At 46.5% G+C, this 71,750-nt stretch overlaps 4 protein-coding genes across 5 annotated transcripts; 2 read left to right on the top strand and 2 right to left on the bottom strand.

Annotated features, from left to right (window-relative positions):
• Positions 1-2,172: 2,172 nt before the first annotated feature.
• On the top strand, positions 2,173-3,120 carry LOC149871136 (olfactory receptor 5G9-like). Its single transcript, XM_090034571.1, has one exon. It carries the CDS (start codon positions 2,173-2,175, stop codon positions 3,118-3,120), a length of 948 nt encoding a protein of 315 aa, XP_089890697.1.
• A 31,736-nt stretch (positions 3,121-34,856) lies between these two features.
• LOC149871135 (olfactory receptor 9I1-like) lies at positions 34,857-35,792 on the bottom strand. The gene has a single exon (XM_090034570.1). The coding sequence runs from the start codon at positions 35,790-35,792 to the stop codon at positions 34,857-34,859; it is 936 nt and encodes a 311-aa protein (XP_089890696.1).
• Positions 35,793-48,473: 12,681 nt separating this feature from the next.
• On the top strand, positions 48,474-52,119 carry LOC149871134 (olfactory receptor 5AR1-like). Of its 2 annotated transcripts, XM_090034832.1 has the most exons (2): positions 48,474-48,489; positions 51,191-52,119. In XM_090034832.1, the coding sequence occupies exons 1-2, from the start codon at positions 48,474-48,476 to the stop codon at positions 52,117-52,119; spliced, it is 945 nt and encodes a 314-aa protein (XP_089890958.1). The 2 variants fall into 2 exon arrangements, with proteins under 2 accessions (XP_089890958.1, XP_089890959.1); XM_090034833.1 differs by lacking the exon at positions 48,474-48,489 and having other exon boundaries at positions 51,181-52,119.
• Positions 52,120-69,268: 17,149 nt separating this feature from the next.
• Positions 69,269-70,204, bottom strand: LOC149871133 (olfactory receptor 5AR1-like). Its single transcript, XM_090034831.1, has one exon. The coding sequence runs from the start codon at positions 70,202-70,204 to the stop codon at positions 69,269-69,271; it is 936 nt and encodes a 311-aa protein (XP_089890957.1).
• Between the last annotated feature and the right edge of the window lie 1,546 nt (positions 70,205-71,750).

Genomic DNA, 71,750 nt, shown 5'->3' with positions numbered 1-71,750 from the left:
GCATTGCTGCAGAGCGTGTGGGGAAAAGAGAAGTAAAGAAGGAAAAATATACCCAATTACCAGCAGTTTGACTATAAAAGTTATTTATTGCTAAGTAGATGAAATATATATTGACACTGGTAGTAATAGATATGCAAAGGAGAAACAAACACAAAAAGTCACAGTATACCCTGGTACCACTAAGTATTTGGGGAAACTTAGCTCAAGCTTAACTAATACAGTTCAAGTTCAGAAATCTCTGCTTAAAGAGAGAGAAGAGAAGAGAGAGAGAGAACTGGGATCTCATCCGGCCAAGGCACTCGGGCTGCAAAGCAGACAGGTCAAAGTTCTCAGCACGATCCTTGAAGGGAGATGATCTTCCTCCTGCAGCCCCTCCAGAAGAAAGCGAGTGGTGTCAGCACACACACTGCTGGTTTTACAGATTTTTATAACCCCAGTTCAGCTTCTTTCAAGCATTCTCAATAGTGGAAATCAAATTGTCCTCTCTATTGACAAGGGGTTATCTAGGTGGAACATCTCAGGAGCTTGACTGATACTCAGGAAACACCTACTTGGGAGCCAGCTTGACATTCCTATGGATAGCAGATATACTAGATGGGATATCTCCTGGTGTCTTCAGAAATAATAGATTCCAGGGTCAGGGTTTTGGATTTTTACTTGCTGTGAACAAGCCTCAGCTTAGCATGACTTTTCCAGATCTTACTATAGTCTTTTAACAGACTTAAGGCACTTATTGGAATGTTCATAACCGGTTGTGGAGAGGACTTCCACCAGTCATCTCAGGAAAAGTATGACAACACTTGTGGTCAGGGCTCTAACGGGCTGGACGCTGTGATGAACCCTGTACCATTGTGCAAATGTTGCCCATACCCCTTCACACTCGGTCTATTGCCTCAGCATTCCCTAACCCAGCCACCGAGTTTTAGCCAATTAAGTTTACACGGGCCTCCCATAGTGGGACCGGGGAATGTACGGCCCGAGATGCCCAATAAACTTACTTTTGCTCTAGAGGTGTGTGTATGTGGCTGGGGGCAGGGGGAAGAAGTCCTTTGTAAATCCAGATTAGAACTGGTCTGATAAGTGCTGAGCTGGGTGTGAGGGTTGATGAGCATTTGGAGCATAGATCCCCATCATGCAGTGCTCCCCTGCTTCGCTGATCCCAGAATTCACTGCAGTCTCTGCTTCAGGCTTTCTGTTCTCCATCTCTCATGTAAATGAGACCTAGGGCAGTTGTTTCACTTTCGTCACCCTTATCTGGAGGGTTTTACGTGTGTCTCGCACTCCATCTTAATCAGCTTCTGTTTAGGTGGGGGTGGATGCAATTCGTTGTGAATCAGACAGTCTGTGTCCTGTGTCAGGGTTCCCCAAGAACATGGAGCTGACAGGTAACATCAGGTACAAGGGTGTTTGTACCTGAAAGCTTATAAGGAACAATTTTTCCAACTATTTAGTTGGCCTAATAAAAGATATCACATTTATTCACAGAACCTTGTCTGCCTAAGCAGAAGATGATATTTTTTTCTGGTCAGATGTTTCATGTAGTCAACTATAAAAAGTGTGTCCTAGGAAAGACTGACCATAGGTGAACAATCACAGCAATCTCTCTAGCTTTACAATTAACTAAATGGTGATACACCTTGTTTATTACATTGTGTTTAACTAACTTTTATGCACTTATTTTACCTGAAACTTAATGATGAAATGGATTAAGTGAGAAAATTTCCAGAATGAGAATTATTTTGTCTTGGCTATCTGAATACATTTAGTAAGTGGGGATACGGTGAGATCAAGGGTTCTCTTACACATTTACAAGATGAAAGTTGCAAGTCAAACCAAATAAGGGGTATGTTTCACACATAGAACAGCATTAGCCTGCAGAAGGGAATGCCCAATGTTTCTTTTCTGCATTATTCTTTTCCTCTGGCAAAGTAAGATTCTGAGTGATCTCTGAACTTTTTGGGAAAATCTTGGATCTCTGCATCTGAACAGAATCAGTGACACCTGAACAGAATCAGACAAGACAGAGCACTGTAAAATGAGTCTTCCATCTTTGGAAAGTTCATAACACTATAACACTACTCAATTATTCTGAAAACTGATTGGAAAAAACAGATTAAGGCTAATTCACTCTTTTCGTCTGTATTCTGCATGCACAGGCAGCCCTCCCTGAAAATGGATGGAGGAAACTGCTCCCAGGTGACTGAATTCCTCTTCACAGGATTCAGAGAACATCCAGGGTTTCAAGCCACCCTCTTTGTGCTGTTCCTCCTAATCTATGTGATCACCCTGGTGGGAAACCTTGGGATGATCTTTTTAATCAGAACTGACACTCGGCTTAAAATCCCCATGTATTATTTCCTTGGTAATTTGGCTGTTGTAGATTTCTGTTTTTCTACAGTTGTTACCCCGAACATGCTGGCTGATCTGTTAGCAGATAAGAAAGCCATTTCTTACTCCGGATGTGTGGCTCAGGTTTTCCTTTTATGTTTCTTTGGGGTAGCAGAATGTTTCCTCCTAGCAACAATGGCATATGACCGTTATGTGGCTATCTGTGCCCCACTAATGTACACTATCACCATGTCCCCAAGACTCTGTGCTCAGCTAGTAATTGGGTCACTCGTAGCTGGGTGGTTAAATGGAATGGCACAAGCAACAGGCATGTTACAATTAACCTTCTGTGGCCCCAATGTCATCAACCTCTTCTTCTGTGATGTCTCCCCACTGTTATCACTCTCCACTTCTGATGCCACGATAAGTCATATTGTCCTGCTAACTGTGGCTATTGGGTTTGGTATGTGCAGCAGCTTCATTGTCCTCACCTCCTACATTTTTATCCTCTCTGCCATCTTGAGAATGCACTCCACTGAGGGCAAACGCAAAGCCTTCAACACCTGCACCTCCCACCTGACAGTGGTTAGCATTTTCTATGGCACTTGTCTCTTTATTCATGTGAAACCCAGAACAAATGACAGGCACCCAGAGGACAAATGGGCCTCAGTGTTCTACACAGTGGTGACCCCCATGCTGAACCCCTTGATCTACAGCTTGAGGAACCAGGAAGTGAAGGACGCCTTGAAAAGAGTGCTATCAAGGACAAAAATTTCTAGTATTACAAATTAATGAACAGATAGAAATAAGTTCTAATGTGTAAATAACTGGCCCGTGGGTTGAATCTCATTATGTAGTACCTTTGCTTGGTATATTAATTGTATTAGAATTCTTAAGGCTATATTGTGATTAAATGGATTGGGAGACTGAAAATACCAATAATTACTAAAAAAAAAAAATACCTTTGCCAAGAAATACATAGTCTTGTCTAGTTTTGGAACATGAATAGTAGTAACATTTGTAGCAATCCAAATGTCTTTAAGTGCTCTCAGAAAGGAAGGTACAGGCATCATATGCTGACACCAGAATTTTCTGCCGCATCTGCATGACTCTCCATGAACTAAAGGCATTTGGAGATCATGGACCTCCTAATTCTCTAGCAATCACACAGCTCTTCCGAAGAAAGAGCCACTGCAACCAAGCTATGAGCAGAGAGCATCAGAGCTTGTGGGTGTTACTGTGACTGGCACAAGTGCTGCTTCAAAGCCAAGTATTTGTGGCATGATACAAGACAGCCCATGATACCAACCATGTCTTGAAGGCACAAGAGGTGACTTGCCCTATTATGCGGAGCTGCCATGGTTACTGGCTGATGATTATTCAACTAAGCCCTGCTTCATCGATGCCTCCAGAGTCAACTCAGAGCCATCTGACAATTCCTATGAAACATAATGTGAGAAACGCAACAAATCTCTAACCCTACTTTGACCAGGGCTGAGGAGTAGAGACAGAAGGAGTTTACGCAGTCCATTGTCCTGTCCAAAACTGTTGGACAGCAGATTTGCCAGCAACTGAGGCAAAGCAGCTCAAATGCCACAAACGTCAAGATGCTGGACTATCCCCTCAACTGTCCTCAGCCTCCTGGAGAGAATGCTTGAACACCTAGGCATCCAATCAGCTGGTGAGCAGCAGCACACCAACATGTTGACAGCATCACTAGGTCCCCTCCACCCCCACTCATTTGGTCACTCCCAATGTGGTCAGTGCTCAGGCAGTCCTTAATTCATGAAAAACAATAAGTTATAGGGAGACTGCAGAAATCTCCCACCTCTCACCATATATGGCTATGTCCACCCCCTTTTCCCTGGTCTTAGTCTTCACTGCCATGGAAACAGACCTACCCCTTCTACCTCCACTCCAGCTTCTAGGCAGATGGGCAATAACAATCCCAACCCCTCCACCTTCCATTTCCTCCTCCCTAACCCAAAGCTAACTGTACCCATGACTATGGAGATACACCCAACTGTCCACAAAAAACCCACCAAACTAGTGCATTTGTTTGCAAATGCTTAAAATCACAAGCAGTGATGCTGACCTAGGGATAGAGGAAGTGCTAGCAAAAGTCAGTGCTTGCCAGTGGTCCCATTTTAATCTGGACCTGGACACCACTACTGCTTAGTTACCTCAACAACTGGGGGTCAGCATTTTCAGACCCACAAAACTTAGTGGAAACTATACAGGGCACACTGGCCAATGCACAGTGCTCAAGCAGAACCATTATCCATCTCCCTATCCCCACTCTTCCCCTTCCCTCAGTGCTGTGGGATTATGTGAATAAGAGAACGGAAAGGTAGTGAGGGGGAAAATTCAAAGGATCATAGGAATGTAGGGCTGGAAGGGACTTCACAAGGTCCTCTAATCTAGACCTTGTTCAAGGCAGGATCATCCCTGACTGAACTATCCCAGGTAAGTGTCTGTTCAACCTACCCTCAAAAACCTCCAAGGTTGGTGATTCATCACTTCTCTAAACAGCTTGTTCCAATTTTTGACCATCTCATAGTCAAAAAGTTTTTCCTAATTTCCAACCTATATTTCCTTTGCTGCAACTTGAAGCCATTGCTCTAGTCCTGTCCCATAAGACTATATGGTAACAGTCCATCATCATCCTCTCTGCAATTGTCCCTCATGTATTTGATGAGTGTTATCAACACCCCTCACCCCGTCTTTTCTTCAGACTGAAAAAAACCTTTCAGCCCTTACTCATAAGCCTTGTTTCCCATGCGCCTAATAATTTTTTTGTTGTTCTGCATCAGACCTTTTTCAGTTTCTCCACATCCTTCTTGAAGTGTGGGACCCAAACCGGACACTGCTCCAAGTGAGACCACACTGATGCTGACTAGAATGAAAGAATCACTTCCCTTGATTTGCAAGTGATGCTCCATGAAGTTTCCCGGTATTGAGGTCAGGTAATTCCCTGAATGCACCTACTTCCCTTTCTTTAATAGGGGAACTGTATTTGCCCTTTTCCAGTCACCCAGGACCTCATCCAACACCCCGGGGTTCTGAAAAAGGATAACCAATCACTCTGTAGTTACCTCAGCCATTTCCTCAGTAACCTAGGGTGCATCACCTCTGGCTCTGCTGACTTGAATTCATCATACTTCTCTAAGTAATCCCTAACCTTTTATTCTATTATTCAAGGCTGTTTGTCTCCTTCTCTATTTTTGCTGCCATCTTCACCCGTCATCTGATAGCTGTCCCTATTTGTGGAGACCAAAGTGAAAAAGGCATTAAATACTTCAGACTTCTCTGCATCATCTGACTTAATAACCTATCTCATTCCATAAGGGACATATAGAATCTCTGGTCTTCCTCTTACTTTTGACTTCCCTATAGAATACTGTGACAGACGGCCAACTCAGGGCCGGATCACAGTATCAGCCTGACCGCCTGTCTCTAGGCTAACCGCCCACCTACTTCACCCACCTTAGATGATGGTGGAAGGCTGCCCATTTTACTTGCCCTGGTGACAAGGTCTGACACACATGACTCCAGCCTTCCCTTATCATACCCCATGCCTCACAGATGACAACATAAACTGATGAAAGCTCCAGCCTGTGGCCAGGCCAAACTCTGCCCCTTTTAGGGTCTCTAACACCCAACACACATACTCTGCCCTTCTCTGGGGATCTTTGACACCACTGTCTCCCACAGGGCCTCTTGTACTCTGCCCATTCTCAGTGGGCCTCTAGCATACTGCTCCCTTACTAAGCCACTCTAAACCTGCCTTATTCTGTGCAGCACTTTGGGTCCCCCTTGGGTACTACTTTGTGTGGCACTTCGGGCTTGCCTACTCACTTTCTAGCAGGGGTACACGCAGCACTTCAGGCCGTCCTCTCACAAACCCTGTTCTATGTGACCCATGGCTTTGTGCCTTACTCTGGGCTGAACTCAGCCACTGGCCCCCCTCACACACAGCACTTTGGGCCACCAGTGCACACCTTACTATATGTGGGCCTTCATGTACTTCTGCCCCTGCACTGAAGCCACTCTCTCTCTGCCCACTCACTGAGGCCATCAAGGTCTTTCACCCTATGGACTCAGGTGTCTCTCTCTTGTTGTGTCTGGCTCCATGCCTGGTCCTAGCTCAGGGTAACTCATCAGGTTGTGGGGGCTGAGGTTTAAGGTATCCCTCCTTGCCTTTCACTAGGGAGGCAACTGACTTGGCATTTCTGGGGAACTGCCCCACCACAAGCAGTCCCACCAGGCCATCCTTCCCCAGCAGGCCAAAGTTTCAAGTCATACCCAGGACCAGAAGCCTCCTACCATTCCCACAGCTCCTGCCTTTACCTCCAAGGATGTTCTAAGCAGCAGCTCATCCAGGTGTTGCTCTTTCGGCTGCCAGCAGTAGACTGCTGCCCCAGTTCTGAAGGTCTGGGTTAAAATAGAGGTTGTTTTGCCTGCTTCTATAATCCCAGGGCCTTCCTGGGGTCATGTGACTCCTGATTAAGGCTATCCCACACCTGCAGGCTGCCTTGCTGCCTGCTCTAAAGTGGCAGGCACCGAAGGTACTCTGCAACAAATACCTTTTTATTGCTGTTTATGTCCTTTGCCCACTGTATCTCAAATTGTGCCTTGGTATTTCTAACTTTCTCCCTGCAAGCCTCTGCAATACTCTTATGCTCTTCCCTAGTGTTATGACCATGTTTTCACTTTTTATAGAATTCCTTTTTGAGTTTCAGCTCCTTGAAGAGATTGACTAGCCAGACTGGTCTCCTGGTGCACTTCCCATTCTTATGTTGCATCAGGATAGTTTGCTCCTGTGCTCTTAAAAAGGTCTCCTTAAGTACAGACAACTCTTCTGGATTCCTTTCCCCCTCAAACTTGTGTGCTCCAAGTGATTCTGCCCACCAGTCCACTGAATGTTTTAAAGTCTGATTTTTTTGTACTTATTCTGGTGCTCTCCTTTTTTTCCCTTAGGATCTTTGAAATTTATCATTTTGTGTTCATTTCACCTTTCACTTTCACATTCTCAGCTAATTCCTTCCTGCTTGTGAGCAGTTACTCAAGAAGAGCTCCCCACCCAGTTGACCTCTCTATTATAAGTATCAACACACTCCAATAATTTGCTGTACTGCTTGTGCACTGCCTTGTTTCACTCCCAAGAGATGTGCTGGCAAATAAAGTCCTCCATGAGAACCAGGTCCTATGATTTGGAAATTTCCATTAGTTGTTTAAAGGCTGCCTCATCCACCTCTTCTTCCTGGTTTGGTGGTCTGTAGCAGCTGCCCACCATAACATTCCCCCCTGCTGCTCTCTCTTCTGACCTTTACTCAGAGATTTTCAACAGGCCTACCATCCATTTTGTACAGCACCTCAAAACACATGTACATTGCATGTATATATAAGGCACTACCTCCTCCCTTTTTCCCCATTTATCCTTCCTAAGCAAGTTATACCCATCCATACCCATCCATAACCATACTTCAGTCATGTGAACTAGCCCACCACATGTCTAAATCCCAATTATATCATAATTCTGTGCTTGTACTAGAGCCTCCAGCTCTTCTTGTTTGTTCCTCTTACTTTTCCCATTTGTATCTAAGCATTTCAGATATCTGATTGTCCTATCCTCTCCCTAAGAATGTTTCTATGACTTCCTTCATTGCTTCCCCTTACTAAGTTTTTATCCAGGTCCCCAGGTTTCTTCCTTAATTACAGGCTTTTTTCTCCAATCCCTGGTGAACCACTTTAAAGCCTGTAGATAAAGACATCCTTATCTCTTTGTGAGATAGACCAAATCTCTTCCTAGTAGTTCATCATCCTGGAACACTGCCTCCATGGTCAAGAAATCCAAAGCCCTCCTGGTGACATCTATGCAATCACATGGTGATCCCCAGAATGCATCTGCTCCTAGCTGGCTCTTAACCCTTGAATGGAAGAATTGATGAAAACACCAAATGGGCCTCAGTCCTTTTTATCCTTGCAGCCAGAGTCATGTAGTCACCTTTGATTTGCTCAAGGTCACCATTGATCTACTTAAGGCTGTATCATTAGTGTCTACATGGATGAGCAGCAAGGGATAGTAGCCAAAGGGGCCAAGTGAGTCTCAGCAACCTGTGGTCATTACACCTCCTTAGTAATCTCACCCTTGATAGTGCTGGTTGAATGTCCAAGTTATTACTTCTTGGTATGGCTCTAATCTGGTGGATTCTGGGTGGAAGGAGGAGTCAGGCTCCCAGAGCCATACTGACATAACCTGGCATGTAGCAGTTCAATGGTCCCCAGTTTGATTTGAAGGATATGTGAGTTCAGAATGCCACCATAACTCATCTGGTGCCTCCATCAGTCAAGGTCTTCAGGTGGGACCATTTCCTGCATCAGCAGCAGGATGTAGAGGGAGGTGTTCCTTCCTTAAGATTCAAACAGCTCCAGAGACCTCATTTTCAGCACATACTGCAGGGTCACATCTCCACTGTGCTATGCAAAATAGGGACAGCTGTTGGGAGCCTCAGGGTTGTCAATGCCAGTGTCCCTACCATGAGGAAAATCCCACTTCCTCAAATCTGGTATGAACTTCCCAGGCTCAGGCCTGCATCCCTAGCCCACAGAGGAACACCCTGAGGGAGGAAAGGGATTTGCCAAGTTTCTTTGTGTTGTAGCTCCAAGTGGACATGTCTACATAACATGCTGCGTGTAGGTTCACCCAGTATGGGAACATACCATGTGAGCTTGGATCAAATGTGAACAGGATCCAAAAATGGAATACAAAGACATATTTAGGGGAGTTCATTGTTTTTCATCAAGTTGCACAAGTTTAACAAAGGCCTGCAGCAGTCACAGAGTTCTCTAGGTCTCAGCCTAAGACCACTGTGCAGCAAGCTGCTGGACAAAGGAGGAGGCGAAAATGCAGCCATGAGGAGATACTCATGGACTTGGTTGCATTGTCAGAGATGAGGGCTACATATACTGAGGGATGGAAATCCTGCTTGGGTCTTACCAGAACCGACATATTGACTTCATCAGGAGGGGCATTTCCTCCTAGGCCAAGGTTGGTGGAATGGTAAGGTCACCAATGAGACTGTTGCCTGGCAAGGCAGTGTATGGAGGTGTCAATGAACACTCTTTGGGTAAAAAGAAACACCCTATATGCTCTTATAGCCACAGTGAACAGGCAGCTAGACAGCATTTGGATTGTTCTTCATTTTGTACTCCCCCATACCCAGGTTTTCCATTTACAGGTACAGATGCATCTCCTGAAGATCCTGTGGCAGCCCTACCCTACACAGGGCCAGAGGACTCCTCCTCCACCTATTTCTGTACCCCACCATAACCAGTGGGACACATGCAGCCTTCATCAGTTCACAGCAAGATCAGTGCTGTACATACCTCTAGCTCCACAGAACTACTTCCTTGTCCAAAAGTTTCCCAGCCCAGAACATGGAAGTACCCTGTTGCCAGTTCAGTGCTGGGAGCACTATGGAGCTGAGAAGTAATCCTTGTAATTAATACTCTCTGAACTCCTGTGGGTTGGAAAAGCAGAAGAATCATGGTGCCAGAACCTTCTGGATAACACAGAATTTTTCCTGGCCAGCTGATCCAGCCACGGACTTATCCATACCGGGGAGTTTGGCCACTAACTGGAGGCTATTGAGGGTTTCATACTTTTAGAATAAAACTAGAACCCTCTTGCTCAGGGAATGGGATGCTCTCATGATACAACTTTGCCACTAGTGTGATGCAACTGGCTCAATGCAGATTTGCTGTCCATCCCAGGATTCTGCACTTCCACCAACCATTGTTCATTTCTGTGGCCCAGAAGCAGAAATATATGTAGTGCCAAAGCATTGAAGTTTGGCACCAGGGGAAAAGCCTTCAGTGGCAGCCTGCCCTCACCCCACACACAGATCCGGGGGGGGGCAGCACACACTCCCATGCCTGTACGGAGTCTATGCAACAGTGGAAGCCACCCTTCCCCCATCTCCGTGCCCCCCAAATGAGCTACTTGCAGCTCCATCCCGCATCCCGACTCAGCTGGGCAGCACCTTTTGGCGCCCCTTTTGCTTTGAAGCCCAAGGCAGTTGCCTTGCTCCCCCCGCCAACCACTATGGCACTGAATATATGGACTGTTATCAAGCCCAAAGAGAGAAATCTTTCTCAGGAACCAGAGAAACTCTTTGGGTATAAAAAGATCCTCTTTCCTTTATTCATTTGTACCAAGAAATATTTCCTGATACAACTCTTTATCTAAACCCATGCATTTCTTGTCTTTTTTCAGTTTGTGCAGGTACTGCCCTACTCAGCACTGAGGCATTTGAATTGCTTGTCTGAAGAGAACCTGAAAGGGAGAGTGCCTAACCCTGTCCATCTGGATCACCCACTGGGGCAAGCAGTCTATATTCAGTTGCGCTGCCACCCCTCCCCCACTGCCAAATTTCCAGACCATACACAGCCAGATTGGAGTTGAGACATGTCCCCTTCTCCCTGCACAACCAAGTTGGTGTCACACCTTGACCCTCCCCCCCCAACACAGCTAGGCCATGCCCCCTTCCACCACAGGGCTGGGTTGAATCAAGTTCATTTGCCCTCCCCCCAGCATGGCTGAATGGGCCAGGGATTCCCCCCACCCTCCTCTGCACAGCTGAACTGGGCCCTGCTCTGTCTGCCTCATCCACTGGATCAGGTTCACCAGGCCAATCTGGACTATGCACAGACTGGGCACTGTCTATCTGGCCTGCAGGAAAAAATAGGTTGAGCTCAATTGGTGCTCAAACACAGAGATAAATCAAAGACAAGAAATAAGCTTGTCTTGTTCCACTGTATTCATCTCACAGAGCTACACATATGTGAAGGTCAATGTCCCATACTACAACACATTGGCCATCAGGTGGGAGGCACAGGTGGAGGTGGTTTTGTTCCTATACCCATCTTCAGTATAGTTGAGACAATGGAGACATAAAGATAAGAAAATTTACACTACCACTACAGAGGAGAAGACATAGAGCATCACTTAGGAGACATAGTTATCTGAGCAAGAAAAATGCATCACAGGAGGAATATTACAGTAGCAAAAACTGATTTAATTGGGGACACAAAAATGCAGTCTAAAAGCTTCACTAGTTTCATAGAATCATAGAAGTCAGGTTGGAAGGGACCTTGTAGATCTTCAAGTCTGACCCCCTGCGTGGGTAGGAGAAAAACTGGGCTCAAATGACTCCAGCCAGGTAGGCATCAAGCCTTTTCTTAAAGATCCCCAGGGTAGAAGCCAGCACCACTTCCCTTGGAAGTTGGTTCCAGATCCTAGCTGCCCTGACTGTGAAGTAGTTCTTAGGGATGTCTAATTCTGGTCCCCCCTAGTGAGTTTCTTGATGATCACCAGGTCCTCCCTCAGCCTTCTCTTGTGAAGGCTGAACAGGTTCAGGTCCCGCACTCTCTGCCCTGTTGCCCCTGGATCATGCGGGTGGCCCTCCTCTGGACCCTCTCAAAGTTGTCCACATCCCTCCTGAAATGGGGCGCATAGAACTGGACACAGTACTTCAGCTGTGGCCCGACCAGTGTTGCATAGAGGGGGAGGATCACCTCCTTGGCCCTACTTGAGATGCACCTGTGGATTCATGACAAGGCCCGGTTAGCCCTGACAACCGTGACCTCGCATTGTTGGTCCATGTTCATCTTGGAGTCAGTAATGACCCCAAGATCCCTTTCTGCCTCCATGCTCTCAAGAAGGGAGTTTCCCATCTTATAAGTGTGCTGCTGGTTACTACTGCCCAAGTACAGCACCCCGCACTGGTCAGTATTGAAACGAATCCTGATTTTGCTAGCCCACCCCTGTAATCTATCCAGGTCTTGCTGCAGTCTTTCCCTACCTACTAGCATGCTCACCTCACCCCAAATTTTGGTAACATCAGCAAATTTAAACAGGTTGCTTTTCACCCCGTCATCCAAATCTCTGATAAAGAGATTGAACAGTGTGGGCCCCAGGACCGAGCCCTGGGGGACTCTGCTGCCCACTTCCCCCCAAGTTGAATATGACCCGTCCACCACCACCCTCTGAGTATGACCCTTGAGCCAATCTGCAATCCATCTGACTGTGTAGGCATCAATGCCACAGTTGCCTAGTTTTTTAATGAGGATGGGGTGGGAGATGGTGTCAAAGGCCTTGCTGATGTCTAGAAAGACTACATCCACGGCGACACCTGCATCCAATGCTTTTGTGACCTGATCATAAAAGGCAATCAGGTTGGTCTGACATGACCTGCCCCTAATGAAACCATGCTGGTTGCCCTTGAGCATCATTCCTGAAGCTGGCCCATCACAGATGTGCTCCTTGATGATCTAGTTTGGGAAAAAGTATTCAGCAAGGCCAAGAGATAGCAAAGAATCACAGGTTTTACATAGAGTCTCTTGGACATATCTGGCTGCTGTATAGAGCAGTGGGTTACAGATGACCACAAAATGATAATATACCATTACAGCCAGAATGTAACTCTCAACAGTACCAAAAAACCAAAGGCCCACAGCTGTTTGGCACAGATGGGGTGTGTCTACACATGTGCCCCACTGCGCATTTTTACTGTACATAGTCATTTAGTGCTGCACAGTTATTTAGTACTGCACAGTTCCAGCAGTGCATGGGTCATTTCCAACCCTACAGCACAACAGCAATGAGCTACTGCTCAGTAGTGGGAGCATCATGGTTAGTGCCTGATGACGCTATGTTGCTGTAGCTCATTACTATGATGACGTAGCATCTTGTGTAGATGCACTCACAGTGTAGGAAATGATTCTCACTTCTGCTAGGAAGTCATGCAGCATCCTTGGGAAGCGGCAGGCAACAATGAAGGAAAGGCTTCTGAGGAAGACATCCTTTGGTAATTGCAGGGTGGAATCAATGTTGATCAGCAAAATCATGGCAATGTCCCTCACCGGGATGAACAGGTACATCAGTAAGAAAAAGAGAGACATCTCCAGTTCAGGGTGATCAGTGAATCCCAGCAGAATGAACTCAGACACCTGGGTTCTACTTTCTGTTCCCATCCTTCTGTAACAGTCTATGAAGATAATGATGAAAGTCTAAATTCTGAGAACAAACATTTCTTTTCATTACCAATCACAGTGCAATCAGTAGACTATGTCAAGAATAAAATAACTTAAATTTGAAACTATGATGCAATAGAAAAGTAATTATTGGAAAATCTACTTGATTTAGACTTCTGTTTTTTTAAAGAAATATGTCAGTTGTTTCAACCCTTCCAGTAAAATGATCAGATTTTCAATAGGCAATGATCAGTCTTCCATAGGGAATACAATAACAAAAATTTTTTTTCACCAAATGCTGTTTATAAAGGAATTTTGATTACTACATTTTAAAAGGTTTACAAAAAATAAAGATCAGCAAGATGTGTGTGTGCAGGGAAGCATGAATATTTACATCTTAAAACTTCAGCTTCTATTCTTATTCATCTTCAAGTTGTACTGTAAGTGAGTTACTAACCAGATTTCTTATCAAGGCCAGTAATCTCAGAGTCCACATTTCCAGTCAGTTTATTTTATCTGGGGCAACCTTGCCCTGCCCTGGCTCCCCTCCATGCAGCAAACAAAGAAAATAACAAAATAAGCAAATAGGCTGATTACAAACAAAACCAAAAACAATATTTTTTCTTCAGACCCAGAGATGGGCAACCCAGGCTCTGTGCTTATTTGTCAGCTGCCTTGCTTCTTTCTTCTCTGCCCCTTTTAGCACTTTACTCTCTCCATGGCTCCACCCTTATTTACTGGTCATCATCAGTTATAGATGACCCCTAGGCTTCCAGCTAGGCAGAATCTCAACTGATGACCTCCTGCAGCTAGGTTTCATCCTTCTGCAGGCTGAGCACCTCCTTACATGTACAAGTACTCCTAGAAATGTGTGTGTTGATGTCCATGTGTGTTTTATGGACTTGTATGTAGTTTCCCTAGATATAGATAACAACATTTATTTAGTAATGTGGCAGAAAGCCCCCTTTTCCTCTTGCCTGCATTCACTTTCCCCTCTTTGGATATGTTTCTCCTCTTCTACCTTTTCTTCCTTCCTCTTTCTTTCATTATAAGATAAGGAATTGTGTTTAACACCACAACAGTTATTATTCTAGTCACTTCTCCCAGGAGTATTTTCATATTTCAGTAATCACTACTTATGGGAAAATGAGCTTTTTCTCTCCAGCCTCTCCAGCCCGGTACATCAACATTAGAAAATATGTGTTGGAGATAAGTACCATCTGTGGAGTATTATATAAAGGCTTTCTTTGTGCAACACATAAAGATGAATAGCCCCATTTTCATATGTCTCCCTTGCTCCAGCTCGGTTTCTTTCCTGAGGTCTCTTCCCAAATTTTTATTTCCTTTGTCTGAATATCCATTCCTTTCTCTATTAAAATTGCATGTATTATGGACATTAACCTTTTTTATCTTGAGTCTATGTGTGTCAGTTTCTCAAAGGGGATATATGATCTAGTGAATGCTCTTTATATTTATTTTTTTTAAATTATTTTGAAGATATTGTAAAAAAGGGACAGTTACCTCATTAGAATTATCACAAATTTCTTGATAAGATCTCATATCCCCCACCAAAAGGAGGGTAATAGGTAGTACCTGCCCTCACCAATGTACAATATGTCTACATCTGCATTTTGAAGGGGAAAGAGACAGCCCACGGGGGCTTTCCCCATTCTCCTTAGGCTGCATGAGCTCTACAACCAGTGGATAAAAGTGGAGGTGGCAGGCTCAGGCACACAGGTGGAGGAGCAGCCAGAACCTGCAGATACAGGAGAAAAGAGGGCAGGGCCAGACACGAGAGGAGACAGAGCCCAGCAGGGAAATGTGAGGAGGAGACAGGGACTGGAGCCAGGAAGGTATGCAAGCCCTGGCAGGGAAGCCAGGTGGTTTGTGCACCCCACTAGAGGCACATGGGTGTTGCAGAAGTGGCTGCGGTTCGTTTCTCGGGAGGCGAAGAACTCTCAGACACACTCTATTTAGCAACACAAAAGGTATATATTTGCAAATAGGGTCAGAGAGAAGACAAAAGACCACAGTCTCTGCCCCCGGGGAACACTTCTCAGCAGGTTTTATCCCCTTTCTCCTGAGCACGTGTGCAGAAGCAGGAACTCTTACAACTCATTTCCGGTTCATACAAACATGTATGTAAATACGTCACGTCATCCGTCGCATGTGCATTATAATTAACTACTTAAGTATGCGGGGCGGATAGGCTTATATGCATTAGCTAATTACGCTTGCTCAGAAAGTACTTTAGGTTACAAAAAGTTCAAACCTTCTCTGCCTTCAAGGACAGAACCAAGAAATTGCAATTTACTCTTATCTGCATGAGAACGCTAAGGAGGATATGCTTTACTGTAACAAAGAGATAGTAAATTTGCAAAACAAAGAGAGAGTGATACCTTAATACAAAGAGCCTTTAGTAGCTTCTCCTCCAACCCCCTCCTTCTCCCACCAGGGAGAGCTGGCAGCTGTGCTGTTCTAACAACACTATTGATGAGAGCTGGCAGCTGTGCTGTTCTAACAACACTATTGATAATGCATTTTCAATAATATTTCTAACAATATCCCCCCTCAAGATGTTTTCTGCTCTTTACTTCATTTGGGCATATCAAGATAATTACGAGGAATTTTTCTGAGGACCATGACTTTTGCTGCAGTCTGTGCTTTCAAAGGGACTGCTGCGACCTGCATTCCTTCTACTGTGGTGGTTATCAATCTAGTGAGACAAGGAATAAGGCAAGGGATAAAAATCAAACCAGTCAGAGCACACAAAAGCACAAATCCTACTTTTTTCCACCAGGGTCCTCCAAATAATTGAAACCACCAGTTCTTATTCCATGTGGTTTCCCACATTTGTATTGGTACATGGGCTATTTTCCTGATCTCTTTGGCAATCTCTAAGACTACTTTCCCGTTATCATCTATTTGGAGACAACAATTAGAAAGGTTGAACTTTTCACAGACTCCGCCATCCTCTGCGAGTAAATAGTCTAAAGCCATTCGATTTTGGTATATGGCTTCCCTCATCTGAGAACTCTGTCGGGCCACCAACTCGAGAGCAGTGGCGGTCTGGTTAGTAATTACTTCCAAGACTGCCTGCAACCGGATGATTCTATTTAGCATATATATTGCTATCCAGTATCCCCAACTCCCATCATTAGCCCATGTAGCTGGTCCATAATACTCAATGATCCTTTGAGGAGGCCACTCATCCTCCTTCCACTTTTGGGAGCCACCCTGTGTCAAACTTACATCAATACCTCTCTTGGCCCTTTTCCAATCATCATACAGAGAGACTCCCAGCTTATTTCCGACCTCAGATGGTAACAAAAAGAAAGATGGAACAATTACTCCAATATAGCAGGTTCCTGTCCACCCTCGTGGTAGTACCGTATAGGCTCGCCTTCCACAAATCCAATAATGTCCTTTTAGGGCCCTGTTTTCCCCTCCCAAGGCTAGGGGGTCACGGCTGTGGAAAAGAAGGGGATAGTATTTGTTGCCCCTATGCCCTAAAGGGCCAGTGTAATAGTTACTCAGTTTAAACTGACATTTCCATATGCCATCTTTATCCCTATACTCACACTCGGTTATTTCATTTGTGTCATTTAAGGCACTCCAATATGTATTAAACCTTGCCACCGTGCCATTCGGGTGTGCCCATTGCCACTTATAGATGTAGGTAAATCGTTCACCTCGGGCCTTTTCATATGCCTGACATCTGGTAGGGTCAGGATCGAAAGGTAATATTCTTGTCCTTTTGACCTTTTGCATCTGCATGGAGATTGGGAGCCTAACAGCAGCAGAATTCCATTGATCAGCATACTTGCTGCATATTCGGGCCCATTTCAATGTCCATATACACTGACTATGTCCCAAACTCCTCCCTGTACCATTACTGCTAATACAGTACTCTCCTAATGCCACTTGGGAAAGATCCCAGCTGCGGTTCTCATCCCATTCTTGACCAGTACTCTTAACATCCGCCTTGTCACTGACCAACCATTTTGGGGCCAAAGGAAAAGCCCTCCAAGGCCACTGTTCTCCGGCCTCTCGGAGCCCCCCACAGGCCCAGCAGTTGGTAAGATTAAAAGTACCTGCAATTCTTTCCATCATATCAACATACAAATTTGTCCCTGGGGGAGCAATTTGGGAAAGCGGGGGCATAGCCCAGTGCCTAAGGCTACGCAATCCTGCTTCTTTCATTATGCAGATAACAACAAGGCACATTAAGATTCCCACCATATTTTCCCTTTTATGAGATCAAACACAGCCTAAATGTTTCCCTTTTACTTTCTTGTCTAATTTTCTGAGCTCTGATTAAGCCGTCTCAGGCGCACTTGGAGATCACCAGTAGGTTCACAGCTCCACTTGCTGGCTTCTTGTTCCGAAGACGACTCAGCTTCCGGAGTGAGCTCGTCTTGGGAGTTGATGTCCTCTGACGCTCGTGGATGTCGTTTCACACGGGTATGGTGTATCCAACGGTCATGGCCAGCAATCTTTACAGCGGTGTGGGTTGTTAGAAGTACCTGGAAAGGGCCACTCCACCTCTCAGTCAAGGGTTCCTTTTTCCACCACTGCACCAAGACCCAGTATCCCGGGGAGAAGTCATGTACTGGTACGTCTAAAGGCAGGCGCTGAAAGGAGGCTGCATACCTATGAAGAGAAGACAAGACAGACTGCAAAGCAATAACGTACATATGAAGCTCGCTATTACCTAATTCAAAAGTTACATTTTCTCACATCCCAGGGGGTAAGACTCGAGGGGGCTTGCCAAACATAATTTCATATGGGGTCAATTTGAGGCCCCGTCGGGGAGTGTTTCGAATGCAAGTAAGAGCTAGCGGCAATGCTTGAGGCCACTTAAGGCGTGTCTCAATACAGATTTTGGTGAGCAGAGTCTTTAAAGTCCTATTCATGCGTTCCACTTGTCCTGAACTCTGTGGACTCCATGGTGTGTGTAGTTTCCAAGTAACCTTGAGAGTTTGCGCGACTTCTTGAACCACTTTTCCCACGAAGTGTTGTCCTTGATCCGACTCAATGGACTCAGGCAGGGAATACCGGGGAATGATCTCCTGCAACAAATACTTCACTACTGTAGCTGCAGTGGCAGTCCTGGTGGGCCAGGCCTCGACCCAACCAGAGAGCTGGTCTACCATGACAAGTAAAAACCCGTGATGTCCGGACCGTGGGAGCTCGGCAAAATCAATCTGCCATGCCTGTCCAGGGTACGCTGCCCAGGGTCTACCTCCCATTGGCACAGGGGGTTTCCTTCGAGGGTTTACTTTCTGGCATGTGATGCACTTGGTAGCAATGCGCTGAGCTTCTACATATAGCCCTGGGGCTACTGCTTGGCGGATCACTAGATCACCCATGGCCAAGCCTCCCATATGGGTTCTTGCATGGAGCTGTTGCAGCACCTCCCGAAGCAATGGCCTGGGTATCATGACTTTCCCTCCTGGTACTATCCACCACCCCTGGGAGTTCTTTTCTGCACAAGCTTTCTGTGCAAATTTATCTTCTTCAGGGGAATACTGCGGGACTAAATCCTGGACGTATGGCCATATGGCATGGGACATGGCCTGCCTGGATACCTCCTCCGCTTCTCTCCCAATAAATGCGGCTTCCTTTGCTGCCGCATCAGCCTTTGCATTTCCAAGCTTATGCTTTTCCTCAGCAGCCTTCCCATGGGCCCGCACATGAATGACTGCTACCTCTTTAGGCTGGTGGAGTGCCTCTAGTAGCTTGATAATCTGGGGGCCATTAGCAATCTTATTCCCAGAGGCCGTAATAAAACCCCTTTCTTTCCACAATAGTCCGTGCGCATGGACTGTAGAAAAAGCATAGCGAGAGTCAGTGTATATATTAACCCGCTGGTCTGTCCCCAGCTGTAATGCTCGGGTGAGCGCAGTGAGTTCCGCGGCCTGTGCCGACCATGAGCTCGGCTATGACTCCCTCCATACTACCTTATCCAAGGTTACCACTGCACATCCTGTTCGTCTTTTTCCATTGATGACAGAGCTGGAGCCGTCTACAAAGTATTCAACATCTGGGTCCTCAGTTGGGTCCTCAGCAAGATCAGGTAGCACCTGCGTGGTTTGATTCAGGACCTCAAGGCAGTCATGCGTCGGTTTCCCTGGCTCCGGCAGCAAGGTTGCAGGGTTTAAGGCTGTAGTATGTTTGAAAGTAAGTCCTGGATTAGAGAGCAAAAATATCTCATACCGTGATTGTCTGGAGGGGTTAAGAAATTTCCCTCCCTCAGTCCCTAGGATCTGGGGAACTCCATGAGGAGTGAGTATTTCCATATCCGCACCCATGACTATCTTCTGGGCTTCTTCAACAACCACTGCTGTGGCTGCCACAGCCCGAAGACAGGCTGGCCACCCGAGTGCAACTGGATCTAGAACCTTTGAGTAATATCCCACGGGTCTCCAGGTCGGGCCCGATGGCTGTGTCAGCACCCCTGATGCAACCCCTCGATTCTCATGAACATACAGTCGATATGGCTTTTTACTATTTGGGATGGCCAAGGCAGGGGGCTGGATTAATGCTGCCTTCAGCAGATCAAAGGCATGCTGCATTTCTTTATTCCATTTCCATTTAGTGAGGCTCTCCTTAGTCAGTGAGTCATACAGTGGTCTAGCCTTCCCACCATAATCTGGTATCCATAATCGACAGAACCCAGTTAGCCCTAGGAATGCCCGCAGCTCCTTGGGTGACTTAGGTGGGGTTAGACCTTGGATTGCCTGTATGCGATCTGCACTCAGGGCTCTGACTCCTTTTGAGAGCTTATATCCCAAAAATGTGACTTCAGGCTGACATATTTGGGCTTTCTCTCTAGAGACTTTATATCCTTTTTCCCCCAGAGTATTTAGCAGTGACCTGGTGGCTTCCTCGCAGAGCTGCAAGTTTGGGCTTGCAACTAGCAGGTCATCCACATACTGGAGGAGAGTCACTGCGGGGTGTGATCCCTTCCACTCCTCCAAGTCCTTCTGAAGGGCAAGTCCGAAAATATGGGGGGCTGCTATGAATCCTTGTGGAAGAACTGTCCACATGAGTTGGGCTTTATGGAAAGTATCTGGATCCTCCCATTCAAAAGCAAACAATTTTTGACTCTCTCGGTGAACGGGAATAGAGAAGAAAGCATCTTTCAAATCTAGCACTGAAAATATTTCAGCTTCCCCCGGTACTTGTGTCAAAATCGTGTGAGGGTTCGGGACTACAGGATGGTCTGAAAGGACCTTCTTATTTACTGCTCGTAGGTCTTGGACCAGTCTGTATGAGACCCCATCTGCCTTCGGCACTCCAGGGATGGGGGTGTTATAGGGTGAGGACCCTTCCACTACCCATCCGCACCTCTTGTATTTCTCTATTAACGGCTTGAGTCCAGCTCTGGCCGCTCGGCTTAGTGGATACTGCTTTACCCGAACGGGCCCCTCCCCATCCTTGAGTACAATCCTTACCAGGGAGACCGACTTAGCTCACGCAGGGGTTCCATCAGCCCATACCGAGGGGTCTACTCCAGTCATGTGATCTTCTGGACTTACTGCAGGGCGTTGGTCCTCCAGGAGAGCCATCTGATAGTTCGAGCTCTGCTTGACAGGTAGCTGGACCACCATCTGATCGTCTCTGAAAAAGATCTCAGCTTGCAATTTTGTGAGTAAGTCCCGCCCAAGGAGTGCAACCGGGCAACTTGGTGAATATACAAAGGAGTGCTCGAGCAAATGGTCCCCCACTTTGGTGAGGAGTGGTTTACAAACAGGGAGTCGGGTTTGCGTTCCCTCAATTCCTTCCACAAGTACATGCTGTTCACTAGTTCCTGCACAGGGGGGTTTTTCTGGAATCATTGAAAATGTAGCCCCAGTATCCACCAAGGCTTCAAAGTTTTTGCCACCAACCCTAATGGTTACCATGGGATCTTCTCGGGCTCCAACCCGAAGGGTAGTGGTCTTAGATCCCTGTCCCCTTCATTCTGTGTCCTCACCCTTTTCTTCTGCCCGCATGAGGTGACCTCTCGGTTCCCCCTCTCTCTTCTCCTTCAACTTCGGGCATTCCCTCTTCCAGTGTCCTTTCTCTTTGCAATAAGCACAAACGTCTGCTCCCACTCTTTCTCCTTTCCCCTTCTGTATCCCAGCCTTTCCAGGGTTACCTCCAGTTATAGCAGCTGCTAGTGCTGCCATCTGTCGCTGAGCCTTTTTATCCTCCTTGCGCTCCTGCACTTGCTCACGATTCCCATACACCTTATATGCAATTTCCACCAGCTCTGATATCGGTTTCCCCGCACCTCCCTCAGTTTTCTGTAACTTCTTACGGATATCAGCAGCAGATTGACCAATAAACATAAGATTTACCATGCGCTGGTTATCTGGGGCTTCTGGATCCAGATCCGAAAACCTGCGAAATGCCTCATACAGCCTCCCAAGGAAAGCTGAGGGATCCTCCTCTCTTCCCTGTCTCACTTCATACAATTTAGACAGATTAGTAACCCGAGGCACTGCCTTTCCCATTGCTTCCACTATAATTCCCAGATACCGTGCACTCAGCTCTCTTCCCTCTGCAGTATGATTATCCCATCTCGGCTCCTCTACAGGGCAGGTATCATGCAGAGTACGACCAGCAGCACCCTCTGACTCAACTCTGGCTGCCACAATACGTTCTGCTGTACCCAACACTAATCTCCTCTCCTCCGGGGTTAGGAGGGTCTGGAGCATCATCTGGACATCAGCCCAAGTGGGTCGATGAGTCTGCCCAATAGATCGAAACAGGTCCCTCATCTTTTCAGGGTCTTCATGAAAAGAGGGGCTCTGATTCTTCCAGTTAAATAAATCTGAAGTACTAAATGGGGTGTAGACAAAAGTTGCATTTGCCCCCTCTCCAATAACCTCTTGCATCGGGCAGTTCAGCACCAGCTGTGACTCTACAGGCTTGCGCAAATAATAACCCTTATTCCCCGATTCAGGTGGGGCACTTGGCTGAGGCTCACACTCTAAATCATTAGGTATGCTTTGATACGTCGGTGGTGGTCTCCCTAAGGGAGAGGGCGGTGGTGCAGAGGGACTGGATCCCGAGGAGGCGTCTGACTCATCTTCGCTACCTGACAGGGCAACCGGAGCACGGGTCCGATACTGAACCAATTCAGAACCCCCCCCCTTCATCAGACTCAGGGAGTACAGGCAGTCCCCCTTGAGTCTTTCCTTTAACAACCATCACATGAGACTTTACTAAGTAATTCTTAATCCAAGGTGGCTGATTTTGAACCACCCACAACCAACAATCAATATAAGGAAACTGATTCCAATATCCATTCTGCATAACAATTTCATGGATAGCTATCACTTCTTTTAGCACAAAGGATCCTTTCGGGGTCCAGTGGACCCCAAATGTTGGCCACTCGAGTTGACAAAACTTAATTAAATCACCTTTTTTCATTTTTACTCCGTAATCGGCCGGCTTTGCAAATTTATTAAAATGACGTAATAAGAATCTTAGAGGGGTATCAGAGTTTTCTACACGAGAGCGGCTCGTACCCATTTTGCCCACAAGAGTGCACCCAAGGCACACCAAATACCAAAAGATCCCTGTAACAGAGGGTTTACTGAAAACCGAGGCCAAACAAAAAAATTCCCCAGCAATCATGCACGCCCCCCGCTCTGGATCCAGAACCAAATTGGGCAAAGGGAATTCGTATACTCACTCAGATACCCCAGAGATCTCGATCCAAATACCGAAGTGTGTCTGACTTCTCCAAAAAAACTGAGAATTTTGTACGGGATCCTTTAACTTCCCGAATATCCCGACTTACACCTCAAATTCCAGGGGCGAGCCCAAAAAGTCGGCTCGGTGCGCACTTCCCCTGGTACCGGAGGCGCTCCACCGCTGGATTTCGGGGTAGTCCACGAGAAGGTCCCATCTGGGTCGCCAGAATTGTTGCAGAAATGGCTGCGGTTCGTTTCTCGGGAGGCGAAGAACTCTCAGACACACTCTATTTAGCAACACAAAAGGTATATATTTGCAAATAGGGTCAGAGAGAAGACAAAAGACCACAGTCTCTGCCCCCGGGGAACACTTCTCAGCAGGTTTTATCCCCTTTCTCCTGAGCACGTGTGCAGAAGCAGGAACTCTTACAACTCATTTCCGGTTCATACAAACATGTATGTAAATACGTCACGTCATCCGTCGCATGTGCATTATAATTAACTACTTAAGTATGCGTAGCGGATAAGCTTATATGCATTAGCTAATTACGCTTGTTCAGAAAGTACTTTAGGTTACAAAAAGTTCAAACCTTCTCTGCCTTCTGTAACTGTCTTATAGTTTTTAGCAAAGACTTTACATTATTTTCTCTTTTTTTTGTGTAACTGCCGCGCGGCACTCTCACATTTATGTAACCTTGAAGTAGACTGTTAATCAAAATGAACGCTTTGTACTTCTCTCCACTGGCATTAAGCTACACATGCGCATTCTGTAAATTTCATTTCTTATCTAAAAGTGTCATTTCTGCAGAAATGAAACTTATGTAGAAAATCTGCCTAGCAATAATTATGTAAAAGAAAATTATCCTATCTGTATACTATAGTTAGTGTCATAGAGGCAGTCCAACAAACATTTATAAAAGAGGCAAAAAGCAGGAAGCAGCAGAGACGACAACTGGAAAACTCTGTGGGCCTGATCACCCCGCAGACCGGTTCTCAGCCTCCCCGCCTGGGCGTATCCCAGCGAAGATAAAGGCCTCAGAAATCCGACAACTGACAACGATTCACTGTGTTACAGTATTGCTTTGTGTTTCCCAATTATGAGCCGTTGACCAGTTCTGGGACTTAAGGAGCCGGCAGCCGCACCTAGCTTTGGACTTGTTCCACTGTTGGAACGCAAGGGCTGGCTCTGGAACCTCGTGAACCAACGGACACCCTATAGAATATCCCATTCATGAGCTGTTGACCAGTTCTGGGACTACGGAGTCGGCAGCTGCTGGCTCTGGAACCCCGTGAACCAACAGACCCCTTTAGTATCCAGCATACTGTAACTGAAGAAACATCGGAGACTCCGCTTCTCGACTGCCTCTCATCGTAGCTTAGACAGCATATCTACGCTCGCTATACTTGTATTTACTGCAACTTCGTTCCAACCGGCCTCCCCTCTTACTTGTAAGAGGGTGAGGCCAGGTGAGTGAATAAATCTTTTTATTTTACTCTATATCTACTCCGTAATAACTTTTATGACTAACATTCCATATCAATGAGCTGTTGACCAGTTCTGGGACTTAAGGAGTCGGCAGCCGCACCTAGCTTTGGACTTGTTCCACTGTTGGAACGCAAGGGCTGGCTCTGGAACCTCGTGAACTAACGGACACCCTATAGGTTAAGAGACACTAACTACTTACTCTAAGTCGTCTACTTGTGCCAACTCGGCAAACCTCGAGGGCGGCTAAGAGCTACCTCAATTCCGCCCCACAAGCCGCACGCTCGCACAACTCCACAAAGCCCGCGGCTCCCCTAAGCGGTGCCGGAGCCGCTAGCCCGGCATTTCGCCACACCTTCAAGGACAGAACCAAGAAATTGCAATTTACTCTTATCTGCATGAGAACGCTAAGGAGGATATGCTTTACTGTAACAAAGAGATAGTAAATTTGCAAAACAAAGAGAGAGTGATACCTTAATACAAAGAGCCTTTAGTAGCTTCTCCTCCAACCCCCTCCTTCTCCCACCAGGGAGAGCTGGCAGCTGTGCTGTTCTAACAACACTATTGATGAGAGCTGGCAGCTGTGCTGTTCTAACAACACTATTGATAATGCATTTTCAATAATATTTCTAACATGGGGAAGAAGCCCTGGGAGAGTATCCCAAAGAGGCTGAGCCGAGTGGGGAAGCTGGGAGGGCTGCAGACTAGAGCCAGGAAGCCATACAAGACCAGGGCAGAGAGTTAGGCTGTTTGCATGCCCAGGGAGAGGCACAGTGAGTTAAAGCTCTGGGCGAGTGTCCCAGAGAGGCTGAGCCTGGCTGCAAGGAAAGGGTTGACACAGAGCACAGCCAGAGGGGATTGCAGCCAACAGAACAGGTATCCCATGAGGAAGTGTGGGGAAGGCGGGGGAGGAATGCCATGAAACAAGGTGGGGCAGGAACTTGGTCCCAGGCCAGAAGAGAAAGGTGACCAGAAGGAAGACAGAAAACCAGGGCACAGAGAAGCCTCTGCAGAGGGATGGAAGTTTAGGGCTGGGCCTGTCCATGAGGCAGTCAATGTCACAGGGGCTTAAGGTTGCAGACAAAGGGGCAGAGACACAATAAGAGCCCCTGATAAAGCTGCAAGGGCACAGCTGTTTTCATTAGCACAAAGATACAGCAAGTCCAGTTCCAAGGACATCACCTTTAGCCAAAGGATGGCCTAAAAGGAACTGCTGGCCAAGAGCTCTCTTGTTCCCACAACAGTGGGACAGGCAGGTGAGAGGTGATCACCTGTAGGAAGAGCCTCAGAATGATAATACCCATTCTGGTCCTGGATGTGGTAAGGGTGGGGTAAAGGGGAGGTTGGATCCCCACAAAGAAATCAGCGACACAGGACTTTTTAAGCTGCCTGAGGGAATGGTCTCCCCAGAAGAACATCAAGTCATGGCAGGAAAGAAGTAACAACGACTGGAATCCACAGGTAACGCTACTTAGGATCCCACCCTCATGTTACACAGGGTAAGGCACCAATTCAGAAGGGACTTAAGCCCTACAACACCTGCCCGCAGCATACATTAAAGCACTTTTTCCAATGTGTATGTAATCCTGGCTGCAGGGCTACCTGCAAAGCCACAACCCAACTCCAGATTTCTGGAGGTGCCCACAACCTAGAACCACCCACCTTACTGGAGTGAGGGAGGTTCCCCTCACAGGAAGGCACCTAGTGTTCCTGGACCTTCAGTTAGACACCACACAATTTACAACTATGTACACTTTATTTACAAAAGGTTAAAGAAAAGGAAACTAATTAATACACAACTGTTAAACTGTCAGAAACTTATTCATGCCTTCTGTCAATAATGGTGTACATAATGATGGCCTCAGATGGTATGTATACATGGGTAGCCTAGACTGAATGCCCGGGAAGGCAGAGCTGCCCCTCCTGCAGGAAGTGTGGGCAGGTTCTTACTGTGAGGATCTCACAAGGTGTTCCCCAGGGATTGCTGTGCTGCAGTCAGGTACTCCCTCCCCAAATTCCTGTAAAATAGCTTATCCTGCCCAGACCTTCATTCCCTAACACACCGTGACCAGCGTAAACACCTGCCAATACTCACACCCACCTGCTTGCCAGGCAATCAAAGTTCACCCCCTCCATCAGGTCTGAACTCTTTCTCACAGGGGCCCTTTCCTATGTGAGCAGGGTTAACATCCCCTAGCTCTGCTTCTACCCAAGAGATCATGGTGAGTTGGATCAATCTCTATCCAGCCCCCCCTCCTCCCAGTGCTCTTCAACCCACACAGGGAGTCCTCCTCACTAGGGGCTCTCCAGAAGGGCCAGGTGCTCCTGTGAGCAGCTCAGGCAAGACTCCCAGGGGAAAAGGAGCAAAGAGAGGTGCTGTGACTGGGCTTCCCAACCCTACAGCCTGCAGCACAGCCCATGCTTTCCTCAGGCTTTGGCAGCTCCAAGGATGGGATGCTGTGCCCAAGGTCTCTCTCTCAGCCTCTGGGCTTCTCTCATAGCTCTTCCTTTCCCCAAAATGGCTGCCTCCAGAGCAGGTTTCATCTGCTGTTATCATATAATTTCTGGCAAGCCATTTTTCCCTTTCCAAAATGGCTGAGTCCAGAGAGGGCTTAATGTGCTTGTATCACGTGGTCTCCCAGGAGCCATGCTGTCCCATGCTACTGCCTGGCTGAGTTCACCCTGGGACCTTGTTCTCTCAAGTAAGATGATTTCATTGTTTGTTACACATATTAAATTTGGTACCTCTGGGTGCCTGTACATGAGCTGGGAGGCTGCTCCAATGTGCTGTAATTACAGTGCGTCGAGCAGTTTTGATTAACTGAGTCTTCTAAAATGTGGTAATTACCACACTCCAGCCAGCCTCCGCATCTCATGTATCAGCATCACGCACTTCAAAATGGCAGTGGCGGCACTTTAACTAAAGCTTATTTGATGTGCTTTAGATAAAGCATCTCCACCACCATTTTGAAGGACAGGGACACTGATACATGAGAAGCTCTGGGTACTTTAATTAGAGCACCTCTAGGAGCCACTCCAATTAAAGCCCCATCTCTCTCTCTTCCCCCACCCCTCCCAGCATGTGTGAAAATGTCCTCCAATGTGAGGTACTTAAAAATGTGCATTAGTCTGCCTTAATACACAATAATGAATGCAAGAAGTTTTTAAGTGACACTTAATATGCAGTAACTTATATTACTGTGCATTAGGGTAATCATATTTTTTTTACAAGATGCTTTAAGGTACAGTAAAATAGACTACTTTGCATTAAAGCACATGTGTAGACACACCCATAGAGTTGCATATGTGATAAATTCTAGGAAGAAATTCTTTATTTTTAACAAATTGATTAATGCAGAAGGGGAAAGGGAAAGCAGTTTTTCAAATTTATCTAAGGATCTCTGAGTAATCTGGATAAACAAATCATCTTTAAGTTTTATGGCCTGCATTTGTATCACCAAACATACATCAATAAAACTGTTTCCTCACACCATAATCATTCTATAGCAATTGCATCTTTGAATAAAGTTCCATACACCATTGTATATCTTTCAACTGTGTTGCATGATGATATGCCATTATATTGTGTGTTGCAACTCTTCACATCATAGAAGGCCTCTTGTACTGCTGATATGCTCACCTATGGCCTCTTATTTTCCTAGATGAATTTCAGAACAGCTTGATCAATCTTTAACATGCTCTCTGGTATACACATAGGTTAACACTTGATAAAATAAAAGATAAATTTAGGAATTTATTCATTTTAACAGTTGCAGGGATGCTCATCCAAGAAACCTATGCACACATACACCTTGTTTGAGAAAGTTTATTTAAACCACACTGGTAAATTATCAGTGTTTAAAAGGTCCTCATGCTTTTCTGTAAAGTTAATGGCCAGTTTCTCATTAAATTTTAACTCTCTTAAATTTATAAAAGTCTTCACATTCCTGCTTAAGTTTTTCAGAAATACCCACATTTAACATTTCTGACTTATCATAATTAATTTTATATTTAGAAACTGAGCAGAATCTATGTGTCTGGAAAATTATTGCTTTTAAGAAGGAAAAAGGGTCTTTTAAAAAAAGTAGCACATCATCTGTATAAAGAGCTATCTTAATGTTTCATTCTGGAACTGGACTTTATTTGTTTTATCTGGGAATCCTGCCTTTTTGCAGTAGCAAAATGTTCCAAGTCTAGAGACCGAACAGCAGTGGCAATAGTGGCCACCTCTTGTCAATTTAAATCCATTTGAAATTGTTCCTTTCATTAGTAGAGAAGCTCTAGGGTCACAGGAAAGTAGGACTAAAAGGGATCTTACAAGGCCATCTGGCATATAATAAGCCCCATGATTAAGATCTGGCCTACAAACTCAAATGAGTGTGACATACTTTTCCTAGGGTATTTGACTAAAATCACTAAATATGAAAGCCCTTTTATGTTTCCCTTTAAATTTATCTCTCCATTATACAAGTTAAACCTTATTCTCTTGAATGTGAACAAGGATAAACATAATCCAAAGTACATAAAAGTCAGCAAGGGTTTTTTAAGGAAAGAGATGGTAGAAACAGAAGTGCATGTGGAAGAAGAAAGAAAGGACCCAGAGTCTCAGAAAGCTGGTAGAGATCAAAGCACAGTAAAAAGGAGACAAATGTAATGTAAAAAGACAGAAACTGAGAAGGTGAAGTATCAGGCAGGAAACATGCTCAGCAGCTGTGGTCACAGAATTAGAAGGCCAAGTATTATTCAGGATTAAGAGCTGTAGTCATTAGTTCATGTATTGGTGACACAGGGTGCATCTACACGAGAGGTTTAATGTAGTTGCCTAGTTAGCACCAAAGTCTACACGAGCTGCATTAATGAGCATTAGCCTAAATTAATGCACATTATGGACACACGTCTATACATGTGCTCCTAAATCTGAAATAATTTAGGCTAATTGTGCCTAAATTTGATACCTGCAAATGCAGGTATTAAATTTAGGCATGATTAGTTAATGCGCATTAACACACATGTAGCGTTGGTGCCGGGTCTGCCTTGCCGGGTCTAACTTCAGTGCCACTAGAGGGCCAGCCTGAACCCAGCCCTAGGCCCCATTACCATGGCCCCCCACTCTGGGTTTGAAGACCCAAAACATTGCTAATAGTTTTCCTCTTGTATATAGTTTTTCCCTTGTACATAGCTTCCCATTTGTAAGTGGGTTTTTTATTGTTGGTGGGTGGGGACAGTGGTGGAGGAGCTCTGTTGCTTGAGGTGGGAGGAAGGAGGGATGGGGATGGGTGTTGTGAGGGTAATAAAGGAGGGACTTGGGGGTCTTGATTGACCACAAGATGGATATGAGCCACTAGTGTGATTCTGTGGCTGGCAAAGCTAATCAAACTCTAGCATGCATCCACCGATGCATTTCAAGGAAAATCAGGAAAGACATCCTCCCACTCTACTCAGCCCTGGTGAGACTGCAGCTAGAGTACTGTGTCCAGTACTGCCCCCACCTCCCCACTCCAGGAAGGATGTGGAGAAGCTTGAGAGAATCCAGAGGAGAGCCACTCATATGATCCAAGGCCTGGAGGGAAAGCCATACGAGGAGAGGCTGAAGGACTTGGGATTCTATAGTCTGGAGAAGAGAAGGCACCTGCACTCCCCTGGACCCAGATTCCCACCCCACAGCACACAGAGTGGAAGAACATAGTTCAAAACTTTATTAACCAGCCTGTGTCTCCACAGTGGGGCAGGCAGTCCTCTTACACACCTAGGAAGGCACTGATGCCTTTGGCAATGTCATCTTCAGCAGCAGGGGCAGGGACATGTAGCACTGTGACAGGTATCCCTCCAAGTGGCACTGGATATTGTGGGCTTGCCCCTGCCCCTGCATTGTTGTATCTTAGGGTCCAGAATCAGGACCACAGGTGTGCCTGGGGCACCAGCAAGATCATCAGCAGCACAGCGTAATGTCTTCAGCAACCGTCTCCCTTTACAAACAGCTCATCATGCACTGCCTGGGGCCCACACAGCAACAGCAGGGGCCTGCTCAGGTCACAGGGAAAGTGCAGCAGGGGGCTGGCCCAGGATGCCTCCTTGGAGAGACCCCTTGCTGCAAGGGTGGGGACACAGCCAGCCCTTCACCCCAGTTATCTGGGAACCCTGCATGCCCTGAGCCCAGATGCCATAAGCTGGGCAGCAGTGCAGCAGAACAGTTGGTCTGTGGGGGGTAAAAGGGAGAAAGGTTTTGGAGCTGTAGCACCAGGTGCTGTCAACAGCATAGACTGTCCCACCCTGGAAAGGGGGCAGGGAAGCCAGGCTGCCTGCAGCCAGCACCCAAAGGCCCACCAACCCCAGGGGAGCAAGCAGGGATGGGGGGCTTGGGTAGCAGCCACCTGGGCCCAGGCCTGCCGGGCTGATACTTACCACAGTCCCTGGGCACCTGAGCACAGCCAACCCCTGATCTGAGGCCAGGCGGCACAGGAACCGCGGTGCAGAGCATCTCACCTCTGCGATTTTGCAAACCCCGACAAAAGTCTGATGTCTCTTGCCTCTGCAGGGCCAACAGCTGGATGCGGAGGAGAGGCTACAGGGCCCTGCAGAAGTGCCACACCAGGGTTGCCTCCACCAACCACTGGAGCCTCCTGGGCACCCTGGATGCACCAGCAGTGCTCCAGGGACTGGACCCTCCTGCTCCAGTGGCTAGTGACTGGTGGCAGTTGTGAGGAACTGGGCAGCATGGGAGGAGGTGTGCCGGTAGGCATGGGAAGCATGAAGCTTGCCTGGTGGAAGGAAGATGTCACGTGTGAGACTGGCCCCAGAGGAGGCACAGGACTGGGCACAGCAGGCATACTGGGCCTGGCTGGAGGCCCTGGAGCAGTGCCATGTGGAGCTGCTCCAACAGCAACTGGTCAGCCAGGCCAGGTACTGGAACCCACGCCCCAGGCCCCTCATGTGTGCCCCCTGCCCCCAGCCCCACAGGGTCCCTGGGTCTTGTTTACTGCCCCACAGCAGACACCTGCCTGGGCCTCAAAGAAGGATCTCCACCACCTCCCACCCACAGGAGCCCCGGGCATCCACCTCGTCCTCCAGACCTGGGGGGGAAATATTCGCAGGCAGGGTGCTGGATACCTGGCACCAAGCTCTGCCTTGTCTGCCCCACTGCACAGCCTCCCACTCTGGAACTTGGACAGAGACTCCAACATGTGTATAGTTTTCTATTTGGTAAGAGGATTTTTTACTGTTGGTGGATGGGGAGGGTAATGGAGGAGCTCTGTGTTGGGGAGGCAGGTGGAAAGGAGCTCTGTTGGTTGAGGGGGGAGGTGTGAGGATGGGTTGAGGCTTACGAGGGGAATAAAGGTTTTTCATTACAAATGTGTGTGTCCTGGAGTGGTGCTGTGAGGTGGGCAGGGAATACTAGGTGTGTGGGCAGCAGGGAGATGGGTGCCAGGGGGAAAGGCTGGCACACCTCCATGTCCTGGCACAGGAGGTCTTCAAAGGTGGCCCAGGTCATCCAGAATGTGTTGACCACTGATCCTCATCCTATTACTGCAACACAAAATGCTGCCACCAGTTCTGGCTGGCACAGTGGGCTCAGAGGCAGTGAGGCTGCTGGGACAGAAGGCCGACAGCAGTCCCAGCAGGGGTGTCCTGGAGCCTGTGGTCACTGTGGCTGGTGGCAGCAGCTGCATGATGGCAGGGGCTGTGGAAGGCCAATGTCTAGTCATCCAGCAGGCATCTGGAGCAGGTGGGAGAGTGGGGCATTGCAAGGTAGGTGAGCACTAGGCGCATGGACTGGCAGTGGGCAAACAGGACAGTTGCAGCAGCCCTGAGGAGCAGGGGAGCTGGTCCCTGGGTGCTAGGGCCAGGAGCTGAGGTGGCCAGGGTTGGGAAGCAAAGCTGTGGCAGGGGTAAACCAAGCACAAACTGCCTGTGTCTGTGCCATGCTGCTGCTGTAACACAAGAAGCATCAGCCCAGAGGTCACAGTGTGGACAGTGGGTTTTTAAGATGGCTGCCAAGTGCTGGCAGCTGGTTCTGGCTTCAGCATGGTGCCAAGTGCTAGCAGCTGTGTGTGTGGAGTCTGGAGGTACCCCTGGTGGCCACAGGGGCACATAGCAGGTCTGACTGACCTGGGACTAAAGTTAGTCCCAAGGTCCACTACATGTAGACACCTATCAAAACCCGCTTAATGGGCATTAGGTTAGTGCACATTAAATTTAAGCCTGCTTAAATTTGTATTTCAACATGGCCAGTGTAAATCTGCAAAGCTCATTTGTCTCCAGTTGAGTTGTGTTTATTTAAAACAGCTGAAAATCTGGGCTTCACTCCAGAATGAAATTATGCCAATTACAGCAGCTGGGGATCTGGCCTCTGTACACTCTCTTTACACTCTCTCTCTAGTAACCAAATAAGTCATATCTTAAGAGGAACTTAAGAGGACATTGAAGCAAATTCCCACTTTATTCCTGCTCTGTGCAATTACAAGGCCCAGAACTTAGACTCCCTCTTTATTTCAAACTAAAGAATTTGGCAATAGCAGCATTAAGCCACCTGTGTAGTCCCCTATTCTCCAGAACTGCTGGGGCTGGGTCCATCATCAGACAGATTAATTTCAAGGCTGCTTTACTTGTTCTGGCTTGTTAGAATTGCAAGAAGGCTTGTTAAGACATCTGGGAGGCACAATATACCAACTCTTTCCCTACTCTTCTGACAGGCCCCAGGATTGTGCTATTCCTCTCCCCTTCCATTGATGATCCTTCTAAATCTAACTGTGAGTTTGCTTTTTGCAGTCACCATCAGTTCCTTTGTCACTCTTCTCTCCATGATTCTCTAACCAGCTCTAAACATTTGTGCCTTCCAACATACAAGAATTATGTTCCGATACAATGTAACTGGAAGACAATAGAGGGATCCCCAGTGTCTGAAAATGGAAACCTGAAGGAGCATAAGAGAACAATGATAAATCTGTGCACTTAAGACTGTCCGCAGACCCTGTCCCACCTGAGTACAGGTATATGATTTACACACAAGGTAAAGAAAGAACACAAAAACTTTTATCTTTGAGTCAGAACAGATACACCAGTATAAGGATTCATCCAGACCACCTCAGAAGGAGTGCTATACACTGAACTTCCTGATAGAGAGTTATTGGCTGGGAGATCTCCCATTATATCTGTCTCCCTTCTGGTATTTTTGGCTCTTCTCACTTTAATCGCCCCATGGTCCCACTGAAACTCAGAGGCTGACCCAAAGTGTGAAGAGACATCTCCCAAATCCCAGTTTGGCCTTTAAACAAGCCAGCTGACTTTGCTATTCTTAAAGACAGCCTGTACATATACAGGACTTTTCTCTACATATACAGGACTTTGTCTGTCTGTCTGTCTGTCTGTCTGTCTGTGTGTCTGTCTGTCCATAATGCTTTTGGCCAACTGTGCATGCGCCACGGAGAGGGCAGGCAGCAGTTGGCTGTGCGGGCCTGGGCTATGCGGACTCAAGTTTGAGCCACTGCTGGGAAGTTTATGGGGGCAGTGAACATGTCCCAAATACCTGAGCAGTAGGGCTTCCCCACACCTCCCTGCCTGAGTGTGAAGTGGGGAGCCATGGTGGTGGTGTCCCCTGACATCCTGAAGAACAGCCAGCAGGGAGGGGGAGGTGGCTGGAAGGGAGGAAGGGAGAGGAGCAGGGTGAGAGGAGGTGAAGCGGGGGGTCACAGTGGTGACTGTTGTCAGGGCCAGGCAGCAGGCAGGGAGGAAGGGAGGCAGGCAAGTGAGAAGGGGGCCCCAACAACAGTTGGCAAGGAGGAGGAAGTGGCAGGGAGGGAGGGAGGCTGCACAGGCCTGGGCGGGCATGTGGTAAGGGTGGGTTATGGTGGTGACTGTTGTCAAAGGTGAGCTGCAGGGAAGGAAGGAAGGGAGAGGAGCAGAGAGGGGAGGAATGGGGGGTTCACAGTGGTGGCGCCCCCTCACTGCCCAGCTCCAACAACAGCTGGCAGGGAGGGGGAGGTGGTAGGGCGGGGAGGTAGGGAAGTCTCACTGCAAGGTGGAGGCAGGAGAGGGGAGGGAGCCTCCGCACTGGAGAAAGAGGAGGTGGTAGTAGCAGCAGCAGAGGGAGTCTTTACATGGCTGGCCCCAAAGGGTGAGTGGGGGGCCAGGGGGAGCATGTAACAGTCCCTGAAATCCAACATTCTTGATGGGGAATTAGCTGGTCACTTGAATAAATACATATGCCAGCACTGAACACTGACCCATACCAGCTCTTTCTGGTTACTAAAAACTGTCAAAATCATGACACAACTAGAAAGATACAGCCATCAACAAGAAAATTCATTAAATTTCAGTCACTAGAGAAATATTATCCTTCCTAGCTGCTTTCTCAGGGCATCCTTCACTTCCTTGTTCCTCAGGCTGTAGATCAGGGGGTTCAGCATGGGGATCACAATAGTATAAAACACAGAAACCACCTTGTCTCGTTCCACTGCATCCATCCCCCCTGGCTGCACATACATGAAGGTCAATGTCCCATAGTACAGCACAATGGCTGTCAGGTGGGAGGCACAGGTGGAGAAAGTTTTGCACCTGCCTGCAGCTGATCGCATATTCAGGATGGTTGTGACAATGTAAATATAGGAAACAAGAACAATTGCACTATTCCCTATCACAACAAAGGAAGAGAGGACAAAAAGCACCACTTGGGAGAAGTAGGTGTCTGAACAAGAGAGATGCAGCAATGGTGGAACATCACAGAAGTAAGAGTCAATTTCATTGGGACCACAGAATGTAAGTGTAAATGCAGAGCTGGCCTGGATAAGGGCATTCACCAAGCCCATGAGATAGGAAAGAACCACTAGCTGAATGCGGAGTCTCTTGGACATAACAACTGTGTAGAGCAGAGGGTTACAGATGGCCACAAAGCGATCATACGCCATCACAGCCAGAAGATAACACTCAACAGAGACAAAAAGGGCAAAAGCCCACAGTTGTACAGCACAGGCAGTATAGGAAATGGTTCTGCTTTCTGCTAGGAAATCATACAGAAGCCTTGGAGTGATAACGGAGGAGTAGCAGATATCGATGAAAGAAAGGTTGCTGAGGAAGAAGTACATGGGGGACTGCAGAACAGGATTGGTGTTGATCAACACAATCATGCCAAGGTTCCCCACCAGTGTAAGAAAATAAATCAGCAGGAAGAGGATGAAGAGGGATATCTCCAGGACAGGAGAGTTGGTAAATCCCAATAGAATGAACTCAGACACTTGGGTTCTGTTTCCTGTTCCCATCCTTCTAGCACTTTTTCTATTAGTATGAAGATGGAATTCTAAAATACAGAAAGAACCATCAAGTTTCATGATCACCCTCAATGAAAATACCAGACAATGTCAAGGAAATGAGGTAGCTCAAGTAAAAATATGACAATAATTTTGGAAAGAAAAAAAATCTTTCACTTTATTATTTGCTCATATTCATCAAAACTGAATCAATCCACCTGAAACTTTATATCCAGAGAGTTGCCCCAGAGAAAAGTGCTTTATCGCATTTCTAGAACATAATATGTATGGCATTCACAAACATAGTTGTTTAACCATTTGAACGTGTTTCAGGTGTGAGACATTTTTCAAAATATATTGGTAAATCAATCCATTGACCAAAGGACTACCTCTAAGACAGATGCATCTCACACCTCTTCCATGAGACTTGTTCCAGTCAAATCCAATATTTCCACAGTGTATAAACTTTCATTTAAGAGAAATAATAATCCTCTAGCCCTTGGGGTTGTAAAGGAAATCTTTCTAAGTTACATCAAATGTAATTGATGCCGAAACAATGCAGAGTTGCTCTTCTAATCCTGTTGAACTCTTGGAACCATATCTATAATGATACTTTCCATGGAGCTTCAGCCTTTTTCTGGGCATCTGTCTATTGTCATAATTAGAGGACTTACAGCACCTCTGCCCCCTTCACAGTTCCTCTAGGTGTACCCTCTTAGATGCTCTTTGATTTTGCTGATTCAAGGCAGGGATGAGGCAAGCTCAGGCTGGAACCTTAGCTCTAATTCTTTGTGTTTTATCCATGCTTACCTAGTAGATTCACATCATTTTAGTACCTATAGTAATTTCCTTCAGGAGCTTGTGACTAGTGCTGTATGTAGTTATCAGACAGCCTTGTTAAATCAAAGATTTACTGGTTTAAAAAGTAACAAAGCATCTGGGAAAAATTTTTAAATATATTTAAGCTTGTAGTGATGCAAACAGAAGTCAAGAAAGTTGCTTTCTTTCCACTGATGTGGGTTGGGTACCTATGCATTCTTGAACTTTGTTACCATTTCTCCATGAATGAAAAAAGTTTATACTCTTGAACATTTGCACAATCTAAGGAAAAAGGAGTACTTCCTTAAAACATTTTTACCATATAAAATGTGAGATAAAGGTGTCTTTAACGAGAGCCTTGTAGAACACCCCTGTGTGCATTTTTAGAATATTAATTTGTCTCGTATGATAAAACACAACCTGGCCTGGTGAAGACAGTCGGGTTTCAGCCTAACCACACACAATACATTGTTGGTGGCCCAGGACAACATATGCTACTGTAACTTTCTAGTCAATCAAGTTTTCATTGGCATGATTAAAATGTTTAGTAGGACAAACAGAGGTTAATGAACTTTAGCATTTGCTCATTTGGTTCTCTTAAAGATGTTCAGCAGCTCAGTCTGACCTTTACAATGTGAAGTAGAAAGATTTTTTTCATGTCTACTGGCCAATAGTTGGGAAGTCTCTGAGCAGTCCATGGTCATTTTGCTATTGGCTGTGATAATGCAAAGAGTTATTCTAAATGCAAGTGTTCGTGTATTTGTAGGAGGCAGAGTAGATTTTCACCTTATAGACTAAATCAGAGCTGTATAGCATAGGATTCTGTAAGTAGAAGTCTTCATTCATCAGATGCTATTCATAGTGTAAACATTATTGACAGTGAACTAATGTTTGTAAATCAAATTTAAATTGTCTGACACACTGCACATCTAGTTTCATTTTCTGTTCACTGTTGTTTCCCTGTTTTGCTTGCAAAATGATGGGAAGTGTCACTAAAGCACTTCACCCAAATTCTTTTTGGACCCAGAATGTAAATCTTACCTGGCATAGAAAAGAGCTCACTTCATCAATATCACACAGACGATGCCCAGGGCCCTATTGTGTAGTGTTTACTAACGGTTTGGGGGCTTTAATTTGTAGACTTATTGTTGTTCCTCCCCTGCTCCTTGGATATAGATAAACCACCTGGGAGACGCAAAGGAACAACAGTCTAGATGGTCCCTTTACACCATCTTATTGTTGTAATAATACGCCCAGTAATAATGATCAGAATGTACATGGATGCAGTTAAGACTATAGATATGCTCCATATTTTCCCTTTTTTAACAACGGAGCATGGCTGTAGTTAAGACACTGACCTCAGAAACCTTGGTTACTACTTTTTTATACTACCACAGCTTTCTTCTGTGACATTCCTGCAAAAATCATATACAGTGGCATTCTGTTTTTGGTTTTTTTTCCCCCTAGTCATCCAAGTGGCCCTTTTATTAAACTCTTCAGGGCAATTTTGGTACCTGCCTGTCTAGTAACTTTTTATTGCTAAACAAGTAGACCTGCATGCCTGGATGACCACATATGTGCACAAACTGGTAGCACCAAGATGTGACAGAAACTTCTTGTCTGTTCCCCCAAATAATTCCATAGCTAGAACACCCACTTGTGAATCTGAAGGACTTGGGTTCTAGGTCCCCTCACCTAGCAATTTTGAACTTGGGTCTCCCTGATTCCCGAACATACTATGCTAGTGACCACACTACAGGTCAGCCATTATCCACTCCTTCCATTGATGCTTATGAAGGTAGCTCCCCCAGCAACCATGAGAAGAAGGTCTGTGGAAGGTAAATGAGGTCTGAAGTAAAGGAAGCAACCTAGACAGACAGCATGTGGCTCAGTGAGTTATTTCTTAGCATGAAATGGGTAATGCCCTGGGATTCAACCAAGGGCCATACTCTAAGTAGGCCAAAAGCTTCCAACGCCCACTTCATTCACCCTCGCTGAATTAGACTGCTTTCCATTCTTTTTTTCCAAGGCTGATGTTAGCAAGTCACCTTCAAAAGAAATGCTGGAGAACATCTTGAGTAATAGGGGTGTGCAAAGCAGGCCGTATTCAATACGGATTCAGATTCGGCCTGAATTGGGGACAGTGATTCGATTTGTTGATTTGGATCACTGTCCCCAATTCGATTCAGCTGAATCTGAAGATTCAATGCTCATTTGGAGAATCAGTGATTCGGACATAGACACAGCTTTAAATGTTTTTTCTACATACCTTGAGGTATCAGGCATGGTTTGTGAATGCTGTGATGCTGGGACAGATGGAGTGTCCCACAGGAGCGCAGCCCCCTTCTCCCCCCCACCGCATACTCGGTGGCGAACCCAGAAGTGGATCTGAAGCAGTTCTGGTCCACTTCTGTGTCCACCAGGGAGCGTGCAGAGGGAGGGCCCGCGTCCCCCCAGCTCAGTGATCAGACCCAGGAGGCACTAGTCACCAATCCAGGAGGGCATGGGGGGGAGGGCCCAGCACACTCCCTGGGGACCTGGAAGTGCCTGATCCACTTCCAGGTCTGCTGCTGAGAGCACTGGAGAGCCCCCCGCACTCTTGTAAGATGTTCCATCTACCCCAGCATCACGGCATTCATGAGCTGCCTGGTATCTTGAGATATGTAGAAAAAACGTTTAAAGTTGTGTCTATGTCTGAATCACTGAATCTCTCTGAATCTCTCCAGATCAATTCAGATGGCTCCGATTCAATTCAGAGAAATTAAAGGGTCTCCTGATTCGATTCGGATTCAGAGATTCGGCCACTGAATCAGGCCAGATCTCTGCCAAATTGAATCACGGACCAAAACTTTGCACATCCATAATGAGTAACCTCTGGCCTGTTGTTGGTGTAAAGTGCTGCAATGGGAAGTGAGAGAGACCCTGGTTCAAGCCATACTTGCATGAGGGGGCCAAAACCCATGAGCTCCAGCATTCCACGTGACTGCACTAGCCATTGAACTATGGAGGGGGGAGGAAGGGAAAGGAAATGCACATGGCCTTGTTCTGCTTAGGAGGCTGAGTCCATGTAGTGAAAGAAGTTATAATTTAGAGATGTTCCCTAACAGGAGACTGTGGTACTTGGGAGTTTGGAATGGGAACTCAGGGTGCAGCTAATATACCAAACCCACAACCCCAGAACCAGGCACAGGGAGCTGTCAAGAGAAGTTCTCACTTTTATATCAGGGATGCTGGGAATTAGGGTCTCAAGCCAACATCCTAGGGAAAAAGGAATAGGCACAAGAGAATAAATATTAACTTTAAGGCATATACATTTAGGATCCAGGTAACAAGTAATAAACAGTGGCCACCTGGTGAAATCACCCAAGAACAGGTAACATGTCTTTGGACCAGAACTGCAGGTATGCTGCTGGTTCTTCCTCCCCAGGTGCAGCACCTTGCACTTGTCAGTGTTGAATCCCATCCTATTCTCATCCGCTCACCCCTGTAACCTGACTGATTGCAGCCTATTCCTCCCTTCTAGCATGCCCACATCCCCCAACATCTTAGTGTCATCAGCAAATTTGAACAGGATGCTATTTACCCCCTCGTCCAAGTCACTGGTGAAGATGTTGAACAGTGCGGGCCTGAGGACTGAGTCCTGGGGGACCCCACTGCCCACATCCCTCCAGATCGAAAATGACCCATCCACCGCCACTGTCTGGGTGCGGCCCTCCAGCGAGTTGGCGACCCATCTGACTGTGTAGGTATCAATGCCACAGTCCCCTAGTTTTTAATGAGAACGGGGTGAGAGACAGTTTTGAAGGTCTTCCAAAAGTCCAGAAAGACTATGTCCACTGCTACCCCTGTGCCTAAGGATTTGGTGACCTGGTCATAGAAGGCCACCAGGTTGGTCTGACAGGACCTGCCTCTAATGAACCCGTGTTGGTTGCCCCTAAGCATAATCTCCCCTGCTGGCCCCTCATGGACATGTGCCAGAATATTTATCTCAAAAAGCTTACCCAGGATCGAGCTAAGGCTAACTGGCCTATAGTTTCCTGGGTCCTCCTTCCTCCCTTTTTTGAAGATGGGAAGAAGTCCATGGGAAGAAGTTATGATCACCAGTCCACAGTTGTTGCTCTGACTTATGAGACCATCTCCCAGAGGAACACCCAATTGACTGAAAATAGAGGTCAAGAGCTAATTCACTAGGCCCACAGCAGTCCTGGCATCAGTATTGACTCCCAACTTCACACCACCAAGTACTTCTTCAGCCAGCTGTCTTGCAGAGATTTCTGCCATTCCTCTAATATCATCCCCAAAGTGTTAGACAGTTTCCTGTACGACAGGAAGGTCATTTCCTTTACTGAATGCTTTGTACAGATGTATGCCTTTATCACTTGTTCCTCTTCTTCTTGTCATGGATGGCTTGTGACGATTACGTGGCCATCTGTATCTTCTTGCTATACAAAGTTGTCATGTCCCCCAGGCGATGTCTCAAACTGGCCACTGTAATACATGCCGTACACTTCCTTCATTCAATGTTACACACTACCTGGACAAAGGTTTTTTGTCACTCTGGTGTTATTGATCACTTCTTCTGTGAGATACCTTCACTTCTCACACATTGCTATGCCAATATCCACAAGTATGAAGTTCTGCTGCTCAGTAGTGCTATAGTACATACAGTAGACTCCAACCTGATAACCATAGACTGCTATGAAAGCAGCACACATCCCATGTGTGTCATATGTGCAGTATGCCCCCGGGTCAGCTCTTCCTGTATGTAGTATGCAGGTTGGAAAAGGCACTATGGGTACTGCACAGGAGGTCAGTCCTGATCTGGCCCACATATCAGCCCAGTGACCCTCATCTGGCCCATGAAGCTGCATGAATTTGATACCCCTGCTACATATTGTGACGGTACTTGAAAACACCTATTTTCAGACTCCTTTATTCAGACTGAAAATTCTGCACTGGTCCAGTCCTGAAGGGAGCAAACCAGGAAAGCCAAGGCTGCAACTGAACTCCAACTAGCTTTGAGCATCAAGGACAATAAAAAGTCCTTTTTCAGATATGTGGGGAGCCAGAGGAAAAGCAAGGGCAACACTGAACCCCTGCTAAACCAGATGGGGCAACTGACAACTGATGCCCAAGAAAAAGCCAACCTATTCAATGAATACTTTGCATCGGTCTTTCGGACACATTCTGGGTGAATGACAGCTATATAAAGGAATTCTGATCTATTAGCTAAGGCACTGTTTGGAGGGAGACCCAAGATCAGGAAATTATAGAGTCATCATTGTATTGGTTTGTTTCTCAATGTGGATATTTTTATTTCAAACATCAGTGCTTTTATTTGGTTTAGCTTATCCTCAAAACTGAAAAACAAACAAACCCAAACAAGTATTGTCATTGACCACTTTCAAGTGAAAGTTTTTCATTTATTTCAGAACAAGTAGAAATAAGCAAATTCATGCTCCCCCATCAAACACGCTGAAATTCTAATTAAATACCTGGTTTCTAAATTATTTTTCTCCTTTTTTCAAGCCACTACATTTACATACCACTTGTGGCACATTTTGCCTTTTTTTCTCTCATTTTTTCAGTAACACCCATGCTGATCTGAATAAAAAAGACCATAAACAAACTCACCCCACTCAAATGGAAAGAGATATTTTCTTCCTTTCCAGGCAAAAATATAAAGTCAAGATGCAAATTGTAAAGTGGTCCAGGACATTCATGCTAATGTGGAGAGGAAGGCTGCCCTGGGGCCATAGCCCATGATATGGGAGTCCCAATATTTAAGATACTATAAGTCTATGTTAATTGGAACAATATAGCTGAGAGATGGATATAGGCTTCACTGGACCATTCAGGCATGGGAATGACAGAAGGGTAGATGCTCCCTGAGAGCCTTCTTTGGGTTGTGCAAAAGACAGATTAACAGCAAGAAGGCCTTTGCTCTTGTGCTGGTGCATATAGACAAAGGCTGTTTTCTTGCTATCCAAGGGCCCCAATAATATGGACGTTTCTAGATAAAAAAAATCAACACTTCGAATTGCATCAGGAGGCAAATTGGAAAAGAATGCTGTCTTAGAAGAATGGGCATAATGTGCTCCCCATGCTTTGCTCTACTCTAAAAAGACAACTGGATTCCTTACTAACTACAGCTTCTGGGTTTTTCTCAGCATAACAGTGATCTAGAGTGGAGGAAACCAAGGCACTGAAAACAGGCAAAAGAAAACCTTGGGAAGATGCAGATGGTGCTATATTCAAATGTGGAGGCGAAGAAAGATTTGCATCTCATGGCTTCTGAAAGCAATTATATAACTTATGTGTGGGTTGGAAACATCTTTCCATCCTCAATTCAAAAGCATTATGCTTGCACAGACAAGCTTTGTATTAGGAAACATGACCCTAGGTACAGAATCTTTGAAATGTCTCAAGATTCCTGTGTTTTAAATCAAGCTCAAAGGAGATCATTAAAATGTATGAAGACATATATCCATGGATGAGGGATGATGTGTCCTTTTCCATGCTACATAAACACTCGTGTTTCTAAACCCATTAATTTTTGTTCAGTAAGAACCTGTAAGGAAGGAACACACTTCATAATTCTGATCTCTGTGTGTTTAAGAGTCATGACTCAAACATGGTCCTTTTCCATATTGATTACCCTTTTATGTTTCCACAGAATCAACAGTCCTCAATGTAGGTCACTGCGATTTTAAAAAAAAACTTTAATGCACTTTTGAGAGACAGAATTCAAAGTAGCAATAGGCTGGTGTTATCCCAGATATGTCAATACTTCTCACAACTTGTACCCTATGGTATGAACCCCTTCTCCTTTCTTGTCAGCTGTTGAACATCACTTACATCAACTAAACATGATGAGAGCCAGAGACCCCCTAACAGCTCCCCCACCGCCACTGCCTCTGTTTGCCTGAGCACATCAGGTCTCCTCTCCCAGCCATTCCCTCTCCTGTGCCCACCACCCCCAGGGAGCACCTGGGACCTGAGCACAGCTGTTCTGCCCCACACCTGCATCTGCCTGAGCCAGGGGGAAAGCAAGGGTCACCCTGAAGGCCCCAACCTGAGATGGAGCCACAGGGGCTCATGAGCAAAGATAGGCCTCACAAAACCCACCTTTCCCCACCACTGCTGGCCACCTGTGCCAGCATGACCCCTGCCGACAGTTTGCCAACCCCACTGCCTGACCAAATTCCATATTAATTATGCATGTGATATTCAAGATGTTTATGTGTGTATTTATGTATCTGTGGGGCTACAGCCATCAATCCAGGACTGTATGCATTGATGCCTTTTCTTGGTGCTGTGACTCTCAGCTGTGCTGCACCACAGGGTGTCTCTTCCAAACAGCAGGTTGCAGCAAAGCAAGCGTGATGATTACAGAATTCAATACCAGTTTCAGCCCCAGGGGGGTCACAAGGAGAACAGTGTGTCTGGCTGATACATGGGTGCCACCTTGTGCTTCTTTGTTTGAATGTCAGACATCAGCTGTCTTCAAGGTTGAGGGCCAATGCCAAACCCTGTCTGTAGGGTGAGTGGGATGGGCCAGTGGTGTCCCCTCTGCCCACAGTGGCCTCCAGATCACCCTGCTGCTCTGAAAATTCCTCCTTTTGTATTCTTTCCCTCCTGATGGCTCTTCATTTCCTGGGACTGTTGATTGGTTTGCCTGTGGTCATTATACTGTTCATGTTCTTTTCTGTCAGCTTTTCTTCTCAAATATATCCCTTTTCTTCTCAGATATATTACATTCATACATCATAATTGGTCACTTACCAGTGTCTTAATTTGGACATGTCTTGCCTCCTAATTTTCTCATTCCACCAAAACCAGAAATACCAGGTTTGCAGCTGGTCACTGTGACCTAATGCCAATGCTGCAGGTTCTCTTATCTTTGTTATTGACTACTGTGGTATGTTTTCAGTTTCCCCAGCCTGTTTTTCTGCTAGTTTCCCACAGGAAGGCTGAGAACATGAAATGTTGTCACAAATAGACTTTTAGAAACCAATTAACTCTTGCCATTCTCCTGGATCATTGTTCTAATGCAATAACTGCTCTAACTGCATGCCAGTTCCTAAAAGCAAATTTCTGAATATCATTTTCTAGCTGTCAGTTCTCACACAGGAACCTTTCCATCACATGTGTCCTTTTCCTGGACTGGGAGGGAGGGAAGGAGGTCTTGATTTTTTTTGGCAAGGGAGGATTTTTTTCTTGTTTCTGCAGTGGTTCTTAGACATAGCAGTATGGTAGCTCCTGTGCCTGATCTAGGGGTGTTCTCTGAAAAAAAATGATGTTTTCCCTTTGCCTGCTGAGTGCAATACTCTTGATGCCTTTCCATGAGTTCCCTTGAGGGGGAGGGGGAGTTGTTTATGCACATGGGCTCAGGGTATCTGTGCTTAGGCTTGAATCTTCCATGGAGTTCAGCATGGTCCTAACAGAAATGGCAGGGACATATGAATTACACAAATATATCATCCCATTGAATGGGACATGCTCAAGAGCAACAGGGGAGAGTGGGGGGGGGAGGGGTGCCTTGGTAGGTTACAGACTTCAGCAGGGGAGGGGAGGGGAGGGAGGAAAGCAGGTAATTCACTTTCTCCTTATTCCCCACTATTCCCAACCCCCCCCCCCACACACACACAAACACACTTTTGAGATCTGATTATTGTAATTCCAGGTGTAGGAATTCTCATGTCCAGGCAGATGTAGCTGAATTCTAATGCTCTTGTAAGAGAGCTGAATATTTATTTCAGGCTTTTCAGAGTTCTTCCTCATCAAATTGCCTATATTGGGGCTGCCTAATTTCTGAGTCACTGCCCAGATCCAGGGGACCACATGCCACACACTGCATGGGCTTCTGCTGTGCAGGCCATGTATTGGACTGTATAGCCCTGTTCTTAATGCATATCATGCCTGCTGCACCATACCAGCAAACTCATGCTGCAGGATATCAGCCTTCACAGCATTGCTACCTGTATATAGCTGCCCAAAACAGCACTTCCACACATAAAAAATTGCTTTTTAGACCCACAAAGGAAAGCAAAATTCCACCCATGGGTCAAATAAGCCATTACTCACACTTTGGGATTTTATGTGACCACGCATCTAGATCCATATGAATGGAAGCAAATCATTCTGTACTACCTACAACATGACCCTTGATGTGTTGATCAAAAAACTGTATATATTAGCACTTAGGGTAGGTCCAGATGAGTGTGCATGTGCAACCTATGGTGCCTCAAACTTATCTGAGGTGCTGCAAACTGCATATGGTGCATGTGCAACTGTGTTCTGCAGTGCAAATTGGCAGCATGGCACCAAAATTTGATACCAGGAACTCCTGGATGTTTTTTTTCCTCTTCCTTTTTTGTCTCAGTTTTCTTGACACTGGGCACTCCCAGTATCAACAACAACAAAAACCTGTGGCAAAAAAAAGGGGCATGGTGCACACTACAGGAGCATATGCCGGAGCAACTGGAGGATGAGTCATCCAGGGAAATGCTCCGGCTGCCGGCCAGCATCTCCCTTCCTCTAGGTCCACCACAGCTCTTCCAGCATACCAGGAGCCAGAAGAAGCAGGGAACCCCCTTAATAAGATCTTCATTCTCCCAGCTCTTTCCATGGTTCTCTGTCCCCTGTTCTATTCTTCATGTCCTTGATTATTGCAGAGTTTCTCTCCATCATTTGGAGTACTGTCCTGCAGCCAGGTGCCTTTCTTTGGAGTGAATTCATTCTGTTGCTGGTGCCTGCTTGTCACAAGTGGGTCTTGGACAACAACATCTTTGGCCACTCAGGGATTGAGGTGTCAACTAGGGTCAGGAGGAGCAAGAGAAATCCAGAGACATGATAAGTGAGGAAACCAGGACATAATTCTGAGAGTGGGATCTAGGAACAAACTGAGTTAGAAATCCTGCTTCAAGGCTGAAGACTAGCATCACCCGACACTCTTCTTTGCTGCAGCCTGCTCTTTCATCCACCTTTACTGCCGCTACCTATTGTTCAGCAGCCTGCCCCTTTGCTTAATAATGCTAGGGTGGATGATTGTGTGGAGGTTGAGGGTTGAGGCATGGTTGGCTAGGTGGAGGGCACAGACCTGAGACACCTGGGTGAGGCCAGCAGAGCAGAAGATGCAGTTGTGGAGGGATCTAGGGAGGTAGGGCTTGTTCATGGGGGACTTTTTCAGGAATGGGGGAGGTGAGTTGTTTGAATCATATGAGCTTTCAGGGAATATAGGCTGAAGTTGGTGCTGACCTCTAGAGCACCAACACTTCTTGGTGGATGGGTGGCTGTGGAGGTAGTGAGCTCTGGGAAGTGGGAGGGGGAAGAAGGAGCTGTGAGGCAGACACCTGGGAGCCAGACGGGACAGGCATGGTGGTCATGCTGGGCTCCTGGGAGGTGGGTGTGGCACATGTTAGGGTGCTGCTGGGCTCCCAGGAACTTGGGAGGGAGGCAAAACAACAGGATCTGAATGCCTTGAATGGCCTGCAAGAGCTGAGGAGCCATTATGGACTGGAGATGGTCACAAAAACTTGCTTGACTCCTGGGAGGGTCCCTGTCCACTTCCAACTCCTCTTTCTCCTCCTCTCATCTCAGCAGAGCTTCAGGTTGCATTTCACTGTAGTGAGAACAGATGTGATTACTTTGGAGAAGGATGGAAAACAATTGACCTGAGTGCCTGAAATCCTTAATCAGAGGTGGCAGGTATTAAAAGAGGTATATCACTCTAAGGAATACAATAGAGTGCAGCAGAACATTTGGGATTTATTCCAGAACATTTTGAGATGGATAAAATTAGAATTAATGACTGTAGTAGATAGGAAAGCATGGAGGATGGCATAAGCAAACCTGAAACAGTAGATGTGTAGCTGTAACTGACTACATTTCTTATTCAGTAAATGGTAAATGTGCATGGCACCAAACGGGATGAACCTTGCAAAACAGTAGAACCAAAACCTGACAGAAAAGACACAGAAAAGTATGTGGAAATGTTGTAATTATGGAGATCATTAATCAGCAAATGGCAAGGTGTGATGGATGCATGCCTGATGTAAACCATTTATCTAATAATGTATAAAAAGAATAAAATAGAAAAATTCAGTAAAAGCTGTGTTAACTGGCATTTTACTAAATGGAATACTCTACTATTGGGCATGCACATCTTGTGGGGGTGGGACAGGGTTGGAGAGCAGCATCTCTCCTCTGCGGGCTGCGCAGGCATCGCCAAGCTGGCCAGACGTGGGGGAGGGGGCAGGAGTTTGCATGCGGTGGTGGCCGCCACCACCATCCACCACCCAGTGCTGCTGCCGCCGCATTAATTCCAATAACCAATATTTTTAGATAGCCAGAACCCTCCTTACGCCACTCATGCTGGGTAACACAGGTTTTACTGTACTTTGTACTTGCATTTAATTCTGCACTGCTTCTGCTGTCAGCCAGCCTGAACCCCTGGCTGATAGGATGAATAAAGACTACACTTAGGGCCTTGTTTCCTGTTGCACTTTGAGCAGCTTAAATGTTGGTAAGAGCTAGTGCCAGCCTAGCTCAAGTTTGGTGCATTCGCACATTAAAGCCAGGTATACTAGTCTGCAAGAAAATTTCACTCAGCTCAAAGTGCAATCATTTGAGAAGAATGTAATTGAATGCAATGGTGCTGATCCCTTCCTAAGGCAAGTTGGTATACATCAACTGAAATCATTAGCGCTCCAACAATTTACAGGAGCTGAAACTATGGTACATGGAGCTAAAGGAGAGCAGTATATTTATATTTCAGTCAAGTCTTAGATTAGCAGTAGCTGAATAAATGAGAAGACTGGTAATTGCATGTGAATTTATTAAATGAATAGCAGTCTCCGGCTTCATCTTTAGATGTGGGTCCTGGAGAGTAGAAGTGGCAGACACACATCATTTGAGAAAGAGGATATTTGTGTAAATTAATTCATCCTGTACCTATAACTGTTCTGGGGGAGAATTCTGGAGTCCAGAGACCCTGTAGGGCTACAAAGTTTCATTAGTGCTAATTTGCAATCTATAAATGAGGTAACATGTTTTCATGGCTGCTTCTCCAAACATCTGAGTTTTACAGCTTAGAAGTCCTTTGGGAATGTGATTCTCTGGTGATTCCGTGCTGTACACAAGTGCTACAAGTATTACATCATCCTCCAAGTTGTGACTCCAAGCTAAATAAATACTATCCCTTTGAACAACTAAAAGGAGACAGCATGGCATAAGCTGTGTAGTGCTAAAAACATCTGACAGATGAGGAGGAGGGAGCAATCATTCATACCATGATCTCCAGGTAGGAAGTAGTCTCAAGGAATGACAGATGAGAGCAGCAGAGCTTAGTTCAAGAACTGAAATTGGGTAAAATTTAGTATGTGATGAAAAAATTAAAATCAGTCATCGTTTGAGTAAAACTGGGATCTGACACTGAGAGCTGAGTTTCCTCAGAGCTCAGGTTGATCCAGTACTGGGCAGGGAAAGTGAGCTTGTCTCTGGACCATCTTTAGTTACTAAAATACATATCCATAAGGCAAAAATCTGAGATATAAGAAAGGATTATGTAGTTTTGTTAAAAGTGAAACATTTCATAGGCATGTACAGACTTCAGCATTTTTACATGAGAGCCATATCAGAATAAGACAGACAAAAAACTAGAACTCTTGGTTCCAAAATGATACCTTTTATTAAACCAACTGAGAAATTGCAAGAAAATTGTCCTTTTCTGCAAGCTTTCAGGATCAAAGTCCCTTTGTCAGCCTCCAGGAAAAGTATCATATCAGAATTAAGCATTTTTGCTTACCTCCAATTTAGGTAATATTCCAAATGATTGCAGACTTTGTACTGCAGCTTATGGATAGGAGATGAAAAAGCTACAGAAGATGCAAACAAGGATAACTCTGTGATCCATGATACTTTAGAGAAGTTGCCAGAAGGTGACATCTGAAATTATAGGCTGAGCTCTTAACAGGTGTATAACAGTGTAAATAATTTAAAATAATATCAGCTATGGATCTAGCCTCTGTCACCTAGAGAGAAGGCCATGGCAGAAGCGCTCATGGTGCAGCCCTGTCAGATTCCAAAAGACCTGCAAATTATTGGAAATACCTTGTCACAAGGACACACAAAAGGAAAGGACCTAGAGAAAGAGAGAGTGATGTCTTAGGCAGGGGTCAGCAATGTCCTCTGACAGAAGGCTGAAGTGGTTCAGCTCACATCAACAAGGGTTAAGCAATATTCACCACCATCACCTCTCTCTTCACCCAGCTGAAGCACAGCGTGGCAAATGCCCATTCCACCAAACTGCAACCAGTGTGAGCAGATCTTCATCTCCAGCAAAGCCCTGGGCTCTCAGCTGAGGTGTGGTGAAGACCAGGGAGAACCCCGCACTGATGAATGCTGCCAAAGTCACAGCTCCATGATCGGGATGCAAAGGTTCTGCGGTCCACATCCAGCTCACAGGCCATAGGTTGCCAAGCTCTGGCTTAGGGGATGAGATCATAGCCTGGTACTTATTTACATTTAAGAGATATGAGGACATGATAGGCCAAAATATTGGGAGGAAATGCCCCACTATGATATTGAACATTGGTGCAGGCTTGTTAAGGGGTCGTTGACCTTACTGAGATGCTGGAGTAGAGGAAAGCTGGTGTCAGTGAAGTGAAGCTAGGGTAAACTCCTGTCACAGAAGCAGGTGAGTTGAGGAGTCAGCTTTGACCTCAGAGCAATGGATTATTTGATGTCATTAAATTCCTGTTTCTGCATTCCAGAAGTAGAGAAGGGAATGTGAGGCACAACCACTGAGTCACCTGAAACCACCTGAAGCCAGAGTAAGTGTTGCCTAATCATCAATTTCAACCAGAGAAGTGGCAAAAAAACATATTTTCTAATGTGTAAATATGCAAAGTGCCACCAAAGTCTGAAATATTTTTTAGGGGGTTAAGTTATTTAGGTTATTTATTTATAAATCTTAAATGCTTATTTTCAGAGTATTCAGTAATGTAGTTTACTATACCTCCAAAAACAGCTAATCTCATAGTTACTATACAAATATTATGTGCATATGTATGTGTGAGAAAGACCACCTTTCTTTAGTGGTTTGACCACATGGAGGGTAACAGCCTACTATGGATATCAGCCATTTAAAGTTACTTCTTTAACTTCGCTGGCAGGCACCTTTGATTTTTGGCCTTGATGACTCATTGGACAGTTTCACTGCCACTTTTTTTTTGCCTTCCTTACATAGGACCAAAGTCCCCATATTCAGCAGAAGGAATGAACTTCTGTGTTACCTTTTACTGAAAGAGGAACTGTTCCCAAAACACTGTACTTTTCCTGGGCATCTTTTTGCAAAGGGGCATGTCAGTGAGGTTCAGAGAAGGAGCACAAGTCACTGGTAAGGAACTGAACACTATCTGTTTGGTTGTCATGCTTCAGTGAGCCTTCCCAAAGCAAAGATTCCTCTCCTCCTGCCAACAGCTCCAAGTAGTGTCTCACAGTGTGGAGATTTCTGCTTCGCATTCCTGTTATTCAAGCTGCACTGCTTACCTTCTACTTCACCAGACAGGGGAGGAGGATGGCCAAAGGAAACCATACATCAGTGTCAGAGTTTATTTTCCTGGGCTTCACAGATGATCCACAACTGCAGCTGGTTCTTTTTGTGGTCTTCCTGGTGATCTACCTGATAAACCTGTTGGGGAACCTGGGCATGATCTTCCTGATCATCTTTGACTCGCAGCTCCACACACCCATGTACTTTTTCCTCAGCCACCTCTCCCTGGTGGACCTGGGCTACTCGACTGCCATCGCCCCCCGGATGCTGTCTGACTTCCTACACCAACGCAAGGTCATCTCCTTTGCTGGCTGTGCCACACAGTTCGCATTTTTTGTGGGCTTTGTAGATGCTGAGTGCTATGTCCTGGCTTCCATGGCCTATGATCGCTATGTGGCCATCTGCCGCCCCCTCCACTATGCCACACTCATGTCAAAACAGGTCTGTGTGGTGCTTGTTGCTGGCTCCTACCTGGCTGGCCTAGTCAGCTTGGCAGCCCACACTAGCCTCACATTCAGCTTGAGCTACTGTGGTTCTAATATCATCAACCATTTCTTCTGTGAGATCCCGCCCCTCCTGGCTCTCTCCTGCTCTGACACCTATGTCAGTGAGATCCTGCTCTTCAGTCTCTGTGGCTTCATTGAACTCAGCACCATCCTCATCATCCTTATTTCCTACATGTTCATCTTTGACTCCATCTGGAGAATCCGCTCTGCCGAAGGGAGGAAAAAAGCCTTCTCCACCTGTGCCTCCCACCTGATAGGAGTGACGCTTTTCTACGGGACAGTTATGTTTATGTATCTGAGACCAACATCCAGCTACTCTCTGGACCAAGACAAATGGGCCTCAGTCTTCTATACTGTGGTGATCCCCATGCTGAACCCCCTAATCTACAGCCTGAGGAACAAGGATGTTAAAGCAGCGTTCAGAAAACTTATTAACAGAAAAGTATTATCCCAATAAAATGTCCCCAAAGAAGAGGCTGCATAACAGGAATAGCAAATAGCAGTAACAGCAGCAGAGGAGTTTACATTGCCCTACCACGTAAAGTCATGTACTCTCCTAGTCAATACAATTCTTAGTCTGCTTGCAGTTTAATGTTTGCTCAATTCAAATGTATTATAGGAGGCATGATGTCAAATCTGATGTTGGCCTTTTGGGGGAGAGTAAAATATAAAGCCTTTGGGAAGAATGTGTATGAATTCCACATGTCTGTGCATATGCTTGTCTGGTTATGTTGTGAGCATGTTGTAGACATTTTCATTCCCATCTGTGAACACTTAGGGTGGGACATGTAACTGTTCTCTCCTTTGGCAATTATTGGTCTGAGCAAAAATATCAACATCTTGCTACACTGTAGCACTATTTCTCAAGGTTATTTTCCTCAAACTTCTCACCAAAACAAAGCGCTGTATTAGAGACACTAATTTAGCAAGTCAGACGTCTCCCAAATGAGCTTAGCATCTCATTGGAGGTGATGTAGCTAACATCATACCCAGCTATGCTTTCTTCCTCTGGTCCACAGGAGCAAGTACACAATTACGTCTCTGTTGACTGGGAGAGACCTTCTGCTGAAGTTTTGTAGGGGGCTCCAACTCACATCTCTGAGAAGATAACTTGGTCCCCTGAACAGGTCTGTGAACAAACCCTAGTTATGAAGCAAAGCGAGAAAAACCTTTTCCTCTACATTTTCCTGGGGGCTAAAGATGTGGCCCAGTGTGTGGGTGCAAGTTTGACTGCTTACATGTTCTGTACAATGTGTGTGAATCCCCTCTCCCTTGTAATATCACTCTGATAAATATCACTGAAATCAAATGTACCTTACACATTATGGATGATTGGACATTTTCTGTTGAAACACTTTTCAAAGGGAAAAAAAATACATTTTCAATTAAATGAAAGTGAAATTAAACATCTATTTTCCCGAGCAAATTTTGACCATCTCAGGTTTGGGGGGGGAGGGGAATGGACAGCTTTTGGCTGATTTTGGGGTGCCTTTGGTTGTCAAAATAAATACCCCTCCCTACCCACACACAGCTGGGGGGGGAGGGTTCATTTCTTTGGCTGCAAGTCAAAATTTTTTGTACAAGAAAAACTGTATTTTCCAGGTACTATCACACACACAAGCAGCCAAGTACTACTCTAAAGCCATAAAGTAATTATGGCATTGGAAACTGCAGCTACTAAGTAGCTACAGTGAATTTATTGTAAATCTGTTCTAATGTGAATCTATTCTAATGTAAATCTATTCTAAAAAGCAAACATCTACACCATTCATTCATTTGATTTCAAAATATATGTTTGTCCTGATTTACATGTGTTTGTGTAGTATATGCAGGTGATTTCACAATAGCTTAAAATGAAGTCTTACTCTTGTATATTGTGGGGGGGGGTGTATATAGGTTTGTCACAGGCTGTGGGTATGTGGGGTGTGAGTGGGTATGGGGTTTGTGGGGCCTTATGTGTTGGGGGGAGGGTGGCTGGAATATGTGAGGGGGTGTGGGGTCTGCATGTAAGGCAGTGCGAGGGGGAGTGTGGGTGCATGTGTATGGTGGGGTGTGCATGTGGGACTCACCCTATGAACACACCCACACACTGTCCCTGCTTGCACATGCACACACACTCTGTCCCTGCCAATACACACATTCTGCCCCTGCCTACACACACACACACTGGCGCAGCCCTGTGCTCCCCAATCCAGCAATGAAGCCAGAAGCCACGTGGTGCCAGAGAAGAAATGGGCCAGGAAGAGAGTGAAATAGCTGGGGGTGGAGTGGGGTGGGGCTGGGCTGCTCAGTCCTGCTGAGGGCTTCCCCTTGGTCCTATCAGCTTGCCTATCAGCTGTGACAGGTAGCCAGGAGCAAATAAATATTAATTTACTAATTTTTTTAGGGGCCCTGTACCCCAGATAGAATGGCCTGGTGGCCCGGATCCAGCCTGTGGGCCATATTTTGTCTGTCTCTGTTCTAGTCCCTGCTGTCCAAGGCTATTTAATTTTTAACCAATGTCCAACTAACATAAATTACATCAGCACTCCTGATTGAGATAGGTCTCTTGGCTGGTCTTCCACTTCATGGACAAGTACTCTAACCACTAGGTATCTTAAATAACAGGTAGACAGAAGCAGTAGTACCACCAACAGCTGTGCTTTTAAGTGACAGTGTCTGTTTGTGCTGAAGTCAGTGCTGTCAGGGTGTGTTAGGTGCAATCTATAAATACCAGCCAGATCAGGTCTCTCTAGGGAATCTAAGCCACATCTATACAAGCTTACTGTGCCATGCATCATGCATTCATGCCCTGAAACACATTATATAGCTCTACAATGCCTGGCTACTGAACTAGAAGTGTTCACAGGATACTGCAGGCCAGCTAGTTGGCAGTGACTGCCAGTGGTGCTAATGATCGTGCCCACAGCACAAGAGAGTACAGCTATACTACTTCTAGTTCCCTGTATGGAACAGTGTGATTTACTACCTGTCACAGTGAGTTTACAGTGTAAAAATCCCTCATATGCAGGGATTCTGAGTGTTTGAATCCCAAATAAACCTAAGCTGGGGTTTAGACACTTATATTCAATCTAGATAACAGTGTTACTACCCGCTTTGTGTCCTCTGTTGGAGGGAATGAAAGGAACAGGGAATCAAAGAAAAGTTATTGAGGACCAGGTATAACTTTATTTAATGAACCTTTATTTAATGACTGTAACAATGGCTCTGGTATCAGTAAATCATCAGGCTGCAGCTCACAGCCTGAAAGGGGCCCAGCAATGAGGTATTGGTTGCAATCTGATCTCTCTTCTTCTTGGGTACCAGCTCCCCAAAGAATTACCATGCTTGTTAGGGATATGAGCTTAGTGCTCAACATTATTTACATAATGCAACAGAAACATAATGGTGCACCCAAGGTCCAAACCCTTTCCAACATAACATAACATAACATAACATAACATAACATAACATAACATAACATAACATAACATACTAGTCATAGAATCAATGAGTCGGAAGGGACCTAGACAGATCATCTAGTCCGACCCCCTGCCATGGGCAGGAAGGAGCACTGGGGGCAGCAGGGGTCATAAGACCCCAGCCAGGTGCCTGTCCAGTCTCCTCTTGAAGACCTCCAGGGAAGGTGAGAGCACCACCTGTCTGGAAAGCCTATTCCAGGCTCTGGCCACCCTTACAGTGAAGTAGTTCTTCCTAATATCTAACCTAAACCTATCCTCCCTCAGCTTGTGGCCACTGTTCCTGGTGACCTCAAGGGGGCCTCTGGTGAACAGGCTTTCCCCAAGTCCCTGCTGGTGGCCCCTGATAAGGTTGTAGGCAGCCAAAATATCCCCCCTCAGTCTCCTCTTGCAGAGACTGAAGAGATTCAGGTCCCAAAGCCTCTCCTCATAGGGCTGGCCACAGAGGCCCTCAACCATATGACTGGCCCTCCTCTGGACCCTCTCCAGGTTCTCCACGTCCTTCTTGAAGTGCGGCGCCCAGAACTGGACACAGTACTCCAGCTGCAGTCTGACCAGCGCTGCATAGAGGGGGAGCAAGACCTCTCTGGACTTGTTAGTGATGCCCCTGTTGATGCAGGACAAGGTGCACTTGGCTCTGCCTACTGCTTCATTGCATTGGCGACTCATATTCATCCTGGAGTCAATCCTGACTCCAAGATCCCTCTCTGCCTCTGTGCTGCCAAGAGGGTCAGCCCCTAACCTATAACCATAATACTGGTTCCGTCTCCCCAGGTGCAGCACCCTGCATTTGTCCTTGTTGAACTGCATCCTGTTCAGATCCGCCCACTTCTCCAACCTATCCAGGGCTGCCTGGATGTGGTCCCTGCCTGCTTGTGTATTCACTTTACCCCACAGCTTGGTGTCATCAGCGAACTTGAACAGGGTGCTCTCCACACCCTTGTCCAGGTCGCTAATGAAGATGTTGAACAGCACCGGCCCAAGGACCAAGCCCTGGGGGACTCCGCTGCCCACGCCCTCCCAGATCAACATCAACCTGTCCACCACCACCCTCTGGGTGCACCCCTGGAGCCAGTTTGCCACCCGTGTGACTGACTGTGCATTCATCAATGCCGCAGTCCCTCAGCTTGCCCACAAGAATTGGGTGGGACACTGTGGAAGGCCTTCTGGAAGTCCAAGAAGATGACACCGACTTCCTCCTTCACATCTAAGCTCTTTGTTACCTGGTCGTAGAAAGAGACCAGGTTAGTCAGGCGGGATTGGCCTTGCATGAATCCATGCTGGATACCCCTCAACATCACTACTCCTGCAGGGCTCTCACAAATGTGGCCCTTGATAATTTTTTCAAAGACCTTCCCCAGGATAGAAGTGCCAGGAGTCCTAACTAGTCTAACTAATCTATAACAGAACATACAGGTCTAAAGGAACCCATAAATCAAAACCGCCTTAAAAGAGAAAACTAAGTTTTAACATCTTAAAAAATACAGGTGCAAGTCCAGCAGCATGGTGTGGGCTACTCAATTTATTGTACTGAATAGAGCAAATACAATTGCTTGACCCTGGGCCAGGTTTTATGTGTGTGTGCCTGATGTAAAGACCTCCTGGCTATGAGAGAACAAGCATGTTCTCTCAGATCTAGGGTGGCAGAACTGGAACAGCTAAGGGAGGTAGAGACATTTATAGATGAGACTTTCAGAGACATTGTAGAGCAGTCCCACCTCCATTATAGCAGCCTCCATGCTGCTGAGGAGAATGAGTGCCTCAGGGATGGAAGGCATCAAGCTGGGAAGGAAGGAAACTATCCCTTAGATTGGACCCACATTCCAGCTGATGTGATAGTGTCTTCTTGCACTGAAAATACTCTTCCAAGGTAAGGAATCCTGCAGGTGGTGGTAATAGGTAATTTGATTATTACATACATAGCTGGCTGGGTTTGTGATATCCAAGAAGACCACATAATTACTTGTCTGCTGGGTGCAAAAGTAGCGGACTTCATAAGATGTATAAATAGGATGCTGGGGAGGGCTGCGGAGGAGCCAGTAGTTGTGGTCCTTGTAGATACCAGTGTTGTTGATAGGGGTAGCAGAGACATCCTGGAAGCTAAACATAGGCTGCTAGGTAGAAGGTTGAAGACTAGGACTTCCATGGCAGCTTTATCTGAAACACTTCCAGTGCCACATGCAGGGTCAGGTAAACAGGCAGAGCTCCAGAGTTTCAATGCATGGATGAAATGATGGTGTAGGGACGAAGTGTTTAGATGTATTAGGAGTTGGGCCTTTTGAAACAGGGGGAGCATGTAAGGAAGAATGGTCTCCACTTCAGCCAAAATGGTACCAAACTGCTGGTATGTAACATTAAAAGGGTTGTAGAGCAGTCTTAAAACTAAAAACGGGGAGAAAATCAACAGGTATGAAACAGCAGTTTGGACTGACAACCTGGGAGTGTGTGGTCGGTGAATGTGGTCCTCAACATCTGAGCTGAGGATCACATACAACAACCCTTACCAGAAGGCCATCACAGGGGACATGAGTGTCCAGGGGTGTGATTGAACTTGGCAACAGGTCCAGACTAAGGTAAGGGTGTCCTGAGTGCAAATGCCTGCCTCCATGATAGTGCCTGTGGTTCCAGAGGCCCTGAGAGAAAAAGGCCCTTTTATCATAAGTGGCTCTGCAACATCCTCAGCCCTGATGCCACGATGGAGAGCAGCTTCCCCATGGACATCTCCTCAGGGCAGCTAGGTGCACCAGAGTTGAAGTAGCAGGGGGCCATGAGTGACAGGGGATCAGCTGGGAGTGCTTAGGGGGGTCCTTCCCCATACCACCAAGGCAGAGGCAGCCATCCAACCAGCACCACACTGGAACAGGAGGATGAAGCAAGGCAACCCACCATCCTTGGCCTCCCTGCTGGATGCCCCATCCCTCCCACCCACCAACGGACCTCCGCCACCTCCAGCAGCAGCACAGAGCTCTATCTACATGCCCAGGCCTTCAGAAACTTCTTGCTGCCCAGGCATGGGCAGATCACTGAGCTGCCTCATGCCGTTTCTCCTTCTCCTGCTGCCTCTGCAACCACCTCCAGGTGTGTCAGCAGACCTGGAAAAAGATGTTACACTCCTTCATCTGGGCCTCTGAATGCCGGGCTAGGAGGGCAGATGCCTGGTGGGAAGAAATTTGGAGGAATACATGGAAGTGCCAGAGGCAAGTGCAGGAGCTTCTGCTGCTGGAATGATGCTGGACTGCCACTGCCAAGCAGCAGGCAGCAGCCACTGTAGAGGCTACAGTAGCTTCCAGGAAATCAGCGCCAACTTGGAGGCAGATGGTGGCCAACCAGAAGCAAATGGAAGCCAAGTTCCTAATGGAGAATGAGCAGAGGGTGCAGGAGGGCCGCTTGCTCTGCCTGCAGGTGATAGATGGGGAGAGGAGCATGCCACTCCCACCCCCACCCCCCAACCCGCCTAGCAGGAGATCATCCATCAAGAGGTCTGGGGGAGAGGGGAGGCCCCACAGATGAGTGGGACCCCAAATAAGAGGCAGCCAAAGGCACTGCATACCCCCAATGACCCTAGATCCTGCCACCCAGTGATCTTCCAGCCCCGCCCCCCCCCGGCCCATTCTCAGCTCCCCAGACATGGTCATCCCCTTCCTCTGTAAGTAGTCTTCCCCTCCCCTTGTAAAAAGTCCCCCTCCCCTCATACATAGTTCCTTCAGATTAGGGAAGTTCATTTTTATTAACAGATTGGTTCTTAATCTGGGAGGGTAATTTGTTGTGCTTAGAGGGAGGAAAGGTCTTTCCCTGTAATTGTGGGAAGAGGAGGGCTGCAGGGGAGGGTTAGGAAAGAACAAAAATGAGTCCCATCAGGGTTGTGTCTATGCCCCTTGCAGCAAGTGTTGTGCAGTGCTGGGCATGATATTGGGGGGGAGGGAGGAGGAGGAAGGGCAGGTCCCCATGACAGCCCTGGCTCCCTAGTCCTGAGGAAAGGTCAGCAGAAGTTGTGCCCGGGTGTCCCAGATTCATCGTCCTTCATAGCACTGGTCCTTGAGGGATGGTCTTCCCAGGCTCCTCCTTGCCAGGAATGCCATAGGTGCCAATGACATGTCACCCACTGGACCATGTCCTCATCCTAGTGCTGCACCTCAGCAACTCACATGTCCTGACACTCCTCCCTCCAGGTCTATCACATGTTGTGGAGGACACAGGTGCTAGAACTACACAGATCATGGTCTCCTGGGTGGTTCACAGGTGAGGGAAGAGGCAGTGCCAGCAAACCTTGAGATGCCCAAAGGCATACTCAACAGTCACCCAACAATGGTGTGGGCCTTATTAAATGCATCCTGGCCAGGGGTGAGGCATCCAACATATGCCTCTTCTCTAACTCATCATTGATCCTCTCCATCTCAAAGCAATGTAGGCCCTGCTACACAGCAGTTTTCCACTCACTGCAGTCTGAAGCGATTGATTCCTAGCATTGGTCATTGCAGCTCATGAAGGTTTTCTTGCAGAGATCAATAAAATGGAGTTTGGGCCGTCCAAGTTCATGTTTGTCAGTATTCAGCTCACTATAGAGTATGTCCTTGGGGATTCGGCCATAGCTTATATGATTCACATCCTAACCAATGGAGCTGTGTCTGTCTCAGAAGCACAAACATATTGGGTAGTGCAGCCCATTCCAGAACAGCAGAATAGGAGATTTTGTTATGCCATGTCTGCTGGGTGCTGCCCAGGATACGGCAAAGACATCGAATATGGAAACTGTTCAGTTTTCTTTCTTCCTTGGCATAAGGAATACATAGTTCACTGCCATACAATAAACAGGTAAGTATGCAAGCACTGTAGAAGACATATTTGTCAATAGAGTGAGTTCCCTGTTTTTCCAAAGTCTCTTTTGAAGTTTAGCCATAGTGTTTCTTGCCTTTCCAACATGAGTGTTAATTTCAGCTTCCAAGCCAAGATTTTGCAAGACAGTGGAGACCAAATAAATGATTTTTTCAACCACTTCCTGGCTTTTATCATTTATTCTAACTTCAGGAGACAGGTTAACTTGTTTACCCATGACTACTGTCTTCTTTAGGCTAATGGTCAGACCAAAATCATCACAACCATGAGAAAAGCATTCCATGAGATTTTGCAGTCCTGTTTCTGAATGAGAGGACTGGTGGTGGCACATCATCCAGCACACCTGGGATGATGAGCAGTAGCTAGACGGCCTCCACATGACCCAGTCCGGACCACCTTTTGGGACTTGCTCCAGCAACTCTGGCCCCACCTGGAGTAGCAAAACACCAGCATGCGCTCAACCCTCCCCACAGACACCCACTTGGCTCTCGCCATGCTCAAGCTGGCCATGCCTGCCAGCCTCCAGTATGTCAGACACCTGTTTGGCATGGGCAAGGCCACCACCAGAGAGGCGATCCTAAAGGTGTGTGGGGTATCCAGCATGGAAGCTCTCTCCCTGCTTTCCAGCATGGAAGCTCTCCAAGATGGCTCTGCCCCTCCTTCTTCATGGGGATCCCTTTTATCCCCTATTGTGACCTCACCACTAAGGTCCCACCAGGAGCAGCCCCATTGGCTGAAGGCTGGTGCTTTCAAATGACATCACCTTTCCAGGTGAGAAAATTAGTCACACGACTTGCAGTGGCAGGGAACTTGAGCAGGTTCCCCCCTCCCTCAGGAATGCATCTAGCTAAGGTTACACCTCAGGATTACCTGAAGCAAGGTGTGGGGAGGGCTGCCTGCCCACCTCAGTAGCCATGGTAATCAAATTGACAGACAGGTTATAGAAAAATGGCAAGAAGAAACCCAAAGATGGGTCTCGGAAGATGCTGGCAAGGCATTTTAACACACAACCCTTGAGTTTGCTTGAGGTCTGTGGTGTGCAACAGCAGGGCAGTGCCTCCTGTTGGTGATGTACAGTGGTAGGGTTGCAGTTCTGGGTGGTGTGTGGTTGCAGAGCAGCACCCTCCCGGTCAGAGCAGCACCCCACAGTGGCAATGAGGAGCAATCATAGCAGCAGGTGAGCGCTGCCTCCAGTGACAGTGAGGAGAAACGGTGCACCAAAGCAGCCCTCTCCAATGTGAGTGAGGCAAAGGGAAATTTTGGGCTAGCAGCTGCACTGGCTCTACTAGCTACCAAGTTTATCTTGTGTGAAACTAAAAGGGAGCCCTGAACATACTTACTGTGATGAACTATCAGTAGTTGGTTGTGGTGGTCTACTGGCTATTAGGGGTTTCCTGCCTGTTGTCCCATTTTCCTTGCCCATTCAGTAAACCCTGTTATTGTCCAATATTGCTTCTGAGAGGTTTGATCACACTGGAACACCCAGGCAGAATTTATTTTTCTAGGTTTCTGGGTGGGGAGCTTGATCCAAAATAGGAAATTTGTGTAAAACCCGTAAATTGACCTCAGCCTTTATTACTGCTGCCCCATGCCTGGCAGAAGGGTTACACATGTGAGTACCTGAGCAACAAAGAACTATAGCTGAGTGGCTGCTATGTTGTAATATGCACACTGGCCTGTAAACTTCATTTGTAAAGACATTCTGCCATCTTGTGGACATTTCCTCCCTGACAACATTGTGATGTCTGCCTTTGGTCACTAATGCAGAGCAGCCAGCAGTTTTATCACTCCAAAAGTTCAAAAATGATGAGATTTGCTTAAAAAATCATGGAACTTTTATTATTAATAGTGCATATTGGTTTCATTGTATTTTCCTCCTGCATTTTCAGCCTGAAAGGATGTCACTTCCTTATTCTTCTCCCTGCCATTATAAGAGATTGAAACCTAATCTTTTTTGTTTGTTTGTTTTTATAATAAATTGTATGGTAGTATTCCCTGGCTATCCCAGTTCCATCTGCTGAGGCATTAAAAACAGATGGAAAAAATAATGTATGCAATAAAACATGATCACTGGCAACACTGAGGCTTGGTTACTCTACAGTTTTGCCAGCATAGCTGTGTCAGCAAAGGGTGTAATAGAATTACACAACCTACTGAGGCAGCTCTGCCAGCAAAACCCATGGTGTGAAGGCTCCTTCTGTCTCAGTTTAGGTTGTGGGTTTTTAAGGTGGGGGGGAGTGGCATAACTAGGCTGGAAGAAAAACACTTCTGTGGGAACATGCTGTCTCCCATGTTGAGGATTGTCACCATAGCTCTGCCAGCCCAAATGAAACGATAAAAATTAAGAGAGAGAGAGGTAGCCCTGCTGATGTTATCTGTGTTTGGTGTGACAACCTTTCTGTATTCCATATAAAACAAACCCTAAGACAGTGAAACTCAACCAGGAGCTGGAAGTGTGCTCCAGAGAAGGGTATGGGGTGGGGGGGCGGTTCTCCATCCATATTCAGGCTGCAGTCTGCTATAACCCTCAGGTCCTTTTCTGCAATACAGAAGCCTAGTCATTGTTCCCCAGTTTGTACTAGTGCATCTCGTTGTTCTAGCCTAAGCTCAGAACTTGACACTTTTCCTTACTGAATTTCATGTGATTTATTTCAGACCGTTTTTCCAATTCAAAAAAGTTATTTTTAATTCTAGTCCCATCCTCTAGCTTGTCTGCAGCTCCACCCAACTTGGTGTCATCTGCAAATTTACTGAGTGTGCATTGAGTTCTAGGCTCCAAGGCATTACTTAAGAATACAAAAACACACGGAAATTTAGGACAGATCCAACTAATGAAAAAAAGGGAAAGTGCCATATTTATCAAATAGCAGAGAATTCATATTATGCTAGAACAAAGGTGTTCAAGATTTTGGCCCTGCTAGCTACATGAATGATACAGGGCCAGTCTGCCTGCTGGATGGGACCTTTGCCCCAGGGTCAGGCCCTGTGCCTCCCCTGTGTGCCTGGGTTGGGCTCCAGGGATCCACACTGCCTCTGCCCTGCCTCATGCGCCAGAAGCACAGGTCCAGGGCCATGCACCACCTCCACCTAACCTCACATACTGGGATCACACCCCATGCTGCCCTGCATACTCAATCTATCCTACAAGGCTAGCCTGAAAGGCTCCCCACATACCTGAGGACAGATGTCTCTGAAGTCTCTGTTTTTCCCCCTAGGGCACTAAATGATGGCCTTCTCAGTCCTGTCAGTGTCTTGAGGCACCAGCTGCCTTATAGGCTGCATTTGTGGCTGATGTCCTTCCCCATAGCAATGCCTATGCCTCATAGAAGGTCATTTTGGGGCAGCTTCCTGGCCTCACAACAACACCTGGCCCTTTTGGTGGGGCTTCAGTCTTTCCAGCTTCAGCCCCTATTTTCTGGCTGTGCTTCCCTCAGCCAAGGCTCACTGCCCCAGACTTTGGCTTCTGGGCCCACGACCTGTCTCACCCCTCCTGGACTACGTGCCCCTGGCCCTGGTTTCTCACTTTCTTGGGCTCTAGTCCCACCCTTCTCAGGCTTTTCAGCTCCCTGGGGTCCTGGCCGCAAGCAAGGCTGCTTGCTCAGTACCCAGCATCCTGGGTCCCCAACCCAGGCCTGCTTTCCTCATGCTTCTCAGCCCCCTTATGGTCCCTGGCCCCTACAGGGCTATATGCACAGTGCCTCTCAAGCACCCCTGTGGCCTCCATGCCACCCCCATAGCCACAACCTGGCCCTCCGGTATCAACTTAAACACAATGCAAATACAAATTACTGCTTTCACCAAAACTCTCCCCCACTCTGGATTTAGGCCATCCTGAAAGCCCTGCCTCTCTTTAGGCTCTCACCTCCCAGCTCTCATAGATGACTTGGAAGCTTGTCAGTCTGTCCCTTTCAGCCCCTCTCTCCCTGGAACTCTGTTCCCTGCAGCATGCAGGGCCCCATCCCTAGCCTTGCCTGAGGCCACAGGTTTATATGCTTCTAAGCCCCAACCCTTGTGGTCAGGTAGCTCTCCAGCTACACGTAGGGGTTTGCCCTTTGCCTAATGGCCAGCCTGTGCTGGTCAGATGTAGTTCCCTGCAGCAGGGTTGGCCTACTGCACTCCTTACTTAGAGTGACGCGCTTCTGGCTTCCTGTTACAGGGAATCTATAACAGGGGACCCTTGCCCTGTTACTGAACCCAGGGGAGAGGGAGAGGGAGAGGGAGAGATGGAGGGGCAGGGGTTGAAGTGGTTCCATAGTGGAAAAGAAAGAGGAAGACCCATGCTAGGGAGCCAAGGTCTTGTCACTTTAAAAAAGAAGCAGTGAGTGAGTGGCATGATGGCCCAGAAATTAAGTGATTAGCAGCTTGCTAACAGGTGATCCTAGATCATCCATGGAGAAAGGAGAAAGACACCTGGATACTTAAGCCCTGACTTGAACACTGGAAGGAGCAGGGGGGGAGGAGTATGATGAGTAGAATGAGAGGCAATATCCATTGAGGAAGCAGGAACACACTGCAACATAGGGCTTCAGAAGTGGAAGCACTATGACTCAGATGTGGAGCACCAGAGAGAGACTGCCTGGCAGAGCATAGCAGCCTACCTGTGAAATCTAAGTACTCAGAGCAAGAAAGACTGCAATTACAAGGGGTATTACTTTTGGTTTCTTTTTTTAAAATGTTGTATTGTGCCTGAGGGTGAAGGAATTTCTGTTACTAAGCAGACACTTAATTATTTTATTTTTATTTTTTATGCCAAAAACTGAACTGGTGGCAGAGTGACTATAAAGGGGAGGAGAAAGTTGCAGGGTGCCTGTGGGCATGATATTAGATCCTGCCACCAGTCAGGGAAATTATATTCAGAGAGACTTGTTACGTGAGGTTGAAAGCAGGAAACAAAGGTATGGGCTGAGGCCCAGAAACTAGGGTCAGATCTATGGACTGAAGTTAGAGGACCCATCAGAGAGAAAAAGGGGGTCAGTGCTGGGGAGGCCAAGATCCCAACAAAGTTTATGAAGTCTGAAGGGCCAAGATGACAGGAAGGTTTAAGGCATTTCCTGTGTGTGCCTAAGGGGGTGATACACCCAGCAAGAGGCTACCCTGTGTCTGTCACCAGCCTCCCAAATTTACAATTTAGAAACACCAAGACTCGCCAGGCAAGGTAGGAGGTGAAGCAGGGGCCAGGTGTCATGAGCAAGTGACTCCAACAAGCATAGGATTGCTAAGAAAGAGCAGAATGTGTGATACCTGTCACAGAATCACACTGGCAAACCTCTAGTCCTCTATACCAAGGTTGTTTTTAGTGATATGTTGCAGACTACTGTTAAGAGCTCAGCAATATCCAAGCTAAGCTCCTTCGGGACCCCAGAGTGAATGCCATCAGGTCCTGGTGATCCACTACTGTTTAGATGATCAATTTCCTCTACAACATCATCTATTGAAACCTCAATTTGGGTCAGCTCCACTGATTTGTCCCTAGAGAGCAGTGGCTCTGGTGAGGAAGTTTCCCTAACTTATTCCACGGTGAAGACAGATTTAAAGACTGAATTTACATCCTCAGCAATGGCTCATTCATCCCCTAGTGCCCCTTTTAAAAACTGACCATCCAGAAGTCCAACTGACTCCCTGGCAGGTCTTTGACTTCTGCTGTACTTAAAGATTTTTTTAAATTGTTAACTTTTGTATGTCTAGCAAGTTTCTCTTCAAATTCTTTCTAAGCTTGTCTTATTATGGTTTTACATAAGACAAGCTAAGAAAGAATTGTATTTGATTATAATGATAGTGCCAGACATTTGTAATTACTAAACATGAATTCTGGCATGATTTATTGTACAAGTAGACAGTGGACAAAATGTCTGGTATCCCTTCATTAACCAATATTCTGCAGGTCCCTGGTAAACTAGTGGTTAGAATTTGGTGCTCTTCCTGCCACAGCTTGGGTTTGATTCCCACTTAGGGAACACCTGTTTACCTTTCCCCAACCTTCCACTTTTTATTTCATAAACAGGTGCAGGGAGGTGATGCTTCCCCATTATGCAGCACTGGTCAGGCTGTAGCTGGAGTACTGCATCCAATTCTGGGTGCCGCAATTCAAGAGGGATATGGAAAACCTTAAGAGGGTCCAGAGGAGGGCCACTTGTATAGTTGGAGACCTGCAGGGAAGACCCTATGAAGAAAGGCAGAGAACCTGGACCTTTTCAGCCTCTGCAAGAAAGGTTGATTGTGTGGCAGTATACAAATTCACCCAGGGGCAGCAGGGAATAGGAGATGCTCTGTTTACCAGGGCATCCCTTAGAATAACCAGAAACAGTGGCCACAAGCGGATAGGGAGTAGATTTAGGTTGGACATCAGAAAAAAATCCTTCATGGTTAGCGTTGCCAGAATCTGGAATGGGCTTTCAAGGGAGGTGGTGCTCTCCCCTACCTTGGGTGTCTTCAAGAAGAGATTGGACAAGCACCTGGCTGGGGTCACATGACCCCAGCACTTTTTCCTGCCACGGTCAGGGGATCAGACTTGATGATCCATTGAGGTCCCTTCCAACCCTAGCACCTATGAACCTATGAATACTTATAGTCACTCTCTCTGTTAAGGGCCTGCTGGGATGCCCTGCTCCACAGTGATCCAGTCTGTCCATTTCCCTGTCTAGACACCTAGAGGCAGCCATGATGTCCTTTTTCCTAAGCTATGCCCTCCCTATTTCTTAGGCTTCCCAGCTGACCATGGCATGCCTGGAAGATTGTCCACCTGATTCACTTCTCAGCATCCCAGCTGTTTGTCCCCTATCATCAAGATGCACACAGGTGAAACTAGTCATTTCTGGTATAGGCAGGTGAGACAGATGGGGACCCTGCCAACCCATGGAACCCAGGAGCTGGGTAAACTGGCAGTATGCCATGCAGATAGATGAGAGTTTTCGACTTGCAAACTAACCCATGCCAAGGGGAATAGGTCATCTGCTTGGTCTTAGCTGGATAATCAGGGTAAGTTGGCAGTCCTAATGACAAGACTTATGAGGTGATGGATGAGCTATGAAGATTACCGAGTGGCCATAGGGCTGCTTGGAAATCTAAGAGAAAAATTTGAATAGGACAACATATCCCCTGGAACATTTAAAATCCACTGCATCTGAATAATTTCCACAAAAAAAGTTACCCAGATCTTGAATTCTGTCTTGCCAAACTCTCAATTAAAATAATTAAATGCCATTTTTTTACCGTTGCTTTCTTATTATAGTGGTGATCACCAGCTCAAAATCCTAAGGTCTCTGGGTAGGTAGTTAAATGCAGCTTAGAAAGGTCAACATTTCTGATATTTCATTACTAATGAGTTTTTGTCACTTTTCTGCTTATACTGGTATCACATTTTCCTTCTATGCCTGATCCAGAGTGAAGTCAACAGGAATCTCTACCTTGATTTTAGTGGGATGAGTGATATTATGCCTGTTTGTTAATGAATCTCTGGCACTGACTGCATTACCAGCATATATAAGGAACACATTCCTGCTGATAATGTTTTAAAAGCATTTCCTCAGAATGTGGATAACAGTCATGTACCACAGAAGTCCCTTTGTCCTGGTCAAAACAGTAGGCTAAAGTTGGCCTCAGGTATATACAATAACTATTCTATACAGTAAAGTGAGATGTGATGCACAAGGGAGAAGGCTTTGTACCTGCTTTTAGCAGACCGCATCCCTAGAATGGTGATTGGGATAAAGATGTAGGAAGTGAGGATGATGGGGAGAGAGCTCATCTCCACAAAGCCAGCACAAGTGAAGAACACAATCTTATGGATGTAGATATTTGAGCTGGAGAGGAGGGGCATCACAGAAAAAATGATTGATGATACTGGATTTAAAAGGATGCTGGATGTGTACAAGTCCATGCGGCTAGATAGGATTCACCCAAGGGTGCTGATGGACTTGGCCAATGTGATTGCACAGCCAATGGCCATTATTTCTGAAAACTCAAGGCGGTTGGTAGAGGTCCCCAATGCTTGGAAAAGGGCAAATATAATGCCCATCTTTAAGAAAGGGAAGAAGGAGGATCCAGGGAACTACAGACCAGTCAGCTCCACTTCCGTCTCTGGAAAAATCATAAACTGGGTGCTCAAGGAATCTACTTCTAAGCACGTTAGATTAGGTGATTAGGAATACAGTCAGCATGGATTCACCAAGGGCACATCATGTCTCATCAACCCGATTGCATTCTGTGATGAGATGACTGGCTCTGTGGATGTGAGGAGAGCTGTGGACATGGTAGTTGTGTACCATGAGAGCTGTGAACTTTACTTTAGCAACACTTTTAATATGGTCTCCCACAACATTCTCACAAGTCAGCTGAAGATGTACCAGTTGCATGAATAGACTGTAAGGTAAATAGAAAACTGGTTTTATAGTTGGGCTCAAAGAGTAGTAACCAATTGCTCAATGTCTAGCTGACAGCTGATATCAAGTGGAGTGCCCCAGGGTTGGTCCTGGGGCCAATTTTCTTCCAACCTGGAAGATGGGATGGAGTATACCCTCAGCAAGTTCACAGATGACACCAAGCTGGGGCATATTCACTGGAGGGTAGGGCTAGACCTTGACAAATTGGAGGACTCAGCCAAAAGAAATCTCATGAGGTTCAATAAAGACAAGCGAAAAGTCCTGACCTAGCACAGAATATTCCCATGCACTGGTACAAACTGGGGACTGGCTGGCTAAGCAGCAGCTATTTAAAAAAGGATGTGGGAATTACAGTGGACAATAAGCTGAATATGAACCAAAAGTGTGCCCTTTTTGTGGAGAAAACTAACAGTATACTTGGCTTCATTGGAAGGAGTGTTGCCAGCAGATCACTGGAAGTGGCTGATGCCAGTGATTGATGGAAGCAGGGGATTAGACTAAATCATCTCCTGAGGTCCCTTTCCAACCCTATTTTTGTATGATTCTATGATTAACATGTGATGATTCAGAACATGTTCTAATTTTCAATACAGCACAGTAATGCTTACTATAATCTCAGATAAAAGATAAAACATGTGCTACATGTCCTGTGTGACACAGCCATTAGTGACACAAGATTTGTGGTGTAGAAAAGCCCCCCCAAACCTCAGCCTCTGTGTTTAAACATGATAAAATACAATGTAATACAAGCACTCCAATTTTTAGATAAGTTCGAGACAGACCAAAGGATAGGTCACTAGATTGATCAATGAGAATTAGGGCAGAATACTTCAAGATCTTACACCAGATATTCCTCTTCTTCTTAACTGCAGAAATTGATCCCATGTGAATGACAACTTTCTGTGAGTCCATGAGTCTTTCAAGCAGTTAGGACCTGTCATGCAGAATACAATTTCCCACTGAAGATTTTTCTAAAAGCATCCTTAACTTGCTTGTTCCTCAGGCTGTAGATTAAGGGGTTCAGCATAGGGATCACTATCGTGTAGAACACGGAGGCCCATTTGTCCTGGTCAAGGGAGTAGGTGGAAGTTGGTCTCATGTACATGAAGATGATGGTTCCAAAAAGCAAAGTGACTCCAGTGAAGTGTGAAGCACAAGTGAGGAAGGCCTTGCGTCTGCCTTGAGCAGAGCGGATCTTCAGTATGGCAATCATAATGAGAAGATAGGAAGTGAAGATGATGGAAAGAGAAATAATCTCCACAAAGCTGCCAAATACATATAGTAAAATCTCATTTATGTGAGTATCAAAGCAGGAAAGTGCTAAGACTGTAGGCATGTCACAGAAGAAATGATTGACTTTGGAACTACAGAATGAGAGACTAAACATGGCTCCTGTGTGTATGATGGCATTCACACAGCTGGCAGAATAGCATGCAGCTATTAGCTGAGCACAGACTCTGGTGGACATCTTCATGGAGTAAAGCAATGGGTTGCAGATTGCTACATAACGGTCATAAGCCATGGCAGCCAAGATGTAGATTGAAGCAGTTACAAAGACAGCAAAGAAAAAGAATTGGGCAGCGCAGCCTGAAAATGGGATGGTTTGTCTCTGAGACACAAATCCTGCCAACAACTTGGGGGCAGTGGTGGTAGAGTAGCAGAGATCACAGAATGAGAGATGCCTGAGGAATTTGTACATGGGGGAATGAAGCTGGGAGTCAGTTGTAATCATTAAGATCATGCCCAAGTTTCCTACCACATTTACCAGGTAGATCACAAGAAACACAATGAAGAGGATGATTTGTGTGTATGGATCTTCTGTGAACCCCAAGAGGATGAAATTGGTCACTGGGGTATGATTGTTTTCCATCATTATTCCAGGACGTGGATTTCTGTAACAAGATAAAAGAGATGTCATCCAGGCAGGTTGCTCAGAGGTGCAGACAGAAAAATCCCTTTCTTACTCTCTGAAACCTTGCTTGGTTGACACAGGTACGTGACAGTTGGCACAACCTTCACTTTCTGACTAGATGTCATGTTTTCCCCTCCACCCTCTCCTCACTTCATTTTCCCTCTCTCTCCCAGCAAACCTCTCAGGTTCCCATTTAATAAAGGAACTTTGTCACTACATTTTTAGATTATAATGATGGCCCATTGACTTCTGTCTTCAGTCTCAATCCTGACCATAATATGTTGCTTCAGAAAAAGATGTATAAAGCTTGTGACCACCCTGTTCTTGTTTTGTTTTTTGCTCTCTGACCAGTTTCCTTTCATAAAAATATTTCTATTTGCCAGTGTCTCAGCATGGTGCTTCTTTTAAGCAAGGGGCGGACAAAATACGGCCCATGGGCTGAATCTGGCCCACCAGGCCATTCCATCTGGACCATGGGGCCCCTAAAATATTTAGAAAATTAATGTTTATCTGCCGCTAATATTTATCAGAAAGATACTGGCAGGATCAGGCCGCTGTAGAGGCAAGGCCCAGTAGCCCCACCTTCTCCACCCCAGCCAGAAGCCTCATGCCATGCAGAGGGCTCTGGCCTGGGTTCCTGAGGCTGTTCCTGCCTCCTTGCGCCAGAAGGAAATCCAGATAAGAAGTGGGGAGGGAGGCAGGGGAGGAACTGCAGGTGATTGCCCCAGTCCTCAGGGTCTGGCCAAGCCAGCTGCTGCGGTCCCAGCGCTGCAGCCAGGAGCCATGTGGTGCCGGAGCAGCCAGTGCCGGGTGGAGAGGAGTGGTGGAAGCCACAGGCAGGGAAGCTGTGAAAGCAGCAGCAGGCAGGGCTTGGGGGGAAGGGGCAGCGAGCGGGCATGTGGAGCGCAGCCAGTGCTGGTACACTGGGGCCAGTGCCAGTGGGGCCCAGAGTGGTGTGGCAGGAGCATGGGCCCCAAGCCAGCAGGGGCTCGGGAGCTGAGCCGGGTCCCCCTCTCCCTGCTGGCACCTGGCACAGCTCCATAGAGCCCCTGCTGGCCCACACCCTGCACTCCTGCTGCCCACTGGCACTGGCCACAGCACACTGCAAAGGCTTCATGCTCCTGCACAATAGTTACTATGTACCCATTCACTCCTACTCACCCCCACCCCCGCCACTGCAATTTGCCTGCTGCTGCCACCACTCCCCTCTACCCCACACAAGTTGCTCTGGCACCATATAGTTCCCAGCTGCAGTGCCAGGCTGAGGGATCCAGCAGGAGCTGGCTGGCCCCTGTGATTCTTGATTGGCCCTGTATGGTACCAGTCCAGCTCCTACTGTATCCTGTGGTCTCCGCCACGTAGCTGGGACATGGTGCCAGAGCAGCAAGTGGGGATGAGGGATGGGGAAGTGGCAGAAGGGCAGCAGTGTCAGCCGGGGGGAAGTGGCAGCAAGCAGCAGCATGGGGCAACACCAGTTTCCTGGGGGTAGGAGTGGCAGAAGTGCAGA

The sequence above is a fragment of the Crocodylus siamensis genome, chromosome 2, assembly GCF_052110815.1.
Source record: "Crocodylus siamensis isolate JL-2025a chromosome 2, ASM5211081v1, whole genome shotgun sequence".
Classification (NCBI taxonomy): Eukaryota; Metazoa; Chordata; order Crocodylia; family Crocodylidae; genus Crocodylus; species Crocodylus siamensis.
The sequence above is the reverse complement of the archived record's forward strand: the minus strand, read 5'-3'. Positions and strand labels throughout refer to the sequence as shown.

What these genes read in the sequence shown, in the direction of transcription:
- LOC149871136 (XM_090034571.1), top strand. Translation starts at nt 2,173, where the DNA reads ATGGATGGAGGAAACTGCTCCCAGGTGACTGAATTCCTCTTCACAGGA.
- LOC149871135 (XM_090034570.1), bottom strand. Translation starts at nt 35,792, where the DNA reads ATGGGAACAGGAAACAGAACCCAAGTGTCTGAGTTCATTCTATTGGGA.
- LOC149871133 (XM_090034831.1), bottom strand. Translation starts at nt 70,204, where the DNA reads ATGATGGAAAACAATCATACCCCAGTGACCAATTTCATCCTCTTGGGG.